General features: G+C 34.3%; 1 protein-coding gene and 1 long non-coding RNA gene across 3 annotated transcripts; one reads left to right on the forward strand and one right to left on the reverse strand.

Annotated features, from left to right (window-relative positions):
* Window positions 1-9,011: 9,011 nt before the first annotated feature.
* Window positions 9,012-38,841, reverse strand: LOC126744913 (NAD kinase-like). Of its 2 annotated transcripts, XM_050452505.1 has the most exons (8): window positions 38,480-38,841; window positions 37,991-38,074; window positions 26,121-26,250; window positions 25,901-26,063; window positions 25,709-25,843; window positions 25,404-25,658; window positions 9,577-9,793; window positions 9,012-9,528 (listed from the first exon to the last, which is right to left on the reverse strand). In XM_050452505.1, the coding sequence occupies exons 1-8, from the start codon at window positions 38,683-38,685 to the stop codon at window positions 9,315-9,317; spliced, it is 1,404 nt and encodes a 467-aa protein (XP_050308462.1). In that variant the 5' UTR covers window positions 38,686-38,841; the 3' UTR covers window positions 9,012-9,314. The 2 variants fall into 2 exon arrangements, with proteins under 2 accessions (XP_050308462.1, XP_050308463.1); XM_050452506.1 differs by lacking the exons at window positions 37,991-38,074; window positions 38,480-38,841 and adding an exon at window positions 37,400-37,737.
* Window positions 38,842-42,013: 3,172 nt separating this feature from the next.
* On the forward strand, window positions 42,014-44,353 carry LOC126744919 (uncharacterized). The gene is made up of 3 exons (XR_007663371.1): window positions 42,014-42,730; window positions 42,969-43,213; window positions 43,529-44,353. It is a non-coding gene; the product is annotated as an uncharacterized LOC126744919 (long non-coding RNA).
* The last annotated feature ends 13,265 nt before the right edge of the window (window positions 44,354-57,618 follow it).

Below are 57,618 nucleotides of genomic sequence, written 5' to 3' on the forward strand. Positions count from 1 at the left end.
AGCTGAAACACTTCTTTACCATCTAAGTAATTAAATACCTGTCCAAGCAGTGAAGCTGGTGCGACATTCGAACACCCATCCGAAAAGGTAACTTTAAGATTTTGATTTTCATTAAACCAAGTGCAGCCAGGTAGGTTAAAGTCTCCTGCAATACTAAATAAGCAATTCGGATAGGCCTCAAGATCTCCAGTACTGTATCACAAAAAGCACTGTATTGACCCATATCAGATTTTGGCGGCAGGTAAACCACACCAAAAACAATATTCTTCAGATTAAGTTGTACAGAAACAAAAACTTGCTCTAACGATGAACAAGAGTGTTTAATTAATCGCGGTTTTAACTCCTTTCTCACAGCGAGTAAAACACCTCCACCATCCTTCTTAGCACTTGTTAGGGCACTTATATCACATCTAAATACTTTATATGCCGCAAACTCCAATTCAGATGACAAAATGTCCGGAAACAACCATGTTTCAGCCAACGAAATTACGTCATAACTGCATGCGGATATTCTTTGCTTTAAATGCTTCAGCTTAGACCTCATACCCCCAGCGTTAAAATAATACATTACCAAGGAATCACTTAATCGTTTTTTGGACCTCGTACAATTCTCTTAGAGATTGATGGAACCCCATTGGTAAATGTAACTATCACATCTTCACCTTTTTCCTTTCTTTTTACCAATTCTCCATAAACTTCTCGGATTTCATCACGCTGTAATTTGGTGAAATCCATTTTAATTACTATATTGCTACCACCTAATTTCTTTTTCTCTCTCAAAAATTTTTGTACAATCTCGGTATTATTAAAGCACACTTTTATAGGCCTATTATTGGCTCCACGACGTCCAATTCTATAGACCTTAAAGGGCTCAATATGATCTATTCCCAACTTATTGGACAGAACATCAAGTACGAACTCCTTATCATGACTAATTCTATTATTCATATCATCAAAATTACTTTCCTGAACATTAAACATCATAATATTACTTTTGGGCTCATTTCTATCATTTATCTCAGAAATTATAATGGAGTTCTATTCTAACTATTCTTAATCTTATTATTTGTTGGTTGAGCAGGGTCGTTTTTAAATGTTTGCAGTTTCTGTAATTCCTCCACGAGTTTATTAATTGTTGATTGCTGAGAAACAATAACTTTATGCAATTCAATAATGCCATTCATCAGATCACTAATGGAAGCATTTCTCTTAGACAAAATCTCAGGTAATGATATTACATCGCCCATTCCTACATTTTCCTGAACAGTCTTTATAGAACTAGAGCTTTCATTATCATTATGAACACCAATACTTGACAACCGTCTGTTGTTAACTGTACAACAAGAACTACACTTCCACTCATGACTCTTCTTCTTTTTAAAAGTCGCATAGATTTTATCAAATTCGGTTTTGGAAAGATTAGAGCAGCCTTTCTGAAACCAGGAACGACACAAGCTGCATTTAACGGAAATTGCTCCTGATTTAATTACTTTATCGCAACTGCTACACAGTTCCATGACAAGAAACTCAAAATCACAACGACAATAAATTAACGAAAGTCCTTACTTTGCTACTTCGTTGACTCAATGCACAAACCAGCATTAGACAAACACATCAAAAGCCCATACTTTGAACTGTTGTTGACCATATATTTACACCTGACCACAGGAATTTAGTGTAAAATATACAAAACATGTGATAAATAACTACAAATTGGCAATTGGCTCGTTAGTTTTGCTAGATCAATCACAGCAGCAGGCAAAATGAGAGGAACCAAAAACTGTTACGATCGTAAATAATATCACCGTAAATACACTTATAAGTACAAAGCACCTTCAACAATGAGCTTCTAATTAATTAGCCGAAAAACTATCACGACTTATTCGCTAGGCTGCCGCGACGTAAATTGCGCTTAAGAGCTATGGTCCATATTTTAAGCAGTGTAAAAGTTATAAGGTACCCGGGGGGCATATTCGTAAATACCCGACGCGTTATGGACTCGAGATATTTCGGCTGCGCCCGAGCATCGTTAGCTAAATACCTGACATATCATGACGACACGTCTGCTATTTATCTTTTGTGTTATATTTTGTCTTTTAATTTGTAATCATTTATTTGGCTTTCAAATTCAAGGCTGTGAACAAGTAACACGTGTTTTCCGAAAGTAGATAGTATATAAAATAAAACAGATTTAACAGATAATGATCTAGGTGAACGTAATATTTTACAAACTAACTGGCCTCATGCGACATTATTGCTGTGTACATTCCATGTTCTTAAGGCGATATGGCGCTGGATACTTACGAGTAAAAATGGCGTTCGGCGAGACGATGCTCAAAAGTATTATAAACTTTTCAAGAATATTTTGAATGCAAAAACACTTAATGAACTTGAGGCAAGTAAAGAAAAGTTCTTTAAAGATTGCAACCATGAGGGTTTTAAAAAGTATGTGAGCGAAATATATCTTAATCAAGAACAAATATGGTGTATTTTTTACAGATTAAACTTACCACTAAGTGATACTAATAACTACACCAAGGTAATGTTTCGTTTGTTAAAGGATATACCTCTGGAAAGAGCAAAAGCGTTTAATATAGTACAACTGGTGGATTCATCGTAGTTTGTTTCGAAAACTATTATAAGAAACGTATTCTAGACCTAATTTATGAAAGAACATCTTAAGCTGTTGCTACTAAATACTTACCTATATCTTCGAATAGTAAAATGAAAATTACGTGCACCAACATGGAAACGCTCGAATTTTCTGTCCCAAGTGAAAGTTCAGAAAATACAATTTATTTAGTTGATATGCAAGCTTGTAAATGCACCTATCCAGTAGGATTTAACGGGAAACACTGTAAGCACCAGGGGTTAGTCTTACAGCAGTATAATTTTCTTACAGCATTTAACACCTTGTCCAATGCCATGAAATACATATTATATGAAGTAGCTTCGGGAAAAACTGCCAACAAAAATATATTTAAATCACTGTTAATCACCACCGATGATACAGAAGAAGAAAATATACAAGCAGAGCCAGAAAATAATACACGAATCATGCAAGCTGTGAAAATTGGTAATATGGATACTCCAAAACACCTTAACAATGGACCAATTAGTATTGAAGACATAAAAAAGAAGTACCTAGAACATTGTGATACAATGCTAAAATATTTAAAAGAAGATCCAGAGAACTTTGCTCCTGCTATTAATACATATTTGGAAAAAAAATACGTAGGTTCAAAAACTACTTTACTTAATGGTTTATTCACTGCTTTTAAGTGGAAAGGTATCCGAGCTAAAAACTTGTCCAAAAACAAATGTCGTCGTCGTCGTGGTAAACGGATTACAGTTCAGCCGACTTCAGTAGCACGTCGTCGATGTGGAACTAAAAAAAAAAGTTACTGTTGGTAGAACCCAGGAGGCATAAGAAAAAGAAATACCAAGTCTCCACATTGTCTGAAGACATGTGTTGCAAAAATATAGCTTTGGGAATCAATAAATCAAAAAAATAAATCTGTCTAAAATTGAGCCTAATAAGTTTTGTTTATTCAGGGTGACCCAACTTTACCTAGGAATATTTAAAATTTTAATTAAAGTAAACAATTTTGGTTTTCTAAGTTTGGTTAATTCTTCATTGATTTCGAAATAAATGAAATTAGAAGTATTTATAATACTTTTACTTACTACTAAAAAAATTCCTTTTTTTTATTTCTCTTCTAATTTTATTATACAGCAAATAACGCGTCAGTTACATAAGTCTGATACGTCTGGTATATATAGTAAAGCTAGTTCGAGTGGATCACGCGTCAGGTAATAAGTCTGATGCGTCTGCTATGTAACGAAACTACTTCGGGTGGATTATACGTCGGGTATTCACGAATATGCACCCGGGGGTAATAAGGCCCACCTAAGAAATTATAATTATAATTAATATCTACGAGAGAAATTTACTTTTTCAAAACTTTTATTATTATAAAAAAATAGAAAAGGGTATAAACAACATAACGGTAATATTTGAACACAAAATAATTATACTTATAAGTCGAGACGCGAACATTAAAAAAATTGTCTTCTGGGCCTGAAAGCCTGCAAGTGCATATAATGAGGCCCATATATTTAAATTAACAAGTCAAACGATTAAACAACACTAAAAAAATAAAAATAAAATATTAAAATAATGATATCCAAACATAAATATCAAAAATATCCTTTTGGGCCTTAATATTTGCATTGACATATAATAAGATTTGAATGAGAAATAAAAAAATAACAGTTTATCAAAATACTGAGAGAATAAAAAATAAATGTTACACACTAAAAAAACAGTATCAAAGATAGGTAAAATATGGTATTAAGTATAAATCTAATACTTAAAGCATACAGCCTGGACACACAAAATTTTCAGTATCGTCCTCAGTCAAACCAACACAATCCCATGGACCCAAAAATCACAAGAAGCACATCGTCTCATATCTGCCACATAGTCTTCGTAGCAAATCACACAGTGCCATTCAATGGAAGACACAGATTCAGATGGCGATTTAGCGGTATTCGGTAAGGCTGGAACGAGATCAAGTTGAGACTCCACCTCCTTTAAAAATACGGATCGCTTGACTTCAACTGCTTTGTAATTTATAGCTTTACGTGTTGGAGCAGATTTTTTTTTTTGACTAGATGTGGTGTTGGAACACTTCCGGAAGGAGTTATTCAGAGATTAATTTTTTACGCAATTCACTTAAAGGCAGGTAGTCATAGTCATCTGAGTCATATTCCGAATCATCGGCGGCGGCGGTCGTCTCCTGGTAAGGTCTCTCAGTTACAAGACTTGGGGCAAATGCTTCAATGGGAAGAACATCCTTATCATAAGGGCATATCCCCGTAGCTCGAAAGCCGCTTGTAATATTTCCAATGGACATTGCTTTCTGCCATGTAGGTGTAAACACTTCAGAAAATCTTTCCCTGTTTAAATCACGTGTAGGATGTTTATCCCAGTACTTTAATAATTCATCGTCCCAATAAGCTTCAAATGCTCGAAATATACCTTTGTCCATCGGCTGAAGCTCATGGGTGGTGTTACTCGGCAGACAATATAAGTGAATGTGATGATGATTTCTCAGCAATGCTAATATCCAAATGGCATTTGGCCCCATCAAAAATTAAAATTACTGGCGGAGGCGACATGTGTTCAATGAAATGGTCTAGCCACTTATCAAACGTTTCTAACGTCATGCTCCCTTTAAAAGTCATCATAACTTTTGAGCCAGCCGGTAAGCCATCTGAGTAGGTTGGCTTCATTCTCTTGCCCTTAAAAAGAATGACAGGCGGTATGGCATGTCCGAGAGCATTAGCGCAAGCGACAATAGTTGCGTTTTCGGCGTGTTCATGAGAAATGAAATGCACTCGTTTTGCTCCTTTGGCTGCTAGAACGTTTTGTTGGTGGTGAAGAGTCAAGCGACAACCCTTTTCGTCCATATTATAAACTTTTGGTTCTTTATTTTTTAACTAAGAGCACTCCAACAAATCTCCTAGTTTTTTAAAATGATCTTCTACGATAAAACGATTTAATTTTTGGGCTCTTGGTGGATTCATGAATTGAGATCGACGTTTTGATCGACCAGCGAGACGTTTTTCCTGATTGAAGCAATGCTTAATTTTCTTTTGCTCAACATACCTGAACACAGACCTTCTTAATGCTTTTGGTGTAAGCGGAAAACCTTTATCGGCTAGCCGAATTATTTTATTCTCAAGATCAGTCTCTTCATTATCGGTTAAAATTGTTTTTCTACCTAGTTTTCTCTTCACGCTTTGTGATTTAATGTGGTTCCTAAGTGTTCTTCTGGGTATTCCGCATTTTTGTTCCACCCAGCGCTGAGATTTTCCCCCGTTACTATAATTTAATGCCTCTCTCATCATCTCTTCATTCCAATTTGCTCTTATCCCTCTGCCTTTTTTACCCATCTTCTGTAAAAGAATAAATAAATCTAATGAATACGTGTATTCATGGCGGCAGAAAGTAAAGCTTAAGTCTTTTTTCAATGCTTTGCAGAAAATAAGGCCTGGGTCTTATCACCTGTAGCACAATAAAATTTATTTTGAGGTTATGAAACAACAAACAAACCCAATATAAAATGGTTCTAGTTTGCCCACAATAACACCTACAATTTAACCCATGTTAAAAATAATTCTACGCTCCTATTATAAATGTGTTTTAATTATAATTTAAGAAACCTAGACTTAGGTAAGAGGTGTAATGTATAAAAAAAAATAAATAATTTTATACTGTTTTTTTTTATAATTTTTTTTTTTTTTTTAACGGATTGTACTTGAATGTAATTTTAACTGCGTCGTGGTTTTTGTTTTTTGTTGTTTTAATTTTTGTAACTTAAAGAACATTTATTTTAATAGTGTTTTTTATGTACTTGAAATTACTTTGTTTTATCTCTGCAATTACTTGAATCCATTTCAGTGTCCTGAGGATGACTTAATATAAGTCGAAACGTCGACATTTAGGTAAACAGGTTTCTGTTTTATTTCTGACCCCACCCAACAACCCTCCGCAATATAAAATGAAAGGTTGCATAAAATGAAACTTTCAGATACATACAGGGTGGCCATTTGAAAACGAAACAGAGCCTATTTTGGGTCCCTCAGAACATTTGCGAAAAAATCCTCGGACCCGTCAATTTTTAATTCAAGGGGGAACCATTATGGAACGGGGGGTCGAGTGATGAGTCGATGACCTTATTTTGAAGGTATTTTTATGTGTGTGTATTTTTATTATAACCCTAAAGTTTTAAATCGTTACTATTTGCCTAGTCGATACAGAGGCTAATAAAAGTTACAGAAACATTTTTTATGAAAAAAAATGCTTGTAAATTTAGCAGGTAAATAAATACAAAAAATTTTGTTCTCCTACATTGTGAACCGTACTTTCTGTTGTTTTTTTTTAATACCCGTAGGTATCTATACCAATTCTGCAAGGGAACTCTTGGTTATTGTTGAGACTGTTATTATAGCAACATTTTGAAGTTTAATAGTGGTTGTCAATTACTGCTGTCAGATCATAGTGTGTCAAACAAATAGCTCTTTAAAGTTAGTTAGTTAAAACATTGAGTGTGATAATGGTTCATTCACTTGCTGAAAGAGTTGAAATAATTTCTCTTTTCTTGCGAACAATGAAAATGCTAATAGAACTGCCCAGCTCTTTAACACACTACAACACCCTAATCGACAGGTCCATCGCAAGTACATTTTGAAATTGGTTCAAAAATTTAGGGAAACTGGGTCTGTGGCTAATAAAAAGCACGAAATGAATAATCTAGTGGTGAATGAAGCTTCAGAAGTAGCTATTTTAGGCCATATTGTGCAAGATCCTACACTGAGCACAAGGAAGTTATCAACCGTGTTTGGTATTAAGAGAAGCAGCATTCAGAAGATATTAAAAAAAAAACAAGTTTCATCCGTACAAAATGCATCTCGTACAAGAACTAAACGAAGACGATTTTGATAGGCGAGTACAATTTTGTGAAACTATATCTGAACAAGCCGCCAATGATCCACACTTTCTATTTAATGTATGTTTTTCTGACGAATGCTCCTTTTTCCTAAACGGTACTGTGAATCGTCACGACTGTCGCTATTGGGCTGATTCAAATCCCAGAATATTTCGTGAGGTGCATACACAACATCCTGAATGAAAAATTTTATGTTTGGGCTGGCATTTTTGGTAAACATATCGTAAGCCCCTTTTTTTTACCTGGCAATTTAACAGATAGATGTACCTGAAGTTATTAGAAAATACAATTCATCCAGCATTAGTGGAGATACTAGAAAATAACAACGAGTACTTGGAAAATCGTCTAGTATTTCTGCAAGATGGGGCGCCACCCCACTATGCTGCAAGGGTTTGTCAATATTTGGACTAAAGGTTTCCAGGACAATGGATTGGAAGAAGAGGAGCTATTGAATGGCCTCCTCGTTCCCCGGACTTAAGCCCGTTAGATTTTTTTTTATGGGGCCATTTAAAAACTAAAATTTATGCTAGTCAGCCAACATCGCTAGACCATTTGCGACAAAGAATAATTGATGAATGTCGTCAAATCACCCCAGAAATTTTGCAAAATGTACGGGAAAGGTTTGAACAAAACCTGTATTATTGTATGGAAGTCGAAGGCCAACATTTTGAACATTTACTTGATTGATTTTTTCTTTAAGCCCTTTATTTAAAATTATACTTTTTAAAATTTTTTTGTTACTTTTATTAGCCCCTGTATCGACTAGGCAAATAGTAACGATTTAAAACTTTAGGGTTATAATCCACATAAAAATACCTTCAAAATAAGGTCACTCGACCCCCCATTCCATTTAAAATTTTGGGGGCCCTTGTCACCCCCGCTAGGGCTTTGCCCTCAGGGGGGCGAAACTAGCAAAAAAATGTTTCCCCCTTGAATCAAAAATTGACGGGTCCGAGGATTTTTTCGCAAATGTTCTGAGAGACCCAAAATAGGCTCTGTTTCGTTTTCAAATGGCCACCCTGTAGATTATCATGCAAATATAATGAAAAATCTACGTATTATTGAAGCAATTTAATTTGCTAACTTACCGGTCGAAATTCTTATAAAATATAGCACAGCGAAACGTGACACCATAGAATAAGCCAGGAGGCTCATAACCATAGAACAGAATTACATTTCCGGTCACAGTAATACCAAATATTATTAACAGATGGCGATGTAAATATTTTAGGCCCTTTCCATCGGGCAAACCAGCGTTGGGCCTTAATATCTGGTGGGCCTTATTACCCCCGGTTACCTTACATAAAAAACTTGTTTTGATATAAACACTTTGTATTTCGAAGAAAAGGAGGCATTTCCCGACTGATATTTATATGACCAATTAGGCCTTATTATTAATGTGGTTAATATTTTTTTTTGGTTAAGACCTGAATATGTGGATATTCTTTTCAGACTTAAAATGTACTAAAACTATGAAATAAAATAACAAACGAATTGAAAAAATATAAATTTATTTTTTGATTTGTATATTTTCAAATAAACTATAAAAACACGGCTGCACCAAACAATTTAAATATAAAACAAATATAAAGAGAACAATCAATACCGACAAGACCGTGTTAAAAACGTGTTAAAAAATATTTATCGGTGAAACAACAATTAAAAAAAAACAACTGTAAATTGCACATTATGTTATTAAATGCCAAATAAATTGTTTTGCCTCACGAATTTATTATAATTATATTGTCAAATGTGAGCCGAATGACAACCTTGACTAGTTTAAGTGAAAAAGATTGCTTAAGTCGCATTATTTAAGATTTCTTTCTCTATCGATGAATCAGTCAACGTATCGATTGAACTGGAATGAGTTAAATCCTCTAATTCATCCAAATGTTTTTGCTTCTTTCTCACGTTCCAGTGAAGGCACTCCCCCAAAGAATCGAACCAGTCGCTAATTTGATCTTGTGCGCATATGCTGGGCACCGGATAGATCGATGTTGTCACTTTTAAACTAAATAATTGAATTAATTTTTTCCCTATAATCTAAGAAAAAACTTACCTGTCTCCGTGAACTAATTCTTGTCGGTTTCTACCATCGAAACTCACCCAGGAGGTGTTTCGACTTTCAGGTGATACGGATATTTTCAATTCTACTCCGGCAGGTACTACGATAGGTCTAAAACTTAAGGAATGTGGACAAATTGGGGTTATCATTATAGCTGGTACGCTTGGGTGGATCATTGATGCGCCGGCGGCAACCGCATAGGCGGTACTACCTAACAAAAAAAAATTATAGGAAAGAATAAAAAGAGTTTCAGTATTACCACACATTGGCATAGAATAAAAAAAACGAATCCGAACCTCGGAGAATTTGAAAATCGTAATAAAAAAATAATTGCATGAAAAACAAAAGACTGAACTACAATGTTGCGTTTTTTTAATGGAACACTTATTTATTATTTCATTTTTGGATTTTATAGTCAATTCAAACTGTTTTTTAATGAGGTACTATATCTCTATCTTCAACTGAGTTTAAGTTATTGCCGTTCAAAATGTCCCATTTTCGGCTTAATTAGAAAAAAATATCAATTAAGTTGACTTAACGCAGCTTAGTTTTGACTTATATTTATTTTTCTCTAAATTATTCGTTAGATAAAAACTATAGATAATAAAGCTGTTATAAATCTATAGATAATTATAAAAAATTAAAACCTGCTTAAAGAAAACAAATCAATACACATTATACATGTATAACAATGTCAAGACAGAACCACGTTAAATTATTATAAAGGAAATCCAAGACAAATAAATACAGTAATGTATGGATAGTCCGAACCCCGTATAATCCGAACTACTTTATAATCCGAACGCCCCAATTGCGTAAAATTGATTCGATAACCTAAACACCGTAAATTCCGTAATCCGAACTGTCGGTACGTACGCGAGCATGGGCGTCTAGTGCGAAAAGATGATGCAACGTTTAATTTATGTGAGTAGTTCATAATTGTAAGTTTGTTCTTGCAGCAAGACGTTTCGTGGTTTTATAGTATTTTCGACGTGTTTTATGGAAATAGTAGAGTTATGTAGTTGTGTTGTGAGTTGCACGCTGCATATATGTATATGTATCGCATATTTCATTTAAACCATGGTTTCTAAACGTAAGCATGTCACATTAAGTCTTAAACAAAAGGCTGAAATTTTACATCTGCTGGATTCCGGATGTTCATTCACGTCCTTGGCGACACGTTTTAATGTCGGGAAGTCAACAATATCCGATATCAAGAAAAAAAAGAGTTTATAATCGTTATGTGTCGCGTACTGCAAAAAGGGCCGGGAACAAGAAAAACGATGCGCAAAGCGGAATTTTCTGTTGTTGAAGATGCAGTGTATATATGGTTTTTGCAACAGAGAGCACGACATACACCAATTTCCGAAGCAATCATCCTTCAAAGGGCTCGCCAATTTTTTACAGAAATGAATAATGGCGAAGGAGTCAACTTCGAAGCTAGCAGAAGATGGTTTCAAGGCTTCAAACACGGATTTGGGATCCGCTCGTTGAAAGTTACCGGGGAAAAGCTATCGAGTGACGAAAATGCTGTGGAACCCTTTCGTATAGAACTCAAACAAAAAATTGAGCAACTCGGTCTTTCTTCAGAGCAAATCTATAACGCGAACGAATCGATGACGATTATACGATACGATACGCTATACAACGATTATACTGGCGCTGCCTTCCTGAAAAGACATTAGTACACGCAGACGAAAAGGGTGCCCCGGGTCGGAAAATCAGTAAAGACCGAATTAGCCTTTATGCCTTGTGCAAATGCAAGTGGCCCTGAAGGGCCCGTGAAGAGAAAGCCCTTTTAATAGTGGCAATGCTTCAGCTCACAGACCAGGCCAAGAACTAGCCAGCCATCATGTTGTTGCGCAAATGAAAACATTGCGCAATGTTTAAAGAATGTGTCGCTAAAGGATTGCTGTGTTTGTATTAGCCGAATCTTAGAAGCAAGTGCCTGAAAAACTGGTGAGAAAATCGTGGTGTCAACTTATTTCCGCCAAAGACATGGACGAATGGGATGAAGAAGATTTTATACCCCTGCATGCTTTATGAGGAGAAATATATGATTCTATTTTGTCAGATGAAAGACCTGATCTAGTGGAGTTAGTGAACAAAGTGAATCGTGCTGATAATCTGATAGATAAAACAGAAGTTGAAAAATGGGCAAGAGGTGATGACGAGGAAAATTTGGATATAGAGATCTTAAAAGATGATGAGATCATTGCTCATTAGCAATGATCCTCCTGCGACATTTCGCAGGAGAAAATTAGAAACCTGATGACGAGGATGAACTTATACAAAAAATGTCCGGTCCGGTCCGGTGATCTCATTTGATAAGTGTTTACGTTGGGCGGAAGAAAATGAATTGCCACTGCATGAAGTGATCCATCTAAGAAGAATTCGACAGAAGGCTGTCGATCTAAGCATCAAAAAACCTGTTCTAAGAACTCTGGACAATTTTATCCAAAGAAAATATTAAGAGACAATGAAGTATGTCCATATTATGTATGCAGTTAACTGTTTTCTTTAAAAATCGTAATTATTTTTCTTGTTACATAAATTTTTACTGAATCTTTTGTTTGGTTTTCTGCTAAGTTTATTTTTATCTTGAAATATGCATTTATGTATGCACATAAATAAAGGTTTTTAAAGCCATTATGTACAAATATATTTTTTGGTGATAGTGTATTTATATGGTGAAGAAAATTATCTATAAACCGAACGTGTCGGATTATAGAAATCATTTATTATGAATCCTATAATCCTAAAGTTTTGTTAAACCGAACGGGGTCTGCCAACTTTCTGTTCGGATTATCCATACATTACTGTAGTTAATAATAACAATAAAGAAACAAATTAATACATGGATGAATCTCCAGTAACCGCACCGATCGATTGTTGTAAAACTGTAATTAGGAAAAATCCTAAATTTTGATAATATACTAGTAGATAAGGGCAACTCGACTAAAATATTTTTAAGATGGCGGTACTTTCTGTTATACCGGAAGTAGGTATCAACTTTGTTATTTTAAACGGAACACCCCATATATTATTCCATTTTTAAAGTTTACATAAGAATCTAAATTTTAAGATAAAATGAAAATCCTGCAGTCTCCCTCCACTTATTAATTAAACATAAAGTTTTTTAAAATCCCCAACATGTTCCGGACACAGTGGTGTCCATCATCAGAGAATACTAAAAGGAAATAGTTCCGAACAAAAAAAAAACCAAAAGACAGACACAGAAAAAACCTAAAAAATTAATATAAGGTAGACTTACAAAGGTTTAAAATTGGTATTAGATATACGCCCCAGGGTTTGATACCATGTGAAAAAACCCTCTATTTATTATTATTATTGTTTTTTTTATATTTTATTATGCTTAATGATCTTAAGTGGCTTAATACGTTTAATAGACGTAAGCTACATTCCAGTATTCTATTTTATAAAATTATTAAATACCGCGATACAACAAAAGTACATTTCGGACAGAAATTAACCACTTAAATTTAAGAAATAAATCTTTAACTATTCCTAAACAAAAAAATCAATTTTTCAAAAAATCATTGTTATATTTGTAATATCATTAATGTGGTACCACCCGATATAACTGATATTTCGAATTGCATTTATAGATTTAAAACAAAAGTAAGGCAAATTTTATTAGATAATCAGTAACATGCAAATTAGAGCTATAAGATTTATTTTTATTGTGTATAAATTATAATTGAATGATAGTTTTAGCAATATTATCCCTTTTTTAATTATTGTATTGGTGTAATCTGTTTCAAATCACTAACTTACACTACTTGGATATAATGTATGTCTGATACATTGGCTTTTATTTACCTCAATTATTAAACATACCTGTAAGTTCTATGTAATTTCCATGGTAAATAATAAACGTTATTATTATTATTACATGGTTGCTGTGTAACTTTTTAGTAACGTTAGGTTTTCCCAAATGTTGGCATGTTCTTCTTTCCCGAAAAGGTCACAATATTTTGGACTACAATTGCACAAACTCGACTGCGGACCTTAGAATGATGGAAAAATTGCGAGCAGCGTTCCCGCGAGATCGAGCGCTCAAATGTCAACAAACAAACACTCAGCGTATTTGATTATTTATACTTAGTATAAAGTTTGTTTCGCTAAAATGTTCATTATACAGGGTGATTCATTAAGAATGGGCAATCTCTGTACTGGAGATACTACACACCAAAATATGGCGATTAAGCTTAACATGTTTTATACAAATGTTGCAGGTTTACGAGATACAGGGTATTTAAAGTCGAAGTTTTTAAGAATTTAGCATTATTTATCCAGCGTTAGTAACATCCTGTTACTTAGATAAATTACAACATCTTTTTTGCGTAATCAGTTATGGCTAAAACGACTAGAAAATCAATTTTTCATTCAATTCATTCAATTTTGAATAAAAAAAGGTACTCTTGTTTATTTCATGTAACTCTATCAGTTTGCTACGCCCAATCCACCGGCGAGGAAAATGTTTATTCAGGTATCGCCGTACTGGCAGAGAAAATGTGGCGGCGCCCCGTGTTGCATAAACAATATGTGCCAAGAAAAACAACAAGTGGTACATCTTCTAGTAGTGGGTTTAACTGTTGTTCAAGGAAGTTTAAATAGAGGGGCTCGTTTAGATTAGGAGGAAGTTGAAAAGGACCAATTAAAAAAATTGTTTTTCCAATTAAAAAAACCTCGTCTAGTAAACATCGCCTCATCGGTGAAAAGAAGGTCATTAAAAAATTCCTGGTTTTCGGATTGTTTATCTAGCATAAATTGAGCAAACTGGCGATCTGGTAAATCTTGAGATACCAAATTTTGGACAGGAGTATAGTGATATGGACGGAGATTCTCTTTCTTTAAAATTCTCCAGGTATACGATTGGTTTATTCCTGTTGCCGTACTTAACCGACGAGTACTGAGATCTGGATTTTCCGAAATACTAGCTAAAACCTCTTCTTCATCATCGACGTTATAATTTTTTGGAGCACCATTTAAGGTTTTAGGATGAAAACACTCTTTTTTGCCTAAGCGGGTATAAATACGTCTGAAGAGTTTGTGATTGGGTTGTCTTCGATTTATGTATAATTCTAAATACGTTCTGGCTGTGAATATTCATTATGACGTGGCATTTTCTTATTTTAGAATTTTTACTACAAATAATACACTCTTACTTAGTGACAGTAAAATTGTCATATAATTTCTTCACCCAAAAAACTGAAAAGTGTTGACACAGGCCTACTTGAAAAAAAAGTCAATGTAATAACGGTGGCTTAGGATTCTTTACGCTGAATGTTTAAAATACAAATAACTTAAAAACTGATAGAGTTATATGAAATAAACAAGAGAACCTTTTTTATTCAAAATTGAACTGCCTTTTAAATTTTCTAGTTGTTTTAGCCATAACTGATTAGGCAAAAAGATATTTTGTAATTTACCTAAGTAACAGGGTGTACCTAACGCCCTGTATAAATAATGCTAAATTCACCACAAAATTCGTAATGTTCATGTCAAAACACATAAAGTCGCCAATTTTCAAGACCATACTGTTTAAAATCACAAAATTATTAAGAAATTTTAAATTAAAATTCCAACTTAAATACCTGTATCTCGTAAACCTGCAACATTTGTATAAGACGTGTTAAGTCCATATTTTGGTGTGTAGTATCTCTAGTTTAGAGATTGCCCATTCTTAATGAAAGTACCGTAAACATATGAGAACATGTAAAAATTAAATGTTGTGATAAATAAAATAATTTTGTGATGAATTTACAAAAACTATGATGCACTTTGCGTTCCACATTTAAGAACGCGCAGACTGTAAGATTACTCACTTTTAGTATTAAATAAGATATTGTGAAAATAAAAAACTTTGTTCAAAAATTTGAACTATTTATAACTAATGAAATAATAGATATTTCGCAAAAATTATTTCCGGCATTATTTTTTGTCACTCAAACTATCATTTAAAATTGAAAGGTACAGTCAGTAGGTCGCAGATATAAAGGGTGTTCAGATAGGGACGCTCGATGTTTGAACGGCGCGCGCGCCCAAACCGGTGGGGATACAGCTGTCAAATTTTGTAAGGTTTTGTGAGGTTATTAAGTTAGTCTTGATATTTTATCATGGAGCAGTACACGATTCAACAACGCGTGGAAATTGTGAAAATTTATCATCAAAACAGATGTTCGATTCGTGAAACGTTCCGCGCATTGCGTCCAATTTATGGTGCGCATGGCCGTCCTGCTGAGTCTACTATTCGACGTCTGCTCAATAAATTTGAGAGAACTGGCTCAGTGGCAGACCAAACAACACCCGTACGGCAACGAACAGTAAGAACAATCGAGAATATTGCTGCTGTGCGAGAGAGCGTGCGTCAAGACCCGCATCAGTCATTGCGGCGACGTGCACAAGAACTTGCCCTTCCAAAGACCTCAACATGGACAATTATGCGTCGAGACTTGAAATTGCGCGCGTACAAAATTCAATTGACGCAAGAATTGAAACCGCAAGACCATGGACAGCGCCGTACATTTGCCGCATGGGCTCTAGAGCAATTGCAAGTCGACCCTGCATTTGCACGAAAAATCATCTTCAGCGACGAGGCGCATTTCTGGATGAACGGGTATGTCAATAAACAGAATTGCCGTATATGGGCTGACCAAAATCCTGAAGTGACTTGCTCAATTGCTATGCATCCTGCTAAAGTGACTGTATGGTGCGGTTTCTGGGCTGGCGGCGTAATCGGTCCATATTTTTTTGAGGACGCTATGGGCAACGCGCTTACGGTCAATGGAGATCGGTATCGCGCCATGATTAATGATTTCCTGTGGCCTTAACTGGACGATATGGATCTAACAGACATCTGGTTCCAGCAGGATGGCGCTACGTGCCACACCGCACGCGCAACGCTGGATTTACTGCATGAAAAGTTCAACGGTTTCATTATTTCGTGCGGCGGCGATGTGCACTGGCCACCAAGATCGTGCGATATAACGCCTTTAGACTTTTTCCTGTCGGGCTACGTGAAGTCTCAAGTGTATGCGGATAAGCCAGAAACAATTGCAGCATTAAGGGCCAACATCATTCGCGTCCTCGGACAGGTAGACGCTGAAATGTGCGGAAAAGTGCTCGAAAATTGGACCATGCGAATGCACGCTGTACAGCGCAGTCGCGGTGGCCATTTAAACGATATAATCTTCCATACATAATGTCGTCGAATGCTATTTACGATCAATATAGACTTTTAGTGCTGACTTAAATTTTTTTCCTTTATTTCCATTTTAACTTTCGAGCGTCCTTATTTGAACACCCTTTATAATATATATGTAAGCCTACAAATCGTGAATACGAAAATTAGTGATGGGATAATTCAGATTAAAAATCATGCATAATTCATTTATTTTGAACGAGTGATGCGGCAAAAGCCAGGTTTTCAACTGCGTTGCCATTTCTTTTCATTTTCATATTTTTAATGATTAATAGTAATAGATTTTATTTATTTTACTTACTATAAAATATTCAATGGTTAATAATAATAAACATAATACTGGTATTATTTTTGTAATTAATTACTCTAGGGACTAGGACGAAAGTATGCGACTTTTGAATACCTACAATTTATGATTATAATTTACCTAAAAGTAAATATGAAATAATTTAGTCCTTTTATTTTTTTTTAATAAAAATAAACATATTTTATTTCGAAAATAATGGTAATATAAAATCATTCTAAAAATATTTTAAATTTTTCTTGCATATGTTACAAACGGCTAATTTTGCATCGAGTCTGTTAAAATAATCCCAAACTAGTTATTTTTTTTAGATTCCGGATCTCATCGTAAACATCATTTACTATTTACAGTAATACTGACTTCTCGCAGTTTATCAATAACTTAAAATTTAAATTTAAATTATACTTTTTGATCAGCTGATAAAAGGTGTTATATGTCTTGTATTTGCGATGTTGACACATGAATAATTTTTAATTCGAATAATAATCCAATTATTGAAATCATTCATAACTTAATAATCCGATTTTCGAAATAATGCGATTTTTGAGCGCATGAATAAGAGTTTGAACATTTTGGATTTTGTAAATCCCAGAACAGTGGGTACGCGTTAAAATTTGATAATAATTTATTCCAAAAAATATCCAAAGGTCTTCGCAGGCGCTCTGCTCTCGCCTGACTACGGCCCTGGAAAGGTACATGGAATTTCCATGTCACTTTTAAGTGACTCACTTAAGAAAATTTGACTGAGGTTCAGGTTCAGAATTGTTTCAATCGCTCTTGTTTTAGACTTTGATTAGAACTACTCTTGCTTTTTCTAACATTTTCAGCTGATCTGGTATGATGTATTCTGGTTGCAAAATCTCCCTTTTTACCAAAATATCGAGTATTATTATATATTATAGTGACCGCTTGAATGTGTCCTCACATAGGCAGAGAGAATGTTGGTCAATTATAAATGACTTCAGGCATTCTCACAAGAAAGTTTCAGAACCAGAAGACCAAATCGTTTAAATGATTATTACTGTAATATTCCTCATTTATTGCTCAAGGATGTTAATACTAATATTGATCCTTTGCATTATATTCAACAAGTGTCAGTTCAAAATTCTTTTTTCTTTTATCCTGTAGCCTTACTGAAGTTGAAGATGCAATTAAATTAAATAATTGCATTTTATGTGCAAATCAGTTTGGATTTCAAACGGGAAAAGGATCATGACGCTGTTTTCGTCTTTTTGGAGAGTGTCTATGTGTCCTTAAATTCTGGAGAGTCCGCGGCGGCAGTGTTTTGCAATTTATCCAAGGCATTTGATTGTATAGATCATGGAATACTGCTGTCTAAGCTCAATAATTATGGCTTTAGAGGTGTGGCCTTGCAATGGCTGAAATCCTATCTGTCTAATCGTACCCAAAGAGTTACAGTATCTGGATGTTTATGCGATTCCAGATCCCTTAAAACTGGAGGACCTCAGGGTTCAGTGTTAGGAGCACTATTATTTTTGCTCTATGTAAATGATTTGGGTTCATTAAAACTGCAGGGCAAAGTGGTTCAGTTTGCTGATGATACCGCCATTTTATGGAATCATAGAGATTCTGATAATGTTAGAGCCCAGGTTTTTAAGGATTTTATCAAAGTGGTGTGCTGCAAACAGTATTTAATGTGGGCAAAACCTTTATTATGGGATTTAAGTGTGACGTTCAGGGCCTTATGTTTAGTGAAAACTCCCCATTGCAATACAAAGAAAGCTGTAAGTTCCTTGGTATTACTATTGATGGTCGCCTTCGCTTCGAAGATCATATCCTAAATCTTGCATCAAAATTATCCTCTGGATGCTTTGCAGTAAGAATGGCGGGGCATGAGCTGGGAGGGGTAGTTTCACGTTCAGTGTACTTTTCTCGAGTCCCATCTTCGTTATGGCTTGCCTTTTTGGGGTTTAAGCAGCAAGGGATTATTAAACATAATTTTTGTGATTCAAAAAAAGGCAGTTAGATACCTATGTTCCGCTGGGTTAAGAGATTCTTGTAAACCTCTCTTTATATCTCAAAAAATCCTAACTCTTTTTTCTCTTTTTATCTTAGAAACAGCTACTCTTATAAACAGCTACTCTAAGTTAAGAAATTCAAAAAGAAATTAAAATCACTTTTTTTATCCAGGGCATATTATAACCTTGACCTTTTGACCTGTGCTTTGACATCATTTAAGTGTTTTAGTCTGTTTCCTATTAAATATTTTAATTTACTTCCTCTAAATTCTGTTTTATTGACAGCTTTACTTATTTTTTAAACAAATTTATCAAAAAGATGCTTTTTTTTATTTTTTCAATCTGTTTTGTTATAATTAATTTTGGTAATGCGTGTAAATTTTATGGTAAAATGTTTTAGATATTATGTTTGTTTGAAATTTAAAGTGAATTTGGAATTTTTTAGTTTTTAGGATGCTTGTACACAAGATTTTGTTTTGTCTTACGTAATATAGCACATTTTCTTTCTTTCTTTCTTTCTATTGCAGGAATCAGTTGTAATTCAATAGAGATCATTCGAGATCGTTTTTTTTTGGTAAGTCTTATAATGCCAGGGGTAATAGTGAAGCGCATACAAGAGTCTTTTAGACACATTACTCCTTCTACGCTTCGTGCAGTTAGAAGAACTTTCGCACATAGGGTTGATTTGTGTTTGGAGCAAAACGGTAGACACTTTAAGCAATTTTTGTGATATAACTCTTTTTATAATGTATTTAATTAATGTTTTAATGTTTTTGGTAAATTCTTCATGTAACTGAACTAAATGGGAGTGATTTATTTTTCTTGTGGGATTTTTCTACGGATGATTTCTGGATTTGTAAGTCCTTACTAGAGCATGCAATCCCGCAATGAATTTTAAATCCCGGAATTTGCGGGACTCAAAATAAAAATCCCGCGGGATCTCGGTATTAACGGGATCAAAATTAAAATTGGAATATCAATACTGTAGTGGCTACAAGAAGTGCATACACACATTTATTTTTATTTGGTTTATTGATTCTGCTGAAAATAATTCCGCAAAAAACATAAAATATTTACACTTTTGTCAGACAAGGAACTTTGTATGTCATTGACAAGATAACCAGCAGCAGAAAAAGCTCTTTCAGCCTCAACACTTGTCGGGGGTTACAGATTTAAGCCAAACATAAGCCAGTTCTAGATATTTATCCCTGCTGGATCCTCCTGATTCATACAATGCCATTTCTTTTTTAACAATAGCATCTAATGATTGAGTATGGGGTTGACTGGTCGAATGCATATTACGTTTTCGGAAGTCAGACTTAACTCCAATTCTTCTTGCAATGAAAGCACTTTTTGCTGAATTGAATTTTGTGCTATAGAAGCAAGAGGCATATCATCTTCATCAGAAGAAACTATATCGATGCTACATTCATCATGGTTTTCATTTTCAGAAAATAATCTCTCAATTAGATTCTTTAGTTCTTGGCGAATTTGAGATTTTGTTGGTAAATGAAATGTTTCGTCTTCCAAATTTTCATATTTACTGGGATTGTGCAGATATATTAAGAGAGGAGTCATTACAGTTCGTCGCTGAGAAATTCGATGTCGCATTCTTGAAGCCAGCTCGTTTGCCAGGGGTTTCTTTAGTTCTTCTAACCATGAACTTCAACGTTGTTTCCGCTGTTAATAAAGATTGACAGCAAAGAACCTCAGCTGCCAACTTGACTGGCTGAAATATTTGTTCCAAATCTTGTAACACTGTGAATTCTTCTTGGGTAAAAGAATATTCGCGATTTGAGTCCAATCCTAGGTCAATAAGAGCCTTGCAAATACATAGTTTTAATTTATTAAACGACTCTATCATATTAGCAAGACTATTCCACCTTGTTTTACAATCTAATATAAGCTGGTTTTTTGTTTTTCATACTCTTTTCTAACATAGTTCTGCAATACTTCATTTTTTAGTGGGGACTTTTTAAAAAGACGAACAATATTTCGAACCTTTCTAATAAGATCATCGTACGCGGGAGCTACTTCAATATCTTCATTTGTGGTAAGCCTAACAACAAACTCAGACTAATCAGTGTCATCGTCTCTCTCATCATCTTAACATTCACTATCACTATAAAGTGCTTCACTCTCATCCGCATTTAAAGCAACCATATTGACAGTTTTTTTGAAAATCACATCTAAAATACCTAACTGTAATCCACGGGCATAAAGGGAAAATCTATATTTAAAATTAATATCTTGTTTAAGTTTAGATATTTCATTAATAACTGTAGATTTAACCTTTAGGGTGTAATTTAGAACCATAGCACGAATTGAATTGGGCGATGATGGTAATTAGAAACCCATTGCTTGGAACGTTTGGCGTATATCTGAAGATGTACAAAATACCCTAAATGGTAGTCCATCTTTCGCAACCATTCGCGGCACTCTTTTTTCCATAGTATTATCGTCTTTGATTGACAAATAGTCCTTTAAATTTCTTTTCTTCGACTGCGACGATGATGGCGATGGAAAAACTTGAATGACATTTGAGGACTCGATACTTGTTTTCACGTTAATATTATGTTTCGATTTAACATGAACATGTAAACCTTTTGTTGACCTTGCTGTGGTTTTAATAACTGAGTTGCACAACTTACATTTAGCTGTCTGAGCATCTTCAGATTTTAAAAAGTATTTTCAAACAACACTGGAACTTTTAAACTCTTTATACTCCATACCTTTAAGTTATGACACCAATTTTTAGTCGTAATATCACTATAAAGTCAAATATAACAGTCACAAACTTTTGACTAAAAATTACTAGAAAAAAACTCCACAAAACAAAGTTATTTAATGGCTTCGCTTCGACCAACTTCGGCGTAAGATCACATTAAAATAAAACGAAATACGTTTATCAACGTTTTGGCGCTTCCTTAGCCCCACTCCAATCGTCAGCACGTGGCGCGGATCGACTAAGGATTTAAGGACCGACTCAGTGGAGTCAGTCGCTCATCTCTCGCCGCCGAGAACAGCTGTGAAAAGTATCGAAGCTATCCCGCAAATCCCGCGAATCCCGATCATATCATAACGGGATCCGCCTAATAAGGATTTGATGCCGGATCCTGGTATACCGGAATTGCATGCCCTAGTCCTTACTTATTTTCCTTACTGTAATTTCCGGATTTTCTACAACCGACTCGGTGACTGTCATATGCTCTAATCATTTTCAAGTAAAAATAAATGTTGTAATGCCTATGAAAAAATGTGTCATTCTTCCTTTAACAAGAAATGGAACGTTGAGAAAAAGGTTAGAGATAAAGGTAAATTTGTTAGTATGAAATTGAAGATAAAAAAATGCTCTATCAAAACACGTTACTAAATATAGGGTGTTCCATTAAAAAAAATAGCGCAAAATTGAATTGAAAATATCATTATTTGATCACCCCGTACAAACAAAAATAAATTTTGGAATTTCGAAAGATAAAATGAGCTAAGCCAAGGACTCTACATAGATTTTTCAAAAAGATAGAAAACGTCCTCGGTAAATATTAACCCATATAACCCTGAATTATTTTTTTCTAAAAAATCACGTTAAAACCCATTATGTGAGTTTACAATGGTGCAAATAGCTGGGGCAAAATGTTTAAAAAAAATCAAATAAAAATTTTTTAAATAAAGGGGGTCCTTTTAAAAGGACCGTAGGTATATACATGTCTAAAAGAGTAAAACAACGTTGAAAAAAAATTTATTGACTAAAACAATATTAGTACAAATAAAGTAATTTTAGAAATTACATAGTGTGAAATTGACGGAAACAGTCCTTGGGGTGCAGTCCAGTATCGCATTTTTCACATTGAAAATTAGCCTTCTTGCGGCAAACTCCACACTTTCTTTGGTAGACCACCATATGATCAATTCGATCAGATCGAGAATGTTCTTTGTAACTCCCTGATCTTCTTGAGGCCCCACGTCTATTCAAGACTTTGTGTGTTTCTAATAGTTCAACGGCTACGGCTCTTCTGAATGCTAATTGATCGAGTTTGCCCCCATCAAATATGTGCAAATACCATGCATTCTGAGTGGCCATATCAATACACTGACTAACCAATGGAAAATACCATTGGTTAGTGAGAACCTCATTACTTTATTTGTTGGCAGTATGCAAGAAGCGTTAGAAGCAATGGTTATAACATTATTATCGTTCTATCGACAAATAACTAATTCGTTGTCCAGCAATGCATACTGGTAATCACCCCTGGATTTTTTCTTTAAAGCCTTTACATCAGTCAATTGGAACTTTGGCAGCCTGTTTCTCTCGGATGGTTCCAGTAGCTCTTAATTTTCTAAATGTTAGTTCTTTTATTAGTGACAATGATGTAAAGAAGTTGTCAAAAAAGATGTGAAAATTTCTAAATCCTGTCGATTCTAAGATGTCTGCATACTGTAAGACTACAGATGCGCCTAAAGTCCTAAGTCTTTATATTTTTCAGATAAAATGGTAGTGGACCCTTGATAAGGTTCAAAATACATTATGTATCCCAAACGAGTAGTTCCTACCCAGAATTTATAACCCCATCGTATGGGTTTTCCCTTGATGAACTGTTTGCAGCCATGGCGCCCAAAATAAGGCACCATAGCTTCATCCACGGAATGGTTTTCTTCTATTGGAGCAAATTCTAAATTCGCAAAATCGGTTATCTTTGTCTAAATTATTGTTGTCAACGCAATGAAAATTGCTCATCAAATACTGGAAACGATCTCTCGAAATTGAAGAAGAAATGAGTGTGTTATTTGTATCTGCGGAATTTTGCCAGTACATTTTTTTCCTAGACACGCTGCAGTACCCACTTATAAGTAAAACTCCAATAAAGCAATATATGTCGTCAACTGTTACATCAACTTGACGATTTTTTGTGCGGCATATAAATTTGTACACTGAACAATTTCTTTAATAAGATTTTGATCAAAAAAAGATTTAAAAAGACTTGCAGGAGAACGGTTGTTGTTCTGTGTGTGAGAAACAGGACTCCAGGCTGGCAAAGTTTCCTTGAAATCTTTGCCAAGCAAATAGTGAAAATTTTTAATTTTTTAAATTTTTCTCTGAACAAGTCTAGATAAAGGCAAGTCATCCTCGTCATCCCACTCATCTTCTACCACATTTGCTATTTGACCTTTGACCCATATGATAGCTTCTGCTATCATATCGCCATTTCCCCCACCATCTTCTTCATTTTCACCCATAAGAATTTCTACAGTTCCGCGCAACTGCGATCCTGGTAAATTATTCAAAACGATGTCATTTTCGTCCCCGGAATCTTCGTCCGTGTTATAGTCATTGGCGTTTTCAGGTGGAAAAAGAATAATTTCATCGGGGATATCCGCAACGTTGTCGATGTCCTCAATTTCTTGTAAGAGTTCATTTAACGAAAGTTTTTTTTTTCCAAAATCTAAAATAAAATAGTGCATTTAGTCAATTTTACCTTTTTACTTATAAAGTGTGTTTAAAAAGTGGATAGTATCCCTTAAACCTACAGTCCTTTTAAAAGGACCAGATAGTTCAGGGACACATAAACTCAAACTTTGCTATGTTTTTGTAATCATCACAAAAGATTATAAAAATACAATGTTCGCTTTAAATTTTCTATACAAAAAAAACATGTTAAGTATCATATTCTAAACGTAAACTTACCTTCTTCTTTCGTATGCACTCATTTTTTTTGCGTTTTATCTTCGCCCTAATTGCAATTTTGCTACAACTGACAAAATACACAAAATATAACCTCAAAACGTGCAATAATGGATAAACAGGTGTTCTCTTTTGAGTACTACTACTGCCAACTATGTAATAGAAGCTGAAACGCGCCTACCTGTCAGAAACGTAAACAATGTTTTTCGTCCTTTTAAAAGGACCAGCGGTTCAAATGGGTTATATAAATGATACATTGATAGGATATAAATGATACATTGATTTTCGTGAAAATTTTCTTAAATTGGTAATAAATAGGCAACGTCGCATTTTAGGGAAAAACAGTTTTAGGGTTAAAGAGATCGTCAAATAAAACTCCCATTTCGGAAAAAAATATAGGTGGTTCCATTTAAAAAAAAGTTCAAATTATGTACCACGCTTTTTAGGGACACCCTGTATCAACCAAACTAATTTAAAAAAAAGCCTCTCTAAATCAATTAACATTCCCCCTTAAATTAAATGTTTTTTCCGTTTCAAGATTTAGCCGCAATCGAGCACCGCGGTATTAAATGGACAACCTGGATATACCAAAACTTTTAAATAAAAAAAATATAATTAATAAATATTTACCAGTAGGAGTGCTAACAATTAGTCCATCACCTTGCACAGAGGTAATATGTTTCCCGTCCAAAAATAGATCAATATTAGACAGGTACGGACTAGGACCTCTATCAACCACGACTTCATTAAGTACCAAAAAACTAGCAGGTTTTGGTGCTTTCACTACACCTTCAGGTTCCGCTACATTTGCATTACCATCTGCCTTATCACATTTTTTTATTAAAACACAACGCAATCTGCTGCGTAATGTCAAAGCCGCATTACCTAACATAAATAAATTTAAAAAATGAACAGTTTAATTTAATTTTTCTTACCTTCCAGCACATTGTTGACTTGTTGTTGAAAATTATCAAATCTAAAAGGGGTAAGAAATCCTAGAGAGCCTAAATGGAATGCCATCACCGGTGGTACCGACTGTTGGAAAAGTTGACTGGCATAAAGTAATGTCCCTGTATATAAAGTTAATATAAACAAATTTATATTAATTTTAAGATTATTTTATTTACCATCCCCACCCAGACAGACAATAAAATCTATTTTGTCTGTAAGATCATCCTTGCCTAATCTGAAAGTCATCAAACGATCTTTCAGCAAAGGAAAGCACTGAAACTCGTTCAAGTGAGGGTCATCCATTACAGCAGATTCCACAAACACCACCATTCGTTTTTCCTTCATAAAAAAAATCTAGTTATCGCTATTTTTATGTGTCTTTTTTTCAGTTATTACCTCTATCAGCCATCGAATCAACGTAATAAATGGCGAATAAACCGAGGCATCTCTGACTTTTTTGATGACTAAGACGGTCAATGGAGGTTTGTACCAAGTTAATCTTTGGCTAGCCGGATCCTGTATAGTCCTGACAGTAATAAAAGATGCTTTGTAACTTTAATTATTCAGAAAACTAATTTATATAAAAAAAGGTCCAAGAAAACATTTACTGTTATATTACTGTGATGACCTATTTATAGTTCTGCAATGAATTGATTTTACACACGGTGGTAAATATGTTTTTTTTCTTTTTAGCTTTGAAAGTTTCATTGATTTTTCATAAATCTAGAGAACTGTTAAAAATATAAATTATACCTGCAATAATTCTAATAGATTCCTACAAAAAGAAAATTCAAAATTAGAACATTAAAGTTTATTTAATAAATATATTTCAAAAAATCAATGATTATATGATTATCTTTATTTGCATATCAAATATGCAATAAAATATGCAGTTTTAATTTGGTTTTAGTACAGGTGAAGTTTAATATCAGCTTCCAATACGCTACCATAAAAAGTTGACCGCATCCAATATAAAACTTTACGCATTTGTTATACAGGGTGCCTGCGATTAATATTGGTATCTTTGTTAATATTTAAGATACAGGGTCGGTTAAATTAGCAAACTAGTAGGATTTTTTCTGTTGATTAAAATGGTGAAAACAGAAAAAAAATTGAACATCGCGTTTTCGAGAAAATGTACTTTTGTTAAATGGAATCCCCTGTATATTTTTACATAAATCAAAAGATAATAATTTTCTTAATAAAAAAGTTTATTTACACTAATAGCCTAAATCTAAAAATAACAAAGTTATAGCGATATTAACAATTTTGTCAAATTTAGGCAAGTTGGTCTTGAACTTTTTGAGAGCAAAACAAATAAATCATTGTTTGAATAATAAAATGACAGTAGCCGTAGAGATTTTATTAAATAAAGAAATACTGACAGTTACATGTTAGCAAGGTTTGTGATTTTTGTAAAATCTAAATTAGTAAAATGCCTTTTACGCATATTGAAAAATGTGATATGTTAGAATCTTACCTTGTATGTCGAAAAAATAGTGACAGAGCGCTAGAAAAGTACCGCCAGAGATTCCAGACTCGTAACTTGCCAAACCGTAGATACTTTTTAATTTTCTACAGAAAATTTAGAAGTAACGAAAACGTGTTTAAAAGAACTAGAAAAAGGAACCAATTTATAGTAAGCGAGGATGTCGAAATTTCTATTTTGGAATATTTTGAAGCTCATATGGAAAACTCAACTAGAGATTTAGCAGGAACTTACGGTATGAGTTTAGTAACAATTTGGCGGGTCTTAAAGAAACACAAATTTGTGCCATATAAGTATCGACCAGTACAAACATTGTTGCCTGGCGATAACGAAAGAAGACTTGCTTTTTGCAACTGGTTACGTAATGCATATGAAGCTAATGATAATATTTTAAACCGTATAATTTGGAGCGATGAAGCTAATTTTTCAACAACACAAGTACACTATTGTTCCCAAGAAAATATTTTCCTTACTGATCCCAGAAATCCTCAAAATCAATTTAGTATAAACGTTTGGTGCGGCTTAATAGGAAGCCAAGTAATAGGACCTATGTTGATCTCATATTATCTGGAGCGCTGGAAGATTATTTGTATAATGTTAACTTGGAGAGACGGCAACAAATCTATTTTCAACAAGATGGAGCACCTCCCCATCAACTAAATGATGTAAGATTATTACTTAATAGACTGTTTGACGATAAATGGATTGCGACACGTGGCCCGATTCGTTGGCCACCTAGGTCACCAGACCTAACCCCTCTAGATTTTTATTTTTGGGGTTACATAAAAAATTAAGTGTATAAAAAAATACAGAACCGTTGATGAACTTCAAACACATATTAGGCAAATAATTGAATCAATAGATCGAAGATCAATCTTAAAAGCTACAAGACGTGTGCTTAAGTGTGCTCAGAAATGTATTGAACGAGATGGCGATGTTTTTGCTTATTTATTGTAAATTAGTAGTTTTACTTGATGTTATTTATTTCAAAGCCAACTTGCCTAAATTTGACAAAATTATTAATATCGCTATAACTTTGTTATTTTTAGGTTTAGGCTATTAGTGTAAATAAACTTTTTTATTAAGAAAATTATTATCTTTAGATTTATGTAAAAATATACAGGGGATTCCATTTAACAAAAGTACATTTTTTACATTTTCTCGAAAACGCGATGTTCAATTTTTTTTCTGTTCTCACCATTTTAATCAACAGAAAAAATCCTACTAGTTTGCTAATTTAACCGACCCTGTATCTTAAATATTAACAAAGATACCAATAGCGCCGACTTAATCGGAGGCACCCTGTATAGGTGTATAACGCATAGCTAGGTGTATAGCTATGCGTTATACACCTATATATGCCCTATTAGTAGAAGTGTTAGAACACTTGGATCAGCCCTGTAATTTCCGTCCCATTTCTATTTTGTCTACCCTCTCTAAGATAGTTGAAAAACTTGCAAAAAGCAGAATTTCGTCCTTTTTACATCATAATGGCATTTAGTCTGCAAATCAGTTTGGATTTCAAGCCGGTAAAGGGACTCATGAAGCTGTTTTTAGCTTTTTGGAGAGCGTCTATGTGTCCTTGAATTCTGGAGAGTCATCGGCGGCAGTGTTTTGTGATCTGTCCATGCTTTGGACAGATTTTGACTGTGTGGATCATGGAATACTGTCATCTAAGCTCGATAAATATGGTTTTAGGGGCGTAGCGTTGCGGTGGTTTGAGTCCTATCTCTCAAATACTTGTCCTCAGAAGGTTACAGTGTCTGGGCGTTTGTCTGCTTCTAGATCCCTAAAATGCGGCGTTCCCCAGGGTTCAGTGTTGGGACCACTGTTATTTTTACTGTATGTGGATGACTTGAGTTCATTGAAACTGCAGGGCAAGGTGGTTCAGTTTGCTGATGATACCACCATACTATGAGGCCATAAAAATTCTGATGCATATATATTTTTGGACACAAACTCTTTTTTAATTCATTTACGGTCATCCAATTACAAAAAAGTATAGATATACATACAAGTACAATAAAAATCCTAAAACATCACATACACTTTAAATAAAATCTTAAAATAGCTAGATTAAAAGAAGAGGTCAAATATCACACAGTATGCTTAACACAAGTTATTTTTTAATATATACTCAAGATGTATATGATTGTGACTTTTTTGCCTGATCACAACATTAATCTTTATGTTGCGCAGAATCTCAGGACAATTTATACGAGAATTGACCACACCATGTAGAAAACACACATGCAGCATACCCCGCCTATGTTCCAATGTGTTTAGCTTAAGTATGGACAAAAATTCCACATAAGTAAAATTCTCTCTAACTAAATTCATTCTACAGGCCGCCATTCTAATGAACTTCGCTGTACCATTTCAATATATTGAACATGCACCTGATAAGATAGTAACCACAGTACAGAAAAGGCGAAACAAAGAGCAGCAATCCAAAATCTTTATAGTATTTACTGAAAGACCTACTGTAAGGCGCTGAATAAAGCCTAACGCTGCCTTACCTTGACGACCATATTGTGGAAATGTGGTTTAAAAGAAAGTTTGGAATGAAGCGTACTTAAGATCCTTAACTTTGTCTGGCCTTGAGAGAGAATCACGTATCGGGCCATTGATCCTTTATTAGATAATATAACTCCATTTGATTGACTATTTTTTATCGCTACAAAAAATTTTGATCAAATATCCTGACTTCACGGATGACTTATCATATAATAAAGATATTCTTAAGTCGGAGGTAATAACTTATGACGGCTTGCATATTTATACGGATGCTTTAAAAATTGCAGAAAGCAATAGAGCAGTATTTTACATTCCTCATTTAAATAATAAATGCCACTATATATTCCATACAAATTTCAGCATCTTTTCAAGTGAAGCCATTGCGATTAGAGAAGCATTTAATTTTGTACTGCAATACAATGGCAAGAGTTGAAGAAGTAGTCCATTCTTTCAGTGCAGTTAATAGTTCAATGGGTAGCTGTCCTAATATCGTTCCATTTAATAAATAATATATCAATGTATTCCGTGGAAGATGACCGGAATACTTTCAGCTACCCATTGATATATTATTTACCAAATGGAATTGTATTTGGACTAGTGCGTGTAGCCAAATGTGACCCTGACGGAACCTAGTGCTGTGTAGTGTACCCTTGTCTCATCTATTTTAAACTATTTAAAATAGATAGAAGTTGGTATTACTTATTAATTGTATGGTGATTGTAGATTGAATCAAATAAAGTAATAAAATAAAATATTGTTAATATAACATACAAGAATGCAACTGGCTTCATGTCTAAATTGGCCTCAAGCCACAAAAAAAATCAGATATTTGAAAATAAAATTAAGAATTCATCATAAAATTCTACACTATCAGACATATGTAGAGAAACTTTTAAAAATTCCTTATATTATAAAAACCTTCAGTATTCAAATTATTATTTCCTAAAAATGTTGTCGCTCTTAATAATGGAGTTTTTCTCCATCATATTCAACCTTCTTTTTATCAGTTGTTTATTTATAGTATGAATCCAAATATTTTAGGTAGGACATAAATAGAGAAACTCACATAAGAACGAAATTTAATATTTATTTCGCTTTACGAGAGATCTGTTAATAATTTTTTAGTAAATATACCTCGCGGAAGATATTTTTCGAACAAAAGCAGTTGATGCACACAAGAGTGGTGTTAGACAAGTGGACATAAGCATAATGCTTAGTTTGCATACAACTGATAAACAAAAAAATATAAAATGATTATAAAAAAATTGCCCAGTCTGATCCCCACAAATCGAAAAAAAGGAATTGCATGGTGTTAATGTTAGTTCTAAGACCATACAAAAGCGTCTAAAGGAAGCAGGAATATTTAATAGAAAAGCCGCTGATCAGCAGAAAGAACCAGAAGATCCGACTCATATTTGCGCAAAAATATTTGCATTGGAAAACCGACCGAGGGTATTACGGATCGATTTGTGTATTTAGGTATTGTAAAAAATGTAATGCTACCATTTGCCGAGGATAATTTATCATTGACTTAAATATACTAGCAGGATAACGACTCTAAACTTAAATAAAAAAAAATCAAGAATGGTGTTTATCAGGTAAGATTAAAGTTATGGACTTTTCTGTACACATTCCTGATCTTAATCCTATTGAAAACCTCTGGGCGTATAGGACAATATCAGATCAGCAATAAAAATGATCTAATAAACGTTTTGCAAGAATTCTGTAATTCTATTGGAGAAGAGACTGTTATGAAACTTTTGGAATTCATACGAAACCGATGTCGCGAGGTTATTGCCAATAAGCGATACTCTGCCCATTGTTAGTTTTATTACTTGAGAAATAAGTATTATGTTAAAATATTTAGTAAAAAAGGTATTTTGTCTATTTAAATAAAATCTTTAAAAAATATTGTTGATTTTCATTATGTATAGAACTGCATTATTTTCGGCATATTCAAATGCAACCAAAAGTTTCGTAGTAGAGAAACTTTTAAAAGTTTCTCTACTTTTGTCCGATAGTGTATCTATGAGGCTTTTTATTATGTCTAAAACTAATTCTTATTACATTTATGATCTGCTGTCAAGTTGTGCTTAGATGAGCTTCTCTATTTCTTTAATTCTTTCAGAAAGCTCTGCTTTAGTCTGAGAATGCATAAAATAAACTTTACTTTTACTCAAAGGATGTTATTCTTATTTTATAAAAACTAAAATGTATTTATTTGTCGGCCCAATTGAAAAATATAATTACAGAGCTAAGAAGAGAAGACCATATTGTTAGCGCATAAAACTAACATATTAACTATTAAATTATATTAGTGAAGAAAAGAAGTTTGCAGCCATTTGTCTAAAACAACAGAAGTGTATATCACGGATGAAAAAATGAAAGAATAAGGTAAAGTTCATCGTCATCAAGTAACTAGGAAATTTTTTAGCAATATTAGTTTCAATTTTCTGAGAATAAAGTTTGTGTCAGACAATTCAAACTAATATCGGGGTGTTCGAAAATGTATAATTAATAAAAGATATGAAGAAACAACAAGATTATGAAGTATTTTATACAAGAGATATAGAATACCTATATAAAACCTAAGTCAGCTATACTTTCAGTATGACTCAATAATTCAAGGCCAATATAATAATTATAATTTAATTTCATGCAGCAAACAATAGAGAGATCGTTAATAAAAAGCATGGACCGTAGTGGTGCAAAAGTGCGGGGTCAACTACATCAGGCGAAGCCATGTATAATAGCCGCAACTTCTCAGAATCTTAGGCAGCAACAAGTAGCTTCAACCAACAACGATATTAGAGCAATCTTGGAGTAGGGCGATAACAATTTGGTCAATTTTAACGCTAAAAAAACGCAGGCTGCAGTATTTACGATGAAGACTAACCTTGGTGGCCCGGAGCTGGTTATGGCAGGGAAAACATTGCCAATGAAATCATCTTTACATCTTCTAGGAGTCGAAGTCACCAACAGTGTGTCCTGGCATGACCACGTTGCAGAGATCGCCAGGGCAGCTTCCAAAAAACTCGGAGTGCTTTTCAAAACGAAAAAACTGTATACGCCAGAACAGCTGCTGACTATTTATAAGGCTCAAATACGCCCTTCCCTCGAGTATTGCTCGCATGTCTGGAGCTCTGCACCCAAGCATAGTTTAAAGCTGCTAGATTCTATACAGAAGAGAGCTATTCGTCTTATCGACAAACCAGAACTGACAAATAGTCTGGATAGTCTGGAGCACAGGAGAAAGGTGGCTGATCTCTGTTTATTTTACCGTTATTATCACGGTAAGTGCTCCTCTGAGCTGGCAGGCCTGATCCCACCCAGGGCTGTTCCGGCAAGAAGGACGCGTCTAGCAGTTGCGGCTCATCAACATTGAGTCCACCTGCCTACCCCAAGGACGTCGCTGTATCGGGACTCATTCATCTGGAGAACATCTTCTTTGTGGAACGGGCTTCCACCTCACATATTTCCCGACGCATACAACCTGCAGCGATTCAAGATAAATGCCCACAAATATCTTCGCGCAAGCACCACTCCAAGAGTGACATAGGACTTTCCTCTTGTGCTTGTGTTAACCATAAAAAAAAAAAGAATTCTGACTTAAAACCACTGTACGGTGATGATACATCACCCATCTTTAAAACTGGACACACCATTGCCAAATTCCAACAGGAAAGAAATGTACATGTTGATAAATTAAAAAGTGATGCAAGAGGTTTGACTAAGATGGCGCTACAATCTCTTAGTAACAAGCAAGGTGCAAGATCGTGCTCTGACGTGTATTTATTTTTCATATCCTTTAGAGCGCCCTAGACTTCTAACACACAAAACTCAATATTCAAGCACGAATTTGATAACATTAAACGAGATTCAACTGGATTAAATAAGACAAGATCTAGCTGTATAAACACTTTCAATATAATGAGAGCATGCATGATCTATATCTGCTGGACTATTATACACCTCCCATATGGTCATGCATTTTACCTAGAATTCTAGATGAACCTTTTTTTTTCTTGTATATTAGACCACATAGTTTTAGTGTCAGTAGAAATACTATTTTGAATTTTATCTTCCCCAGTATTATTTATAGTAGTTATCTGTTTTAGACTTTATGAGTGACCTTAGTAAACTCCGTTAGATAGTACTTACGACATGTCTTTTTAAACACCTCATAACATTTTTCTTCATGTGGAATGTTAACTTTAAATTTAGAAAAATACAAGGCTGAAAACCAGCGGTTTTTACTACTGCCATTATATAGAGGTACATACATAAAAATCAAGTATGTAGCTAATAATTATATATTACTATAGAATGTTCTACAAGCTAGGTCCATGCTATCAAAATCATCGTCCACTGGATATTATAAATGTTGAATGTTGACACAGTTATTCCTTAATAAGATTGATTTTTACATGACTAATAAAAAACTCGTTTATCTATAAGACGATAGTGCAGAATTGCACAAAATATAAAATGAACAAGACCTAACAGTTTTAATGTAACCAATAATTTAAAAAGTAATGTTTAATTATAAACTGTGTAAAAAATCAAAATATACAGGTTAAGGAATTGAAGATTACGTTGCCTGATAGGTATTTGCTGTTTTTTTTTAATAGAATAACAATAATATCGGCATGCTGCAATTTTGCTGTGTAACTGCACAGTGCATTGTTGAATTTGAAAGCGCTATTATTTTTTCCTCAACTTATTATTGCTGCTTATACTTCACACGAAAAAGTTCGAATTATTAAATGGTTTTATGGAGGTAAGATATATTTCAATTATATTTCAAAACAGACCGATTTCTTGCGAAAAAAAACCATTTAAATGTGGTTTAGACTGTGGAGACATTCTTTTGTCTTCAAGATTCTATCTAGTCTTCTAGATAAATCTCACACTAAAGTGCAAGAACCTTCTATCGAGAGGGTCTGGGAGCCAGAACGTCCGAAAGCAATCGTTTGTAATGCCCTAAAGTAGAATTTTTCAAAGAAAGTTTCAAATGAAGCCCTTGGCGTGAAAAGGATGCAAGCCACAAAATCCTTATACCCCACTTTTTTATTTGAAATTACTCGGAAATAAAGGTACTAGCCACATACAGCATATTTTTATGATCGGTCAATAGATGGCGCTACTGTGCTAAAGTGTCGTTTTCACAAAATCTGCTGTGTGATGAAAATTTTCGGTTTAAGGTTACAAGCCGCCATCATGAGTAGCCCACGTGCCGGATGTTCTCGAGGGTTTAAAGAGTTTTACTCTTTAAACCTCTTTAGAGAGTACATAGAGAGTTAAAATGAATCCAGTGAAGAGCAACAGGTATGTATTTGAGGTTATGTGGCTTAAACCCTTTTACTGAAAATTTTAGTTATGTTATTTTGAAACTTATTTGGCTTTTTTTGTGGCATATACCTTTTTTCTGAAAATTGTAGCTATGTATTTTTGCCATTATTTTTGTGTATTTTCTTAAAATATCTGTAATAATGTTTATGGCAATTCCCTTACGGGAGTATGACATTTTTCACAGGTGTAATATTATTTTTTTGACATAACATTTACTTTGTTTGTTATCATCATCCCAATATGTTTGTCAGAGTACTAAAATAACCGTATATAGCGGATGTTTTGTTTACAGGAATCCAGAAAAAAACCCCGTGATGAGCTTTCTACCCCTGATAAAAGGAACAAAACTAGATGGCGAAAAAAAAACGTCGAAAGATCTGAATTAAGAAAAATACGTCGAAATCTTGGTTCGCCCTATATAAATAAAAAAGGCAAAAATATTGAAGCCAGAGTCTTAGGTCCACCATGTGGTTGCAACAAAAACGCTTGTAGGATGTTGCTTCAAGGTATAGAAAATAAAATTTTTGACGATTTTTGGAATATTGGCGATTATGACAAGCAAAACGCGTATTTATTTCATTACATAAAGCAGTTGCCAAAAAAACGTTCATACCCCAAGAAAACAAATAGAGCTGTCTCTTCTCGGAAGTTTAGTTTTCACTATTTTGTGAGGGTCAATGGCTTTGACGTAAAAATATGTAAAAGAGAATTTATTTCCATTCATGGTCTGACGTCTCAGAAGCGATTACAGCTTCTGCACAACAAATGCTTGAAGGCCTAACCACACCTAAACCAGATCAATGAGGAAAGTTTCTAGTGCGTCATAATAAAATACCGGAGGAGGCCTGCCAGTCAGCTCGAGACCATATTAATATTATTCCAAAATACACAAGCCATTACAGTAGGAAAATTTTTTTATTTTTTCATGTAAAAGGATACAAGCCACATTTTTAATATTTAAATAAAAAGAATTTAATTTTGATTTTGTGGATTAAAAATGATTTTCCAGAAGCGATTTCTCAAAACCTACTGCATGTGGCATACATCGTTTTCACGCCAAGGCCTTCAAATATTCCAAAACTCTGGAGATATTTCCCGAAGACCAGTAGAGAAAAACGTAATTTTGTGAAATTGTGATGCAACAAGCAAATGAAAATATATTTTTTTATGAAATACTCTATTATCAAATGAATCTTTATGCTAATTACATGGAAAACATAATCATTTCGTTGTTGTGTTAATATTGGTCTCAGGAAAATGAGCACAGAATTTTCAATTCAGTATCCTCAAACATTGAACATTTGAGCTGGCATTTTATGCAACCATATTATAGGGGCATTTTTTAATGATGATACTTTAAAGGCCTAGAAATCCCTCAAAATGCTGCAAAACCAAGTTCTCCCTGCAATTCAAGCTCTCCCTGATTTAGACCTGGGATTGGTCTATTCTTAATAAAATGGCTGTCCTGCTCATATTATGGTTAATGTAACTTTTCCTAATCGTCTTATTAGTGGGACTGCCGATATAAAATGGCCTCCTAGATCTCTAGATTTACCTCAAATGACATTTATTTTTGGTCTAATGATATTAAATTTTGTATAGTGTTTGTTAGTTTTGTTATAGTGTTTTAAATTTTTCAAAGTATGTACACTTTGCTATTTTTACTAGAATTCTCATTTTATTATTATTAAAATATCACTTTAATTTTTATTATGAAATACACACAATTATGATTACAATTCTATGTCGGTTGTTACTGATATATGTAAAGCCTGCATCAGAAAAAGATTTTAAAAATACCTGAATTTGCACGTAATATTTTTCGAAATTTTACTTAAAGTAAAATAGATAAACAGTTACCCTCATCAAAGTCAGACGCTTGCTATCATACTAAAAAACAATGACATAGCAATATCTGTTAATTAAGGAACACATAGGTGGGAATCTAACCACAAAGATTTTAAACCACTGCTCGGCCACCTAGTTAAAAATGCTTAAATAGTACTACTTTAATTAAGTTTTTAAGTTTTCATGCATAGAAAAGTGTTTGTGGTCTGCTATAATTATAGTTAAAAAATATAGTTACAAATTTTCAAATAAAAAATGTTCTAGTTGCATGGTATTATTTTGATTTTAAGAGGCAAATACAAAAAAGGCCTTTAAAGAAAACATTAAACTTTTATTTTAAAAAAATAGTACCTAAATAATTTATGAAATATTTAAAAAACTTGCAAGCACCATAGTAAACTATGAATTTTAATTGGATATTTGACCTTAACAATAAATATTACTTGACCTTCACACATTTTAATCTTACCTATATACAACAGTGCCATTTTCCCTCACCACAAAATTCTTATCACATCTTAACTTATTATCACAATTATTGTGCGGCTCATCATAAACACACTTATTAGTTTTATCACTACAGAGGTCTAAACAAATTACCAAATCACCATTTGCCACCATGATATCGCACAAACTAGTAAAGCAACTGTAACAATTTAATTGACTTGGGTCATAGCATCAGAAACTTGTATTTTACAATTATTATTGAAAAAGGTTCCCACGGTTTACAATGGTGCATTGTGTTTAGTTAACTTTTACTGTACTAAATAAAAATTTGTTTTAACTTGGTTTCATGCTACTGATATTGGATATAAACAGTGACCACAATTTATTAAAATAATCAATTCTCAGCCACAATGTGAATGATTCTCCTCTATCAGCACAACATATCTATTTTAAGCACTTGTGATAATTTGCATTTAAGTGCCACTTATGATTCTTTTAGCATTAGACAAAAATGTGAAAAAAGATGACAAAGCAAGATTTTTCTAGTAGGTACTTTTAAATATTTTCAATTATTTTGCATGATATGCTAGCTTATTGTAAATGTGATACTTACATAACCATAGCAGAGTTTTTCATAATACGGCCACATGGTCCAAAGTGGGGAACTGGAGATGGGGCATTTAATGATCTTGTCCGCCTAAAAATTAATTTTAATTTAAACTATAAAACATTCATCAAAATATGTGTGAATTTTTTTTAAGGGTAATGATGTAAGAATCAATCTCATGTTGAATGAAAGTTTTCAAAAGAGATCATTTAATAATTAGTGATTTAATCAGAAAAAATTAATAACAAATACATATCAGCTATAGTAAATGATTGTATACATGTATTTGTAAATAAGCTGATAAACATAAATATGAAACACTTACAGTTTAAGCCTCATCATTATATATACATTTTTACATTAGAAACTTTAGTTATAATAGGTGACTCACAGTAATAGTACCATATTGAGGTCATTCAAATCAAATGACCCTAGATACTATCAATACATATGTTCTTGAAAAAGGCTCTTTAAAAAAAACAAATTAGTACTTACGGCCAGGTGCCGGACCTTTTTTGTTTCTTGTCATTATCTTGCTCGTTTAATCCATGAAAAACATCATCTAAATGCGTGTCTTTGAAGTCGTAACCTGTTGTATTGTTTCTGTTTGAGCAGGACAATCGAAATTCTAGTTTTTCAGCTGACCTACATTTGTGTAATGTTGGCAAATCCACGTCCGAGCCGACCCATAACAACGACATGCCTTAAATTTTTATCTGAAATCGCTAATTACATGAATAATAAGATTGCCAATGTTGATTCAAGGCATGCAACCATCTTCTTTATCTTTTTCTCAATTGAAGATTTTTTTTGTTTATATAAATAATAGTTGTAAAGAATAGGTTAGTTTGCATATGATTGGCAATTATGACAGTTCCGTGGATAGAGGCGTGACAAGCGTAAAATAGGGAGATGAAGTAACGCCAGCACGTAAACATATAGACGTACGACGTAAACCATGTACCGGGTGGCATATTTGGAAACACAGGACGTCAGGGGCACACGGTTAAAACAAACTATTTTTATTTTTTTAAATTTTACTTAATTACTTAATTTTATTTATTGTTAATAAGAAATTCACATATTTCTATAATTCTATCAATTGTTTACGTATATTTAAATATATTAGGCATAAATGGTAATAAAAAGCATTAAGTATATTAAGAAACATTATAAAAAGTCCGACAAATAAATGGAATGCACATTGATATAGCGTTGCTTTTTTTTAGATTATGTATTCTGAAAGTAATGAAGATCTAAATGAACACATGTTAAAGCTGCAGCAAGAAGCGGAGAATTGTCCAAATTTTTGGGCAAGATTTGAAATTTATTTTTCTAGAGGACAAGAGTGATTGTATCTTCACAGGAAACATTTGGTCATAAGAGGGAATAATACAAACAATTACGCAGAAGTAACCATCAGAATACTTAAGGACATTATTCTTCATTGTACAAAAGGTTACAATTGTGTGGCATTAGTTGATTTCATTGCTTTTGTTTGGGAGGAGTATATTAAATGCAAGCTATTAGATTTTGCCCATGGAAGACGAAACGAAATAAAAAATAATTACTTAAAGCAATGTTCAAAAGTAAATGATTTTAAACCGGGAGATATTGTAACTTTGGGAGATGGATTGTATCAAATTAGTAGTAGTTCTAATATCTTTTTAAAATACATTATTGACGTGCCAATTGGTGTATGCAGTTGTCTTGCAGGCATAAATGGGTCATTTTGTAAGCACCAAGCTTACCTACATAAACATTTAAATATTCCATTTTTGATTGCCCCTGCTATTAATTTTCAAGAAAGAGCATCACTTGGGTGGCTAGCTCTTGGCGAGCAATGCCCCGAATCCAAATGGTTTTTGGCCCTAAGTGAGTTTTCAGAAAATGCAGATAATATACAAGATTGTGGTTATCAAGAAAACCATCTGGAAACTAGAATCGATGCACCATCTTCATTATTTGACGAGACAATAATGGAGATTGATGACACGTTGGAAGATGACAACAAAAAGCATTAGAAAGACTTGCAAACAAACTAAAAAGAATACAAACTGCGCCGCAGCTATATTCATATAGACAGTAAATTTTTTAGGGTCAAATGCAACTCAAAAATAAAAGTCCAGCCAACAACTGCTTCTCGAAGACGGCCTGGAGCCACTCGTGGAAGTTCAATAATCCCTTCAGGAAGACTACCTTGTGGCAAACGTAGTAGCCAAAGTGCTGTCAAAGGTAGTGGTAAAAGTAGTGGAAAACGAAAACATAACATAAGTTTAAATATATCTTTAAATCAACGAAACGCAATTATTCATGATCCCGCGCATTAAATACATAATATGTACAAAAGTAATAAAAAATATTGTTTAGATTTTATATTAAATTTTTATTTTTAATCTGTAGTTATGTAACACCTATATTCGTTACAAGTGGTTCCAATAAAGTTTATGCAGTTTACTATTTTAATAAGTAAATTATTTTTGCAGATCCATAAACAAACACTATGAAAAAAACCATCTGTTTTATTTTATTTGCGAATTAACAAATTTAAGCATTAAAATACATGTAATTGCTCTCCCCTAAATATTTCAGAAAAAATATAAATATTTATCTATAAAATTTAATAATCACAAAAAATCCACGTAAATTAATGAACTATAATTTAAATCGCCCGCCACGTTAATCTAACCAATCACACGGCACTTTTATCCCGTAAGCCCCTAGCGTACGGCGTCCTGTGTTTCAAAATATGCTACCGGGTGGCCAACTAAGAATGGACATCGGCGCCTAGATCTTAGGCCCTAATAGTCGTAGCGCCTTGAAAAAAAAAATTTTGTATTAAAAGTGGCCAAAAAATAAATGCTGGTAATTATTTTGAAGTTCATTGGTCAACCGCTAGAGGCCAAAGCTTCTTTAAATCTTAAAATTGCATTTTTGCCAAAAAACCTCCAATAACGTACACCTCAAAATATTATATTAATATTCTAGGAAGATTTCCTCACAAAAAAGTTTCTACAAAAATTTCTGTCAGTTGTCAAATAAAGTGGTGGGGGGCGTTTTTAGCTTGAATAAAGAAAACAGCTGAAAATCAGCTATTACTGGACCGATTTTTTTTAAACATAAGTCTATTGTTGCCTTATTTTTTCAACCAAAAAAAAAATTCAAATTACTTTTCCTAAAATCCGCTAGAGCGCGTTGACTTGTGACTAACCCTTTCTGACGGATTATTTCAAAAAACTGAAATGCAACTATATATATTTTTTTACGTCATCAAAAGCGGGGAAGAAAACCAAAGAAACTGGTGAAAACGGCACTTCGATATCACTTGTTCCTTAAGATCTTTAAAGTAGAGGACAATCTGAAACTTTTTTTGTTCGACAGTTTTTGCTGTATTTCTGAAAGTAAAGTAGTGGAGGGTATTCAAAGGTTTCGATAAAAAACACCATGTATCTTAGAAATGGCTTAGTAGACTTAAACATTGTGTTTGTTAAAAAGAGCCATTCTTGGGCTTTAGCTTTACTGTTTTAGCCATATATTATATAAAGGTCCTTTATACAGGGTGTTTCAGATGGGATCAAACTTCTAGGGGTTGTTCAGTGCAACAGTAGAATCCATTTGAGTATAGGAACCCATGTCCGGAAATGTGTCACTACGCCACTACGGCTCTAAGACGCGTTTAAATTTAGAAAAAATATTAATTACCTAAATAGGATCTGATGCATTTATTTTTACCTTTTTTATATGATACCATCACAACAATTGTTCAAAATGTCTTCCTCCAATCTCAATACACCGATTTAAACGCCGCACATGATTTCGGCGAACTACACTAAAAATATGATCCTCGTTTTGAATGATTTCAAATGCTGCTGTTATTCGTCCAATTAAGTCTAGCTCTGATTCTACTGGAGTTTCGTAGACTAAAGACTTTACATGTCCCCACAAGAAAAAATCGAGCGATGTTAAATCGGGTGACCTAGGAGGCCAAGAAACTGCTCCACCTCTGGCAGATAAATAGGTCCTGTTAACCGTTCGCATTTTTTCGTTTCCTATACGGCCAGCGCGATTGGTCGCGTAAAGCAGCTAGGAAACGGAATCGATAATCGAGCACTCCGTTTCCTAGCTGGTTAGCGCGATGTTATGTTGGTTGCGCAGGTTGTTTTGGTCGGCATCTTCACGTGCACGATTAAGTTATTTTCGGTTTATTTGTTGATTGTTTGTCATACGTGCAACAATACCTACTCGAAGCGAAGCTGTGATTTTTTGTAATTTCCCGGAAATTAAAGCCTGTGAAGTGTGTTCCTAATTTTATACATAAATGCATGTATGAAACACTTATTTGTAATTAAAATGAATCTTGAACAAATCGAAAACTCGTTAAACGCATTTTCTACCTACAAAATAGTGGACAAAATAAAACAATCAGAAGTCACAATTAGAACGTGTTTCGTCCGAAGTGGTGATCAGACTTTAGATGATTGTTTCACAAAGTGGATTAAAACATTTTCTACCTTAACATCCACGGATTGGATTATAGGTAAAACATACAATAATTTGCAAAGGCTGGCATTTAGGAAAGATTTTGTTTGCCAACACTGTAGCAAAAATAAAAAGCGTATAAAAGTAACTACTAGAAATAGAAATAAAAACTGTAGTGCAAAAATTGTTGTGAAAGTAAAAAAGAACAACAAGGACTGCAGATACGGAAATGCGTACTTAAAGGAAGGACTAGACACTATGATTGTGGTAAGTATAAGGTTCTATTCTATGTATATCTTCTCAAATTTTTACTGTCATCAATGTAGAGAAAAAGCATAATTAACTAGAAATGTGAAGCTTAAAAATTAGTTTAAAAAAATATATCTAAACAACAATAAGAGCACAACATAAGATAAAGATTTGACCATGTTAATTCCTATGTTATAGAAAAACAGACTGTTCTAAAAATTAACAAAATGTTCACCCATTTTAATTTTATTTTCAGATTAATTTTTACCATTCCCATAGAACAAACGTCGCTGAAGCTTTCAGTTTTCTTAGAGTTTCACCGAAAACCAGAGACCTTTTGATACAGTATTTTGAAGACAACATGTCTCCAATTGAAGCAAAGTCCTTTCGCAGAGCTTCCTTAATGGCAGCTACACCAGTCGAAACATTAGTAGAAGTTCTTGCGAATGCGCAAATAAACCCCATGGAACGAAGCATATATAATATGTATGAAACTTGGAGGTAAATTTGGCAATTCTTACTGATCATCATTATATTTTTTGGCTGATTGATCCTTCTTATAAGTTTCTGAATGTGTTACCTATATTTTTTTTAAATCCTTTATTAGTCCCAAAAAAATTACGAGTTTACAGAGGGATATTTTGTCCAATTAATTTATTCAGATTGTAGCTTCTCATCCTTTTTTATATTTTTTATTTTTTTATTTTCAGTTTGAACTTTTTATTATTTGTTTTATTTTTAATATAATTTGGCAATAAATTACAGTTTTTTACACCACTGCAATAAATTGAACTATATAGCCATTTTATATTTTAGAACTCACAACTATGGGAATAGGTCAAGTAAAAGCCTATTTAGCCCATTTTGGAGAAAATACAACAAAAAACGACACAACTTGATGGAAAAGGTTTTAAATTTTGTGTCCAGGCTGAACCTTTTTGTTGCGTCATTTTAAGTCCAATAATGTTGCGAGCCCACGAGCTTTCATTTTCAAGAGACATTATGTTCGTTGATTCAAGTGGCTCTTGCGACCAAAGCGGATCCATAATAACATTTTTATTTGGAGCGAGTAAAATAGGAGGAGTACCATTAGGTTGCATAATTCACTATGAACAAAATGAGCAAGTATATGAACATTGCTTTAGAAAATTCAATTAGCTTCTTGGAAGTAAGGGCTTTTATGGAAGTGCATATCCATCAGTGATCATGACCGATGACAGTACCGCAGAGCGAAATGCCCTACAAAAAGCTTTTCCAAATTCAGCACTGCTGCTTGGCAGGCAGTTGGGGCATTTAGTTAGTTGCAGTTGGCAGTTGGCAGTCAAAAACGGCGATCTTACTTAGCAGAATACCACAGAAAACCACTCAAAAACGGCGGACAACAGCGTTAACTCGTCCCTTATAGTCAGTGGGGGGCCTAACCACCGACGACAGAGACGTCAACACACTCAAAATGAGCCTTTTAACAGCAAACCTACGAGATTTAATGGAAAATATTTTAAAAAATACTACAAACGCGCTAAACCATGGTAGATCACACAAATAAATAAAAAGCAAAGGTGGATAAAAGAGGTTGTTATAAGAAATAATTTCTTTGTATGCAAAAAAGCTACAAAATAAACTTTTTATATTAATCGATGTTTCGTGTACCTTCAAATTTTCTATAAAATGTAAATTAATAAAAGTCATTCTTTAAAAATGTATTATATTATTGCCCCTTTTCACACATAGTTTATGATTTGAATAAAACATATAAATTGTAAGCCGTTTAATTTTCAAAGAAATAGAATAATCGCAAAAAAATTTTTTTTAATAACATCTTTTAAAAACTTAATAATACACACTTAATAACAAAATATGCGCAAATATTTATACTCGCGCTAACCAGCTAGGAAACGGAGTGCTCGATTATCGATTCCGTTTCCTAGCTAGTTTACGCGACCAATCGCGCTGGCCGTATAGGAAACGGAAAAATGCTAACCGTTCCGGTAGAAGGTATGGCCCAATTAAATATTCATCAACAATGCCTGCCCATACGTTGACAGACCAACGATTCTGATGTTTTCTTGGAAAAGTTGCATAAGGATTTTCTTCGTCCCAAACATGGCTATTCCTACTATTAAAAATACCGTCTCTTGTGAAAGAGGTTTCATCGGCCCACAAAACATATCGTAAAAAATTTGATTGTGCAATGATGTGATCCAGAAGCCATCGACAAAATTGAAATCTAGGATGATAATCGGCTGCAGTCATACCTTGAACTTTCTGGAAGTGGTCAGGATGGAGTTATTGCTCGTGTAGTACCCACCAGACAGAAGCGTTACTCGTATTCATATTCTTAGCGACGTCACGTGTGCTATTTGATGGTTCATCGGCAACTCGCTGAAGCACCTCTTCTTCAAATTCGACCGTTCTTACGGTTCGAGCAACACCAGTATCATGCATCTTGGTCTTAAACATGCCTGTCTCAGCGAGCCGCCGATGAACCGCAATAAACTTTTTGTATCCAGGATGCTGCCGTTCGGGATAACGTTCATGATACAACCGCGATGCTGCTCGTGCATTGCAGTTTGTTGCTCTGTATGCCAAATGCATATCCGCCAATTCTTGATTGGTAAAGTTTTCCATTAGCAATAAATGTTTAAAAATTGTAAGCTATAAAATTTTTAAACATGACATTGAGAATTGACATTGATAAGCGTTGATTTTAAACAATTGTTGTTATGGTATCATCTACAAAAGGTAAAAATAAATGCAGCAGATCCTATTTAGGTAATTAATGTTTTTTATAAATTTTAACGCGTCTTAGGGCCGTAGTGGCGTAGTGACGCATTTCCGGACATGGGTTCCTATACTCAAATGGATTCTTCTGTTGCACTGAACAACCCCCAGAAGTTTGATCCCATAGTTCTGAAACACCCTGTATATATATGGTCTTAGCATTCAAAGTTTTGTTAGTTTCACACGTCGCCGCCAGAGAGCTTCTTTGAACATGCCAAGAGAAATGGTAAATTTTCTCAAAAAAATTAAATGCATTGGGATGATTTTTTTTCATGGAAAAGTAGCTAATAAAAATAAAAATGCAGAAAAGAATAAATTATCAAAAGAGCCAATACATTTGCAAAAAATACAGTGAAGAACGGAAAGGTGAGGTTGCACGGATATTATTTAAAATTGATTTTTGATTAGTTTGTGTTTATTTCTGTGGAAAAAAATATGAGTGAGGTTATGTTTACGTCAGTAACTTTTTTGTTTATTGTATTTCCTCTTAGGCAAATGTCTGCCATTTATAAACGTTTTCAGAGCGAAATTAATTTGTATTTTCTTACAATCTAGATCTGATCCTCAAAATGCATGAGATCGGATTTAGACTCAAAACGGTTTGAAAACTTAGACATGGGGGGAGAATTTTTATCATAATAATGCGTTTTACAAACGATAAAGGTGTGGATTTGTTTGCGATTTATTTTAAATGTCTTCAGAATGTCGCAGTAGCAAAAGGAGTTTCCGCGGCTTGATCAAAATCGTCGTCGTTGCGATGTGAGAGTTGTTCCTCGATTAGTGGCTAACTCACCAGCCAATGGTAGTTTTCGGCCTATATTTCAACGGCAACGAATTGGAAGAACCCAAGAAAATATTAACTGGTAGTACTGGGATATATTTAAGGAAAACCTCATATTAACACAAGAGCATTATCCCTTGAGTTTGGCATATCGCGAACAATGGTTCAAAATATTTAGAAAGTAATAAATAAATGATCGTCACAATATACTGACTCATTTCAATTTATCTAATATTTATTTTAATTTTTACTAGCAATTCTAATTAATTTTAAAATGCACCTATACTATGTCGTTTTGCATCAGGCCTTAAAAGAAGAAGACTTTGATCAGAGATTGGACTATTGTCATCGGATGTTGGGTATGATTCGGGAAAATAGAGAATTTCTATTCAAAATTCTTTAGTTGATGAAGCCACCTTTAATAGTGATGGTAGAGTCAATTTGCACAATATGTATTACTGGTCTGCAGAAAATCCAAATTGGTTGCGTGAAATTCAGCACCAAGATCGTTGGAGCTTAAATGTGTGATGTGATATGCTGAGAGACAGAATTATTGGGTCATTCATGGCCTTTTTGGAATAATTCCTAAATGGCAACGTCTGTCTTAACTTTTTGACCAATCAATTGCTGTTGACGCTGGAAGATGTGCTATTGGAATTACAGGAAAATATGTTCTTGCAATTAGATGGTTACCCCGCACATTTTGCTATTGCTGTGCTAGAGTACAATAATACAGTTTTTCAACAGCGGTGGATTGGAAGAGGGAGTCTCTTTCCATGGTCTCCACGACCACCAGATTTAACTTGTCTTGATTTTTATTTATGGGGTCGAATAAAGGACATCGTATTTCAAAGTCAACCTACGAGCAGAAAAGATATTAAAAACCGGATTCGCAATTGATTGAGATTGCAATTATAGGAATATACCCAGAGCCGAAATTGAAGCTGTAATTCTGTCTACCTATGAGAGGCTTCGAGAATGTATAAAGCACAATGGTCAACATTTTGAACATCTACGGAGGGATTAAAAACCTCTTTCTTTTCTCGAATCTCGAAATCGATCCTTCAGTGCCACAAATTAATATAAAAGAAAATTCGAGAAAAATTAATTTAAGCAGTCGTTTAAAATGTTCTCTGGCCTAAATTTTAGGTTAGGAATAAGATATTGAGATGCCGCTTTCGCGAGCCTGTTTAGACATCATTAAGGCTACTTTTTCATAAAAAAATAATCATACCAATGGATTTAATTTTTTTGAGAAAATTCATAATTTCTGTGGGAATGTTTAAAAAAGCTCTCTGGCGACAACATGTGAAACTCACAAAACTTCTAATACTAAAACATTTAGAGCCCAAGAATGGCTCTTTTTAAAGAACATAACTATGTTAAAGTTGACTAGGCCATTTCTAAGATAGAGGGTATTTTTTAGGGAAACCTTTGAATACCTCCCCACCTTTTTATTTTCAGATATACAGACAAAACTGTCGAACAAAAAAGTTTTAGATTATCCTCTTCTTTAAAGATCAGGTATTTTTTTGTTAGATTAGTATATCAAAATTCATAGTAACTTTTGATATTTATTATATTATTATTTACTTTTTTAGATTTAAAATCACAGTTACGCCCCCTAGTGATCATTTTAGAAACTTAAAAATATTTTCCGGTTTTTTCTCTTGGCAATGGATATTTTCGAAAGAAAAATAAAAAAATAGTATGAAACATGGGGTTTTACGTATATTTAAAATGATTTCATAGATAAACAATATAAAATCTTGCCATTTAAACATGTATATCATGCGACAATAAATACGACATAGGCGCACGGACTAGTTAGTGCGGTATCTGCGACACATCAAAAGTTCTAATAGATCTCTGAACTGGACTTTACCGAGGCTGCAACCAAATGCTTAGAAGCATACGAAATGTGGTGCTACTAACTAATATCAAGATTCTCGAGAGGCTCAGAAAGGAAAAGGAAATCATTACTACCGTAAATAAAACAAAACTGGCCTACTTTGGCCACATTCGACGTAATGGTAAGTACTGACTTTTACAATTAATCCTACAGGGCAAGATTGAGGCCAAGCGAGGTCTTGTTGACAAGCTTCAATAGGTTTAAAGATTACCCTGGAAACAAATAAAAGGAAGAGTTAAAAGGCTAGAATTAGCAAACAACAACTTTGTTTAAGTTCAACATGTGCACAGGGATAAGGGGGGTGTTTTGTTTACAAAAATATTCATCGCTCCTCCGTTGTCAAGTTTCCACGCATTTTCAAAAGAGGAAATTTTCAGCTATATATCAACACATATAATAATATTAATTTGACTTATTGATTTTAGATTTTGGATTAAAAATAAAAAGTAGAAATAGATGTATGTCAATCAAATGCGCAAAAATTACATCTTCAAAGCAAAAAAAAATTAGCATACTTATTCCTAAAATAGCTTCTAAAAAATTTGAAATGACAACCCCGCCAGCAATAGCTGATGTCATCTTGACAAACGGCTTTGTGCTTACATTTGGCATTTGTGAAGTTCTATGTTTTTTCTTTAGTTTTTGATTGAATCATTTCACTTTTTTTGTGATTTGGTACGATAGTAAAAACTTGTGCCGTTTGTGCCGCACCATGGGAGAAAGGAGATTTAGGCCGATCTTTTCATAAGTAAATACCGATTTAATTATATATATTGTCATAACATCATTACGAGGGACAACCGTCGTCATAAACGTAGAATAATAAAAACTCATTAAGATATCTATAATAATTATAAAATATTTAATTTCTATAAAAATGCTTCTTATTCAATAAGTACATACCTTTACTCTAATGAAGTACGTTAAAAAAAACGCATAGAGTTCATAAACGGTAATATTGCTTATAAATTAAAGCATAATGAATTATTAATAAATATTTATCATGTAAATATTTTTTGATGACTTCACTGGTAAAGAATACTTGTGTCGGTGGAATCAACAATGCGATCGAGCGGCGTTGCTATATTGTTGCCTTTTTCTCTAATATAGGGACGTTATCTACATGTACATTCATTTAACTTTGAATGTGGACTTCTTTATAGAGTATCTTATCATATTTTATGAAAAAATATGCTTTATATTTTATTAAAGAGGAATAGCATTATTTTGCGCCTGCGTTTAGAAGTCTCATATAAAATTATGTTATGATTAAAAGCCTCCCAACTGTACAATATATGCATAATACATGCATTAATAAGCTAAATATTCATTATAGCTTCATACTTCTCAACAAAAAAATAGAGAACAGTATAGTTCCTCTACTGAAAAAATTTACATGTAATTTATATACCGGGTGGTGCGTCGCCGAGCGGAACATAGGAAATCCTGATGATGCTCCGATAGGAGCGAAACACGTCTAGCATTTAAAAAATTATATGGATTTGATGAGACCGTGACTTTGTGTTTTTACCTTTGTTTTGTTTTCGTTTGGTCACTTGGCCAGAAAAAATGGATGATACGTTTCTATTTCTTGTATTCGCCTGTATGTCAGATTTGACAAAGCCTTATAACAAATTGTTTGGTAAAATCTGACGGTTTACCGATGGCTGGTTTTACCTGAACCGAAAATTTAATAATTTTGCAATTTCATTTAATTGAATAATTCAAGATTCGCTTATTAAAATTTTTTGAAACTTTGCACGAGAGTTTGCCAGATTGGTCTCTTCAAAAAGTTATCTTACATTTTTTCTATAAAGCCAATAATTGACCCCCTTAAAATTTACATGGGTTTTCCTATGTTCCGCTCGGCGACGCACCACCCGGTATTAATGTAATCATCTTCTATTTCTAATTGGTAAGTCTGCACGCCGTTCGTCTGATACTTTTGTTGGGTGATCTCTGCTGAAGTCTTTAAAATTTAATATTGCAGCGAGCAAGACGAGAAGTACCGTAGCGAGATCCAGCTCGTCTTGGTTTTCCAGAAGCAACTGTCTATGATAGGGTCTAAGCGCTCTATGGATGTCCAAGATGATGTCCATAAAGGCTAAAGAAGGCCCTCAAAAAGGAGTTTAAACCCGTACCGGTAAGGCCAGGTTTTCACGTAAAAACGTGAGACTTGCACTTAAACCTCACGAGGGTTGAGGGCGTTGAGGCAGAATGTTGAGGATGAATGCTCAAGGATGGCCCAAAGAGGGTTCACATCCTATCCATAGTCTTGTGGGAGGTGAATTAAGGAAGAAAAAACTGACTCTGGGTAAGTGGTGAATACCTCTGAGGGAGCTGAGGAATGCAAAGACAAAGACAACCCATTCCTTAAGAACCAACAAGTAAAGATTTCGCATAGAACTTAATCCTTCTGAAATTTTAGATAATGAATGTACCCCCTTCTCCCTCCCTCAATACAGGCAGAAGTGAGATGCCTTTTGGCAAGATCTGGATCTTATAGTAATAATAATAATAATAATAATAATAATAATAATAATAATAATAATAATAATAATAATAATAATAATAATAATAATAATAATAATAATAATAATAATAATAATAATAATATTACGTACAACAAAAAACATACGTATTTTTATACAAATAATTCATTAAGAAAGCATTTGCTTTAATAAAAGAAGTATTACCTACTTTAGTGTTTTTGGCCTTAGCCTAAAAAGACGTAAATTGAAGTTGAAAAGGTGACAATCTTTAGATTTCGCTAATAATTAAATTAATAAAGGTACAAAAACCATAAATTACATGTGATGTATGAACCTTGGTAAAATTTTTAAATTACGGTAATGGAACATAATTGCCGTAATATAGTACTATTTATAAAACGCTTGCAGCAGTTAAAAGTCTCTTGATATTGAGCAACCGACAACTATGCTTTTATATTTGCAGCAAACTTGTACTTATCACGTATCCAGCTATAATATAATAGACTAATGTATGTATTATAATTAAAAACAAAACATAATACTTTCTGCACATAAGTTTCGAGGCTATCTACGATTGTGTATAGCTATCCCATTAGTAAACTTTCAGTCATTTTTAAAAAATTTGATGTTAGTAAATACATCGCTTTTGTATTTTAGAGTTTTAACATTTTAATGGTTATTTTTTTAAACAGAATCAAAGTTTGTGTTCCTCTTTTGTAAAGTTTTTTCTTTAAAGCGTTACGATAAAGATGTCGGAAAAACTTTTTTTCTCGCATCCTCTTTCTCATTCCTGCCTACTCCACTCTGTCTTGGCATAACCGAACTGATTTCTTTCTGCCTATCCAATGCATCCTTGCACTCCTCTTCCAGCCTTGAACTGGCTGTTGGTTATATATTTTCTTCTTAGTATATATTCCTTTTCATAGATCTTTTTTACTTTATTTCTTGGGAGGGCATGCCAAACTGTATGTAAATAAAGAAATATATTTTTAACTATATGAGTTTACAAATTTGCTCATTTGGACCTAAGGGTTAGAAAATATATAGATATATACTATTAATATTCTTTCTACAGATATAACTTATTACACCTTAAAACATTAATTCTGCATGAAATAGACACATTTTTCAAGAAACACTATAATTTAATATCATAGTAATCATAAATGAGCCTATGACTCTGTAATAACTGAAGAAAACCTTCATGTTATTAGGTAGTTTTTCAAAATCAATCTACCGCTTACTATCTTATAAAAGAGTCTGGCTAGGCTGAGGGAAGATATTTTGGAATCTCCATTCCTTTGCAACGGAGAAGTTTGATAACCTGAGCTAAGAGGGTCTGCTCTCTTTTAGTAGAGTGAAAAATTAATTGCATTTTCCCGTTAGCTACAAATATTATCTATTTATCTATTCCTTAAAAATCTTATTCCAAAGGACTTCATTTTGTATATTATTAATCCGTATTTCGTCAGAGCTTCTTTTAGCGAATTGGACTAATTTTAAAATTATTCTATTAAATAATTAAAGATCAAAAGATGTTTATTTAATTATTTTGACTGAAGACAAACAAAACAGTTGCTTAAATTATTTAAACCTATGACCGCTAGACTTCTATTTTTGTAAAAGGAAAGGTCAGACGTGTTTTCAATCGTTTCATAAAACAATTAAGTTTTTGTTGACGTTAGTTTGATTTTTACTTACTTTAAGTTGGTTACCTGATTAGACTTTTGCCGCATTTTAATTTTCTTAAACAGGGCTCAATACATCTTCGACCAATAAACTATTGAGGACCTGCTGACTAACGCTATATGGGATATTTGCCTCCTCCATATTTTGCCTTGAAGATATACGAAGTGACTACAACAATATAATTACAGACGAGGATAAATATTGCACTAAACATTCCATGAGATATAAAAGAGCAACTTATTGTTATTTAAAAAGAATAAGTTGACTTCACAAAAAAACAACCAAGCCTACATAAAAAAAAATATTTTTATTTATTTTTTTCAAAATCAAAACTTTTATTATCTAAAAAAAAATAGACACAAAGTGTATGGATTTCGTCACAGTTTTACATGTTATAATATTGGCCTCAAAAAGTATTACTAACTACCTAGATAACTAAAATTCAAAAATATCCACTTATACTATATATTACAAAAAAAGTTAAAATAGTCAAAAGTAAAGTGACATTACATAGTTAAAAAAGTTATAATACTTAACTGCCTAATCGGCTAGATGACTATCTACATCATAAAAACATTTATTAGCTAGGAATTCCTTTAACTTTCTTTTAAATATCGAAACAATTTTGCTCATCTTTATATCATTCGGTAATTTGTTGTATAGTTTTGGACCTATTCTTAATAAAAATTTTTTAGAAATAAGTAGGTTGGTATGAAGTATGAACAAGTAATTTCTAGAACGAGTTGAGTAATTATGAAAACTATCATTAACAGTAAAGGAATTAAAATTCCTAAAAACATATAAGCAAACTTCAAATATATACACACATGGGACCGTCAAAATTCTATATTCCCTAAAAAGAGGTCTACAGGAAGTCATCGGTGTTACTCCGGCAATACACCTAAGAATCTGTTTTTGGCTAATAAACACTCGACGTGCATGTGACGTACAGCCCCAGAATACCGTACAAAATTCGTGAGTGTATAATAGCGTGGTACAGACAAATTAGTTGATTAATTTCCATTACCACCCTAAGGTTCCTAATGGCATAACATAAATTACCGAGCCTCATCGACAACTCAGCACAATGAGATTCCTAAGAAAGTGAATCATCCAATATTAAGCCAAGAAACTTAAGTGATTTTTGGCTATGACATGCATGAAAATGTAACCATGACCATGTAACTAGTCTTTTTATTGTTCAAGTAAAGTTGATTTAAAATAAACCAATTGCTAAGTTCCTCTAAGGCTTTTCCAGCAGATACATCAATTGTTTCCATGTTCAGTCTTCGGACCAGCGCAGATACATCATCAGCATAGGTGGTGATAACACTATGTGTTATTGCCAGAGGCAAGGGATTAATAAATAAAAGAAACAACACCGGGCCCAATACGGAACCTTGTGGGACCGCAATGTCCACTTTAAGGTCTTCAGACCGCATACTAGATCCGGAGCTATCCCTCACTGCTACATATTGTGAGCGATCTGCCAAAAATGATGCAAACCAGCTCAACACTACTCCCCTTACACCATAGGATTCCATTCTATCCAAGAGTAAAGTGTGTGGTCTTCAGATGACGTCTGAATATATTCCAACAGTTAAGCCACATTTTCTATATAAAGCAAATAATACAATCAATAGTGTTTGGAATTTGTACTTGTTAATGAGATATTTGATGTTTTTCTATTCAGGGGGAGGGGATTACAGATTATGTATTGACCACAATGGTGGCAACACCACTTCCTCTTGTCGATGAGGAGCCGCCTCCGGTTGTTTAATAGGTATTTGCTGTTTTCATTTTTTACAGAATAAAAATAATAATATCGGAATGTTTTATTTTGCTGTGTGACTGCACGTGGCACTGTTCAACTTTAAGACGTTATATTTAAACGTCTGAGGTTTTTCTCTAGTTATTACGGCTTTTTATACTCCTTTCTAAAGGTAAAGAGTTAAAATTATTAAATGATTTTATGAATGTAATTCGGCAGTACAATCTAGGGATTTGTTTTTATTTATATTTGAAAATAGACCGATTACTTCCCGAAAAAAAAACAAATTTAAATGTGGTTTCAAATTTTAAGACATTCTTTTGTCTTCAAGATTGTACTAAATGCCACACTAAAGTGCAAGAACAATCTATCGAAAGGTAGGTTAATCGGACGATCAGGTACTAGTAGAAGTATTGGAGAGGAATTGGCCGAGTGTTTGTTAGTGAGCCGTAACTGCTAGACGCGTCCTTCTCTTTGTCAGTTTGCTGGTTTGTCGATAAGACGAATAGCTCTCTTCTGTATAGAATCCAGCAGGTTTAAACTATGCTTGGGTGCAGAGCTCCAGACATGCGAGCAATACTCGAGGGACGGGCGTATTTGAGCCTTATAAAGAGTCAGCAGCTGTTCTGGTGTATACAGTTTTTTCATTTTGAAAAGCACTCCGAGTTTTTTGGAAGCCGCCCTGGCGACCTCGGCAACGTGGTCATGCCAGGACACACTGTTGGTTACCTCGACTCCTAGAAGATGCAAAGATGATTTCATTGGCAATGTTTTTCCTGCCATAACCAGCTCCAGGCCACCAAGGTTAGTCTTCATCGTAAATACTGCAGCCTGCGTTTTTTTAGCGTTAAAATTGACCAAATTGTTATCGCCCTAGTCCAAGATTGCTCTAATATCGTTGTTGGTTGAAGCTACTTGTTGCTGCCTAAGATTCTGAGAACTTGCGGCTGTCGTTGGTTTGGCGGACTTAAATGTGGAAATAAGTGTGTTATCGTCCGCAAAGCTGTAGATTGGATTGACAGTGGTTCCTAGCAAATCGTTGATATATACCAAGAAAAGGGTGGGGGATAGAATGCATCATTGAGGGACTCCAGCGTTAATGTTAAATTTGTCGGAGAGGTATCCATCGACGGCTACTTGGATTGTTCGTTGTCCAAGAAAACTTTTGATCCAATTCAATAATGAGTTTTGTATGCCGATTGAGGAGAGCTTGGTTAGTAGTCCCTCATGCCACACTCTGTCAAATGCCTTGGAAATGTCAAGAGCGACTGAGCGGGACTCGCCGTGCTTCTCCATGGCCTCCGTCCACAAGTGTGTGACGTAGGCCAAAAGATCGCCGGTGGATCTAAGGTTTCGGAAGCCGTATTGATGATCGCTGATTAGTCCAGATGATTCCAGATATCTTAGCAGTTGTTGGTTGACTACTTTCTCCATAATCTTCGATATTACTGGAACTAGTGCAATCGGGCGGTAATTGGAGGGCATCGTCTTCTTACCCTTTTTGGGTACAGCTTGCACTCGAGCAGTTTTCCAGATTGTTGGAAATTGGCCCTGCTTATACGATGCCGTGAACGGTCTACATAAAGGAGGAGTCAATTCGTCTGCACAACTTTTTAGTATTAGGGCTGGAATTCCATCGGGTCCAGAAGCTTTGTTGGTGTCTACGCTTGTAAGAATTTTATTTATAATTCATTGGGGAAACGAAATTTCTCCCATCGATGAATTCACCCTTGGCAAATATGGCGGTGTTTTGCGAGTGCAGAGTAGAATTGGACGCGAAGAGTTTACCCAGTAAGTTGGCATTTTCCCTTGCTGTTACCGCGATAGAACCATCATCTGCTGTTAGGGGTGGCAAGGCCGACTTAGCAAATCCTTGACTAACGACTTTCGATACCGACCAGAAAGATCTTGTTCCATTTGGGAAATTTAGCAGTTTGTTTTTGATCCTGTTGTTGTGACTCTCTTAGCATTCATCAATAATACACTTGCAGCTATTTCTGGAGGCTAAAAAGTTCCTCCGATTTTCGATGGAAGGATGTTGACGCCATTTGCGATATGCTGCGTTTTTAATGTTTACTGCCTTTTTGCAATTCAGGTTGAACCATTGCTTGTTGTTTGATCCGCATTTAGTAGAAAAAGGGATATAAGCTTCCATTCCTGCCAAGATCGTCTCTGTAATTTGGTTTTCACATTCTGAGATGTTATTGGTTCTAAAGCAGACTTCTTTCCAAGAGAATGAGCGATAAAATTCCCGAAGATGGTTCCACTCTGCTGATTTATAGTGCCATACCTTCCGCGGCATCGGAGGATCCTGCGTTTTAACCTCCAACTGGCAAGAGACTGTTATCAATTTGTGGTCCGATGTTCCTAGGGGGGCATGTACTGATACTGTGTACGAGTCAGAGTCTGAAGCCAAGACCAGAACTAGGAGACTCGCGAACTCGCCGTCTCGATCGGGGATTCTGATAGGTTCCTCCACAAGCTGCGTAAGACGGCATATGGTGGCAAATAGCTCAGCTTTTCGTCCTTAATCGTCGTTCTTGTTGCAAAAGCGCAGCCAGTTGATATTGTGAACGTTAAAATCACCCATGACGATGATTTCTGCGCTTGGGTAGTCAATTTGCAGATGGTTAATGCAATCAACCAGGTTTAAAAAGAGCTGTCTATATTGGGTAACGCTTGGTGGTCTGTAGATACAGCAGATAAATTTCGTGGCACCACTAGCTATTATTTTAAACCACATGACGTTGAAGTCCGCAGATTCAAGCGTTTCCTCCCGCTGGCAACTCAAATCGTTCTTGACAAATACTGCCAATCCAAAGTTTAGTCGAAATCGGGTGTGTAGATCGTATCCAGGATAAATGAGGTGTTGAACTTTGAACATTTGTTGTTGAAGGTTTCACCTTTGTTTCTGCCAATGCCAGAATGTGAGGCTTATTTAATTGCAGGTGTTGGTGTACTGCATTCATATTGGTGTTTAGGACTCTGATGTTGCAGAAATTGATTGTTAGGCTTTTTGATCCGCCTGATGGCCCCCCCCGACCAGCCTCCGCCCGGAGATCCGAATGGGAGGCGAGTTTACCTCCTGAAAGTTTTGGTCGTGAGGGCGCCATCATGCATTTACTTTTCTTCTCCATTTCCCCTTTGGAAACCGGACACATCGACATGGCGGCAAAACGTGAGTTCCATGGAACCACTTCGCTAAGCCGCCGCCTAAGTCCTATGTGGTGGTATTGAACCGGGCGATGCAAGTGGACAACATCTACCACCAAAGGGGTTGCTCTTTTAGTCGCCTTTTACGACAGGCAGAGCGTACCGGAGGGCTATTCTACCCCGGCCCTCCCCGGGGAAAGCAATCGCAAAAATCGAAAGCAAACAAGATTATTCCTGTGTTGGCGAATGCATTGAGATCGAAAACGTTCTAAGCAAATAGTGTTATTCTAAAGTGAAAATTGAAATTTATTGTTAATAATGGATGTG

Source organism: Anthonomus grandis, chromosome 15, assembly GCF_022605725.1.
Source record: "Anthonomus grandis grandis chromosome 15, icAntGran1.3, whole genome shotgun sequence".
NCBI lineage: Eukaryota > Metazoa > Arthropoda > Insecta > Coleoptera > Curculionidae > Anthonomus > Anthonomus grandis.

Excerpts from the sequence above, each read along its gene's own strand:
- LOC126744913 (XM_050452505.1), bottom strand. The coding sequence starts at position 38,685 with ATGTCGTTGTTATGGGTCGGCTCGGACGTGGATTTGCCAACATTACAC. Across the intron at positions 25,659-25,708 it reads AGTCAACAATGTGCTGGAAG|GTAATGCGGCTTTGACATTA; the intron begins GTAAGAAAAATT and ends TATTTATGTTAG. Across the intron at positions 9,794-25,403 it reads AATTGTTAGCACTCCTACTG|GTAGTACCGCCTATGCGGTT; the intron begins GTAAATATTTAT and ends TTTTTTTGTTAG.